This window comes from Natrix helvetica (genome assembly GCF_964273705.1).
Source record: "Natrix helvetica genome assembly, chromosome: W".
NCBI classification, from domain to species: domain Eukaryota; kingdom Metazoa; phylum Chordata; class Lepidosauria; order Squamata; family Natricidae; genus Natrix; species Natrix helvetica.
Genome location: NC_138555.1, coordinates 46,819,664 through 46,891,752, shown reverse-complemented (window position 1 = coordinate 46,891,752; position 72,089 = coordinate 46,819,664). Strand labels below are relative to the sequence as shown.

Sequence of the window (72,089 nt, the reverse complement as noted above, 5' to 3'; positions counted from 1 at the left end):
ACTGCTAGGTTGACAGAAGCTAAGACAAGTTACGGGAGCTCACTCCATTATGTGGCGCTAGGGATTCAAACCACCAAACTGCCAACCTTTCTGATCGACAAGCTCAGCATCTTAGCCACTGAGCCACTGTGTCCTTAGTATATACAGATTCTGCTACTGGTTTTCTCAGAACTGATTTTTACAATACAGTGTTTGCCACAATCACGCCATCAGTAATAGGTGAGGGATAAGAGAAGTTGAGGGATTTAAATCAGCAACAATTCTGAAAAATGGGCCACCAAATTTCAGATTTGATATAAAGATTTTGAGTATTTGTAACTGATCAAAATATGGGATGTGATGGCTCAGTGGCTAAGACGCTGAACTTGTTGATCAGAAACGTTGACAGTTTGGTGGTTTGAATCCCTAGTGCTGCGTAATGGAGTGAGCTCCTCTTACTTGTCCCAGCTTCTGCCAACCTAGCAGTTCAAAAGCATGTAAAAATGCAAGTAGAAAAATAGGGACCACTTTGGTGGGAAGGTAACAGCATTCTGTGCACCTTCGGCATTTAGTCATGCTGGCCTCTTGACCACAGAGACATCTTCAGACAGTGCTGGCTCTTTGGCTTTGAATCGGAGATGAGCACCACCCCTAGAGTCAGGAATGACTAACATGTATGTGTGATGGGAACCTTTAGTAAGGTTCTACATTTAGGCAACAAAAATGGAATGCACAGGTACAGTATATGGTCCCGTGATGGCGAACCTATGGAGCCATTTGTCAGGGCACGTGAGGCGCTGCCCTGTCAGCTGGCCAGCGTGCATGCGCACGCTGGCCAGCTGAGTTCACCTTTTTAAAAGCTATTTTTCGCCTTCCCCAGGCTCCAGAGGCTTTATAGGAGCCTGGGGAGGGCGAAAAGAGCCTCCCCCACCCCCCCGGAGGCTTCAGGGACCGTCCCTGAAGCCTTCGGAACGCTTAAAACCACCCTCCGAGCAAACAGGAAGTGACTTCTGGGTTGCTCGGAGCGTCATTTTAAGCATTCCGAAGGCTTCAGGGACTGTCTGGACGGCGGAGGGAGGGGGGACTCTATGGCCTTCCTGCCATGTGTCCCGCACAGGAATCCGTCCCCTCGGGGCTTTGCGCGGGCGTCGCAAGGATTAAGCCAAAAGGGGGGCGGGGACGGGGAAAGCGAAGGGGGCTTTGTTGTCCTCCTTCTCCTTCTCCTCCTTTCCCCCTCCGGCTCGAACGCGGCGCCAGGGCCTGGCAGGCAGCAAATGAATCGGAGCCTGCGGCGGCAGCAGCAGCAGCAATAGTTGCAACTCGGCGGCGGGCCGCCCCAGCTGGGAGACAAAGGAGGGGAAAAGCGGCAGGCAGCTGAGTTGCGACTATTGAGCGTGGCGCGGCGCCGCCTAAGGCCGGGATTGAGGCGGCTGCGCAGCCTGCCTGGCGTGGCGCGGCTAGAGGAGGAGGAGGAGGAGGAGGCAAGGGCGGCGCGGCCGAGGCCTGACGGCCGCACAGCCGCCTCAATCCCTTGCGCCGCTCCGCCCAGCCTCTGCGCGCTCGCCAGGGCCCGGCCTTCACATCGCTGCCAACGCCACCACTGCCGCCGCCGCCAGGATGGGCTCGGCCGAAGGGAAGTCCGTCAGGCCTCGGCTGCGCCCGCCGTGGCGGCGGCGGCGGCAGCAATGTGAAGGCCGGGCCCTGGCGAGTGCGCAGAGGCTGGGAGGAGCGGTGCAAGGACGCCGGGCCCGAGGCGCCGTGCGGCGGGAGGCGATCCAGGCCCGGGCGATGGAGACGGACGTCTCGTGCCTGTTCAGGGACCGTCCCGAGGCTTCCCTGAAGCCTTCAGAGCTCTTAAAACGACCATCTGAGCAACCCGGAAGTCACTTCCGGGTTGCTCGGAGGGTGGTTTTAAGTGTTCCGAAGGCTTCAGGGAAGCCTCTGGGCTCTTTTCGCCCTCCCCAGGCTCCTATAAAGCCTCTGGAGCCTGGGGAGGGCGAAAAAAGCATGCAAAAATGGGCGTGTTGTGCGCGCATGCGCACTGGGGGGCGCGTTGCATTATGGGTGCGGCACACCCACACACGACCCCCCCGCGCTCCCCCCACTTATGGCACGCGAGCCAAAAAAGGTTCGCCATCGCTGGTATAGGTGGTACCGTGCTCAATAGTAGTAACTGTGAGAGGGATCTTGGAGTTCTAGTGGACAACCATTTAAATATGAGCCAGCAGTGTGCAGCAGCTGCCAAAAAAGCCAACACAGTTCTAGGCTGCATCAACAGAGGGATAGAATCAAGATCACGTGAAGTGTTAATACCACTTTATAATGCCTTGGTAAGGCCACACTTGGAATACTGCATTCAGTTCTGGTCGCCACGATGTAAAAAAGATGTGGAGACTCTAGAAAGAGTGCAGAGAAGAGCAACAAAGATGATTAGGGGACTGGAGACTAAAATATATGAAGAACGGTTGCAGGAACTAGGTATGTCTAGCTTAAGAGAAAGAAGGATTAGGGGAGACATGATAGCATTGTTCCGATATCTCAGGGGTTTCCACAAAGAAGAGGGAGTCAAGCTATTCTCCAAGGCACCTGAGGACAGAACAAGAAGCAATGGGTGGAAACTAATCAAGGAGAGAAGCAACTTAGAACTGAGGAGAAACTTCCTGACAGTTAGAACAATTAATCAGTGGAACAGCTTGCTTCCAGAAGTTGTGAATGCCCCAACACTGGAAGTCTTTAAGAAGATGTTGGATAGCGACTTCCGGTTCCGGCGGCTGACGGCGACGGGCAAGTCTTGCTCGCCCTGCGCATCCCCGGTGGGCTTCCCACTCCTTGGGGGGCACAGGATGCCCCGTAGAGGCGTCCTGCTGGAGGGGCGGCACTGCGGGGGATCCCTGGATCGGCGGCGGCCGGCGGGGGACCCCCCGCCTCACTCCAGGCACTGGGGAGCACGAAGGGGAGACGCTCCAGCGTCTTCGCTGTGAGGCTGATCGGAGAAAAAAAAGAACAGAAGGATGCGGCTGCGGTGCGGTGAGGCGTGAATCCCCTCCATTCCTTTTAACAACTTTAACAACTCTAACAAGAAAGTCAGCTGTTTAAACTTTACTTTCGGCTTGACTCGGAGAGGCGCGGCTTGAGGGAGGGGGATTCCCCCCCTCCCTTGGACAGGCGGCTGGAAATGATTAAGCTCTTAGCCCCAGGGGAAGGAGGAGGAGGAGAGCCAACCAATGATGTCACGCCCCTACTAAGTGAATTTTCGGACTTAAACCTTAAAACAATGATGATCTGGAAACTTTGGGAACATTGAACTTTGAAAACTTTATTTTTTGCCTCTAAACCCGAAGCTGGCAGGGCAAGATGGCACACTTCCGTTGTCTTTATGAAATGTGAAATCTGACTCCACCTTTAAAACTTCAGGCTTCCGGTCTTTGTCTCCGTGCTACTCAAACAAATCTCTTGTTGATTGCTGTTTTTTTTTTAACTCCCTGGAGTGGAAAATTTGCTCTACTGCCAGGGCCAGTGGAAAAAAACTCTCTTCTGCCTGGACCTTCTGTCTCCTGGACTCTCTTGGCTGTCCTGCCTTTCTGACTGACCATTCTCTATACTGACTGAACTTTCTACTCTACAAAGAATGTCACCTAAAAAACCACCTCCTGGAAAGCCTGGCTTTGCTGCCTCTGCCCCGACATCCACAACCTCCAGTCCTAGTACACAATCAACGATAACAGCTTTGATGTAACCTAAATCTACGGAGATGGAGTTCCAACAAATGTTCCAGCAACTCTTACAGGGACAAGAGGAAATAAAGAAACAACTGAAGGAGATGAAAGAAGAGATTAAAGAGAACCAGGCCAAAATTAATAAGAACTCACAGAGATTGGACCTTTTGGAGGGTGGGGCGGCTGAGATGAGGGAAGGGATGGAAGGAATGCAGAAGGGAAACAAAGAACTTGATACCCAGCAGATGAAAATAGAGTTTGAGAGAATGTCTTTTTATCTTAGATTTCAAAATGTGATAGAGACAGATGATGAAAACATAAGGGACATCATGACAAACATTTTGGCTGACTACATCCAGAAAGAGAAGCAACAGATGGGGTGGGAAATAGACCTGGTTTATAGAGTGAACTCAGCTTATGTTAGAACACACAACGTTCCCAGGGAGGTACACATTAAATTTCTCAGAAAAAGCACAAGAGATGAAATTCTGAGCGCACAAAGGGGGCAAGCACTGACATACAAAGATAAGGAGATAACCATTCTGAAACAGATCCCCAAGAAAGTGAGGGAAAAAAGAAAAAGTTATTCGCAATTAGCGAATAAATTATACCAGAAGGGGGTGTGGTTTAGATGGTTGATGCCTGAAGGTATGCTAATATTCTGGGAGGAGACAAGAGTTAGAATTAATACACCCATAGAGGCACAGGCCTTTATGGAAAAAAATAAACTACTCCTAGAAAAACCTGATGATTCTTCATCAGATACACAGGACACGGGAGGGCCCGGAGCCCTGTCGGCGGGGGGAGATGGGGCAATACCGAGAAAGCTCAGATCACAAAAATGAGTAAGAAAATCCACCTGACATAAACTGATCGAAATTATTAACTGAATTTATATGCTGACTATATGTTACTACTTAATAATGAATTATGTGCAAATGTATACTATGAGTATGGAGGGGGGGGCGCACCTACCGCACACTGCAGTTGCCAAAATTTGTAACCTTTCCCCTACCTTTTTCCTTTGTAAAATACCAAAAAAACCAATAAAACTTTGTTGTTGTTGTTTTTTAAAAGAAGATGTTGGATAGCCATTTGTCTGGAACGGTATAGGGTTTCCTGCCTAGGCAGGGGTTTGGACTAGAAGACCTCCAAGGTCCCTTCCAACTCTACCATTGTATTGCATTGTATTGTATCTTTACCCAACTGATCAAAAAATACGATTTATAACAAAAAGTTATAAATCATGAAACATAATTTCTTTATACCAAAGGTGCTTTCTTTTTCTTTTCTTTTCTTTTCCTTTTTTTTTCAAGAGGCAACTGTAGCTTCTGGTTTCTCTTTGAAGACATTTTGCGTGTCACCCAAGAAGCTTCTTCAGCTCATAAACTTGTTTATGTGAAATAATTCTGATTTTATTTATCAACAGACATTACCTCTTTCCATCTGTAACAAGAAATGTCCCCCTGGCCATAGCAAGGTAAAAGTGGAAGGGAAATTATCTTGCTGCTATGACTGTAGACGCTGTCCAGAAGGCAAGATTGCTAACCAAATGGGTAAGCAAAGAAATATATTAAATATTTGTTGTTGTTAGTTGTGAAGTCATGTCCTACATATCGCGACTCCATGGGCAACGTTCCTTCAGGCCTCTCTCTGCCTTTTGGTACTGTCCATGGCATTTTCATGGCAAAGATACTGGGGTGGGTTGCCATTTCCTTCTACAGTAGATCACGTTTTGTCAGAGCTCTCTGCTATGACCTGTCCATCTTGGGTGTCCCTATATAAAGCTCATTACTGGGAATCGAACCAGGGCTGTATTGCATATTAGGCCGATGTAATTGCCACTAAGCCACAGGCTCTCTTCCTTATCAGCTAGGCCAGGGAAATAGGTATGTATTGAGTTACAACCCCTGGTATGCCCAAATATGGGAGGAAGCATACTGCTTCCTTTCTCTGTCTATTGGCTCATCACAAGAAACCATCCAGACAGAAAGCTATTATTTTTAATGTTGCCTTTGTTATTTGTGTTGCGTTTGTGCTGATAAATAAACAAAGGGAGACTAGTATAGATCTATTTCAACCAATTTAGGTCTCATCAGCTAGCCATACCCTTACTGGGAATCAAACCAGGGCTGTATTGCATATTAGGCCGAGGTAATTGCCACTAAGCCACAGGCTCTCTTCCTTAGGTTGAAATAGATCTTTACTACACGGGAAAAGACCCGAATACAACAAAACCAGCATATAAATATAATTTGATAAGTGCAAATGGGGGCAGGGGAATTTTAATAATATTATAGTGCCTGAAAATCTTGAACTTTACTTCAGGTTGTATAGTCTAGCAATGAAAATGTTGACCTAATTGTTGGGGCTCCCAGGGAAGAAATTGTGAACTGAAGATGGCTCCACAAATACAGAAATGACTTTGGCAGAATGGAAGTCAGCAAGCAGACTGACTCCTCAATAATTTTACTTCAGGCAATTCCTCTTGAGATCTCCCACAGAAGGTCTCCAGACAGCTGCTCCTTGTGAGGAGACCACAAAATAGTGGTCTCCCAAAGGTTTAGTGCTCTGGTAGACAAGGGAAAACCCATGTTGCTCAGACACTGGTTAGCACTTTAGAAGGGACACTAAATTTGCAAACTTCCTTTTTAATCACTTTTAGATAAAAGGTAAAGGTACAGATTCCCCTCACACATACGTGCTAGTTGTTCCTGACTCTAGGGATCAGTGCTCATCTCTATTTCAAAGCCGAAGAGCCAGCACTATCTGACGATGTCTCCATGGTCATGTGGCTGACATGACTAAATGCCAAAGGCACACAGAATGCTGTTACCTTCCCACCAAGGGTGGTTCCTATTTTTCTACTTGCATTTTTATGTGCTTTCAAACTGTTAGGTTGGCAGAAGCTGGGACAAGTAGCGGGAGCTCACTCCATTACGTGGCACTAAGGATTCAAACTGCCAAACTGCCGACCTTTCTGATCAACAAGCTCAGCATCTTAGCCACTGAGCCACTGCGTCCCTTATATCCAAATATAATATTATAATAATTCTTAATTAAATTAATATAAGAATGGAAAATGTGAACTAATTATTCACGGTTCAGTGAAATATTGATCACAAACATCAAAACCACAAAATCAGTTCAATTTAAATAGTGTAATGTTTCTTAAGCACCAGTAAGTTTCCCAAATTTCAATTGCTCCTTTTCATGTCTCCTTGAAAAAATTATGAACACTATTGAAGAAACTAGTATTGTTGATATACTATCCAGGATTCTTCCTTTTTATCTTCTTTTAATAGTAAAGGTAAATTGACAATGGTAATTCTTTTTCAACAGGTTTCTGCTTGGTTTTACATTCTATTCTATCCAGATGCAATGATTGATTGATTTGATTGAGAAACTTATAGAACTTATATCATTGACATTCTCATATAATGACCTTAGATGACTGACAACCACCAATAAAAATAGGAATAAAAACAATATTGTCCCCACTAGGCACCAAACCAATCTCCATCCTATGCAATACAATAATACAATACAATAGCAGAGTTGGAAGGGACCCTTGAAGGTCTTCTAATGGTAATGCTTAATACCAATGTTTGGAGAAGAGCCAGGTTCCACAAATACCTTGGCTACAATAAAGAACATTAAATGTGACAATAGCCACCTTAAAGTGTACCCAGAAAGCAGTGACGTGCGGTGAGGGTTATGGCTGGGGAGGCTGGTGACGTCATCAGGAAGGCGGGGAATGGGACCACGTGTGCAGCACATGTGGTCCCATTCTCCGCCTTCCTGAGTGAACATTAAGAGGACCGCGGAGTGCACTGATCCGCGTAGCATTGCTTCCTCCACCGGCGCCAGTCCCTTCCCCCCCCCCCACTCCTTCAAGGTCTCCCACCAACCCAAAGCCCGATCCCCAGCTCCCTCGGGCAAGGATTGAGCGGGGTGAATGGGAAAGCAACGTAAGGGGCTGCGCTTTCACCCCGCTCAAGCCGTGCCGCCTGCAGCCACCGCCCGCCCTCGCTGCCCCTTTCGTTGCTTTCCCGCCCACCTCTAAGGCGCGCCAAAGCCTCCTTCGTCCCCCCCAGCGAGGGCCCTTTTTATTTCCCGCGATACCCCCCCCATTTCGGGAGAGCTTTCCCCATTGCCTGGGGGGGTGAGGGGGCCGGCTCCTCTCACCCCACTCCCTCCGTCCCTGCCTCTCTCCTCATCCCCAAAGCTCCGTCCGCGCGACTCACTTCCAAGGCGGTGGCTGGAGAGGCGTGCAAGAACGGCGAGCGGTTTCCCACCAAAGCGGCGTTTTGCGTGCAACAAGGAAAAGTCCGCTTTGTCGCCCCGAGCTCTTGTTTGCGCTTCCGCCCCTTTTTCTTCGCTCCATCCCGCTCCGGCTCTGGAAGGGCCGGCGAGGTTGGCTCCAGCCGAGAGCGACAGGAAGGAGAGGAGGGGGTAGCTGCGGGCTACCTTCCGCCCCTGCCGTGCACACCTCGCTCTTGTCGGAGCCTCGGCTGCCCGCAGCTTCCACTGAGAACCGCAACTCCGCCCGCCTGGCCAAACCAATTTCGAAATCATTCTTTATTCCAAATGCGCACGAAAAGCTGGAAAAGACAGCTGGGTAGATGCGTGTTTGCGTTCCAGCTACCTAGTGCTCTTTTCCACCGATCGCGGATGCTTTTTGTGCGCATTTGGAATAAAGAATGATTTCGAAATTGGTTTGGTGACCCTCTCTGCAGTCCCTCACTCTCGCCAGCGAAGGAAGGAGGGATACACTCACTCTCTCTCTCTCTCTCACACACACACACAAATGGCAAATCGAGCAGCCGCTGTTGGGAGCCCGTCACATACATTCGGGCAATGGGGGGGCCAGACTAGAGGGACTGCAGAGAGGGTCGCCTCGAGTCTAGGGCAGTGAGTCATTCGATGGGAAAATTCCCTCTTCCTCCGCCCAGCCCTCCTTTGCTTAGGCTTCTTTGTCAAGAAGCGGCTTTTGGGGCTAATGGGAGAGGAGAGTGAAGAGAGAGAGAGAGAGTGAATGGGAGAGAGAGAGAGAGAGAGAGAGAGAGAGAGAGAGTGAATCCCGTCACATACATTCGGGCAATGGGGGGGGGCTTTCTTGCACGCCTTCAGAAAGCTTCTGAAGGTATGCAAGAAAGCCCCCCCCCCATTGCCCAAATGTATGTGATGGGCTCCCAGCAGCAGCTACTCGGATTTGCCATTTTTGTGTTTGTGTGTGTGTGAGAGAGAGAGAGAGTGAATCCCATCACATACGTCCGGGCAATGGGGGGGGGGGGCTTTCTTGCACGCCTTCAGAAAGCTTCTGAAGGTATGCAAGAAAGCCCCCCCCCATTGCCCAAATGTATGTGATGGGCTCCCAGCAGCAGCTACTCGGATTTGCCATTTTTGTGTTTGTGTGTGTGTGTGAGAGAGAGAGAGTGAATCCCATCACATACGTCCGGGCAATGGGGGGGGGGGGCTTTCTTGCATGCCTTCAGAAGCTTTCTGAAGGCGTGCAAGAAAGCCCCCCCCATTGCCCGAACATATGTGACGGGATTCTCTCTCTCTCTCTCTCTCCCTCTCCCTCTCCCTCTCCCTCTCCCTCTCCCATTAGCCCCAAAAGCCGCTTCTTGACAAAGAAGCCTAAGCAAAGGAGGGCTGGGCGCGAAGGAAGAGGGAACTTTCCCATCGAATGACTCACTGCCCTAGACTCGAGACGACCCTCTCTGCAGTCCCTCTAGTCTGGCCAGACGAGAGGGACTGCAGAGAGGGTCTCCGCAGTCTAGAGCAGCGAGTCATTCGATGGGAAAGTTGCCTCTTGGAAGGAATGACCCGGCTTGGCTCCCACTTCATCTCTCCTGCCTCGTCTCTCCTGCCTCTTCGCTTCTCCGTTCAGTCGTTGGGCGGCAGATCGAAAGCGGGAGCCAAGCCGGGTTATTCCTTCCAAGAGGCAACTTTCCCATTGAATGACTCGCTGTCCTAGACTCTCTCTCTCTCTCTCTCTCTCTCTCTCTCTCTCCCTCTCCCTCTCCCTCTCCCTCTCCCTCTCCCATTAGCCCCAAAAGCCGCTTCTTGACAAAGAAGCCTAAGCAAAGGAGGGCTGGGCGGAGGAAGAGGGAACTTTCCCATCGAATGACTCACTGCCCTAGACTCGAGGCAACCCTCTCTGCAGTCCCTCTAGTCTGGCCAGACGAGAGGGACTGCAGAGAGGGTCTCTGCAGTCTAGAGCAGTGAGTCATTCGATGGGAAAGTTGCCTCTTGGAAGGAATGACCCGGCTTGGCTCCCACTTCATCTCTCCTGCCTCGTCTCTCCTGCCTCTTCGTTTCTCCGTTCAGTCGTTGGGCGGCAAATCGAAAGCGGGAGCCAAGCCGGGTTATTCCTTCCAAGAGGCAACTTTCCCATTGAATGACTCGCTGTCCTAGACTCTCTCTCTCTCTCTCTCTCACACACACACACACACACACACACACACACAAATGGCAAATCCGAGTTGCCGCTGCTGGGAGCCCGTCACATACATTCGGGCAATGGGGGGGGGGGGCTTTCTTGCACGCCTTCAGAAACCCCCCCCCTGCCTGAACGTGTGTGATGGGCTCCCAGCAGCGGCTGCTCGGATTTGCCATTTGAGAGAGAGAGAGAGAGAATGTATCCCTCCTTCCTCCAGTCCAACACTCTCGCTGGCATCCCGGCCAGACGAGAGGGACTGCAGAGAGGGTCTCCTCGAGTCTAGGACAGCGAGTCATTCAATGGGAAAGTTGCCTCTTGGAAGGAATAACCCGGCTTGGCTCCCGCTTTCGATCTGCCGCCCAACGACTGAACGGAGAAGCGAAGAGGCAGGAGAGACGAAGCGGGAGCCAAGCCGGGTTATTCCTTCCAAGAGGCAACTTTCCCATTGAATGACTCGCTGTCCTAGACTCGAGGAGACCCTCTCTGCAGTCCCTCTCGTCTGGCAGGGATGCTTTTTTGAGCCTTTTTTAAATAGTTAAGCAGAGTCATCAGCAGCTAGCTCAGTCTCGCCTCAGCTGTCGCCTGAGAGGCTGAGCGCGCTAAAACCTCACAGCAAGCTCTCATATGTTTTCTTTTCATGATGAGAGGTGAGGCTGTGCCTCACTTGCCTCACCTGACTGCACGTCACTGCCAGAAAGCAACTGGGGCCAGAGCAGCTCACACAGCACTAAGGTAACTCAGGTGAATGATGTGGTACCTAGAAATGCTTTGCTCCTATATTCTGGACTAGTTGCATATACCAGATACTTTTCAAGGGCAGCTTCATTGCAATAATTCAATTGGGAGGTAAGATGAGAAGATGAGTAGATCTTGAGGGAGTGAGGAAAAGGTCTCTACCAAGGCAATGATCAGATAAAAGAAAGCCGTGTCCAAGATAGACTGTCAGATTTTGGTCAGTCCTTCAAGGTAGAGCATATTAGGAAACCAAATTCATTCAGGACATACTACATTTAGTATAAGGTTATAGTAATGGACTCCTGCCAATCTGAATGTGCTTCTCTGCTCCCTCAATTTATTTGCATGAGAACTAAGGAGGGCTTATACTATAAAAACAGATTCAGCTTTCTTTTATCTGGCAGTGACTCTTCCTCTTGCCCCTCAAGCTCAATCCTTCTGTCCAAGGGATTGAGTAATTAAGAGCAGAGGTAGCTGTAAAACTCAGGATTTATTGAAAATGAGCAACTGGATCCGTTTCAGTCGGGTTTCAAGCCCGGGTACAGCACGGAGACGGCATTGGTCATGTTGGTCGATGATTTCTGGCGGGCCTGGGACAGGGGCTGCTCCTCTGTCCTGGTCCTATTAGACCTCTCGGTGGCTTTCGATACCATCGACCATGGTATCCTACTGCGACAACTCGGGGGGGTTGGGCGTGGGGGGCACTGTTTTACGGTGGTTCTCCTCCTACCTGTCAGATCGGTCGCAGTTCATGTTGACTGGAGGACAGGGATCGACCCCGAGGTGCATCACTTGTGGGGTGCCCCAGGGGTCGGTTCTCTCACCTCTCCTGTTCAACATATATATGAAACCGCTGGGCGAGATCATCTGTGGTTTTGGGGTACGGTATCATCAATATGCTGATGATACCCAATTTTCATCTCTACCCCAAACCACCCAAACGATGCCCTCGACGTGATGTCCCGATACATGGAGGCTGTGCGGATCTGGATGGGGAGTAACACGCTCAAGCTCAATCCCTCCAAGACTGAGTGGCTGTGGTTTCCGTCATCCCGATTTGTGCATCTTGTTCCATCTTTGATGATAGGGGGAGAAATTTTAGCCCCCTCAGAGAGGGCCCGCAATCTGGGAGACCTCCTGGATACGCGGCTTAGTTTAGAAGAACACCTGACGGCTGTGACCAGGGGCGCCTTTTACCAGGTTCGCCTGGTACGGCAGTTGTGCCCCTTCCTGGATCGGGATGCTCTATGCACGGTCACTCATGCCCTCCTCCTTTCTTGCCTGGACTACTGCAACGCTCTCTACATGGGGCTGCCCTTGAAGAGCACCCGGAGGCTTCAGCTGGTCCAGAATGCGGCCGCGCGGGTTATCATGGGGGTACCTAGGTACTCCCATGTTACACCCCTTTTAGGTGGCCTGCACTGGTTGCTGGTTGTTTTCCGGGTGCGATTCAAGGTATTAATTATGACCTTTAAAGCGCTCCATGGCTTAGGCCCAGGGTACCTGCGAGACCACCTACTGCCACCAGTAGCCTCCCACCATCCAGTACGATCCCACAGAGTTGGCCTCCTCAGGGTGCCGTCAGCCAGACAGTGTCGGCTGGTGACCCCCAGGGGGAGAGCCTTCTCTGTGGGAGTGCCTTCCCTCTGGAATGAGCTGCCCCCAGAGCTTCGCATAATCCCCGACCTTCGGTCCTTCCGACGAGCCCTAAAAAGTTGGCTTTTCCAGCAAGTCGGCCTGGCCTGTTAATTTTATCTAATTTTTAAAATGTTATTGTTATATTAATTGGGGGTTGGTTTTTTTTGGATACTTATCTGATTTCCTTTTAACTTTTGTGATATGTGTTTTTTAATGTTGTACGCCGCCCTGAGTCCTTTGGGAGATGGGCGGCATATAAATCCAATAAATCCAATCCAATCCATTATAGATTATATTATAAATTATTTTAAGAAAAAAAAATGAAAATACCCATGTCAGTCATGGAACTAGTCTGTGATATTCATGCTTAAAAACAATAATGTTTTTATGACCTATTTTGTTTTTCTTTCTTTTTTTTAGACATAGACAATTGTTTTGCATGTCCAGAAGATCAATATCCAAACAAAGAACAGGATAGTTGCCTTCAAAAAATTGTAATTTATTTGTCCTACCAAGAGCCTATGGGCAGTTCTTTAGCAATTATTGCATTCCTCTTTTCTGTGATGTCAGCTTTGGTGCTGGGGATCTTCATTAAACACAAGGACACTCCCATTGTCAAAGCCAACAACAGAAACCTCACATATATTCTTCTCACTGCTCTCCTGCTCTCCTTCCTTTGCACTCTGCTATTCATTGGGCAACCTGACCAAGTGAAATGTCTCATGCGGCAAACTGCATTTAGCATCATGTTCTCTATAGCTCTTTCTTGTATATTGGGGGAAGCAACCATTGTTGTTCTTGCTTTCATGGCCACCAAGCCAGGCTCCAAAATGAGGAAATGGGTGGGGAAAAGGGCGGCTATTTCTATTGTTCTATCTTGCTCTCTGATACAATTCTCCATTTGTGTGATGTGGCTGGCAATATCTCCTCCCTTCCCCGATTCTGACATGCACTCCATGGCTGAAGAAATTGTCCTGCAATGTAATGAAGGTTCAAGCACTATGTTTTATACTGTCCTTGGCTTTATGGGGTTCTTGACTGCAGTCAGCTTCACAGTGGCCTTTCTAGCTAGGAATTTACCTGACAGTTTTAACGAAGCCTAATTTATCACTTTCAGCATGTTGGTTTTTTGCAGTGTCTGGATATTATTTGTTCCTACCTATCTGAGCACCAAAGGGAAATACATGGTGGCTGTGGAGATCTTCTCCATTTTGGCTTCAGCAGTTGGATTACTGGTCTGCATCTTTTTTCCTAAATGCTATATCATTATTCTGAGGCCTGATTTGAATACAAAGGAACAACTAACAAAGAAATGTAATTGAATTTTTAGCTAACAATGTGGATGAAGTCCAGTTTGTGACCTCCATCTTTTCATATTTTTTGTAGTGTTTGGGTCTTCTGTACTGTGTCATATTGGAACACAAAATTAATATACATGATGGTAGCTGTGAGCTGTCTTCTGAGTAATCTCATGAACCTAGATATCTGCTCTGAATCTGCTCTTTCAAAAATTATATAATATTGCTGAACACTCATATGAATAAAGGAAAATCAATGGAGAATTAAAATATCTGGGTAGTTTTATAATGTGAAAATTATGTTATTGGTATTCTCCAGCACATGAACTTTATACCTCTATGAGGGAGGTAATTTTGGGTTTCTATTTCATTCAGGTGTACCTTGAAAAAAGGCTTCCCAGCTCTATTTGCCTCACACATTCAAACACTCTGCATAACTTTACTCCCAGGCATCCAAGTAGGTGTTTCATCTTCCTGTGATAAATTAGCCATATCCTGTCATTTTCAAGATGTGCTGACATCCAGAGCAGCCAAACCACACCCAATCTGTTAGCTTACAAAAGCAAATGCTAAAATAGAATGAGGAGAATTATAGAGGAAAGGTGATAACAAATCTACAGACAGGTAAATGAAAGTGGCATCTGGTGATTGGCAGCAATTACAAGAAGATAAAAGGATTATTACACAACTGCCAGGACCTTAAGCTACCTTAAGCAGCAAACCTTGGTAAGGGTCACAGCAATTAGCAAAGGAGCAACTACACTGCAACAGCACCTCATTACAACTAATGCAAATACTTTTGGAAAAAGACAATGTTTCATGCTACTGTGTGAATTTCCTTGGAAAGCCTCATTCTGGTCATTCAGAATTGCTTCTAGTATGTTTCATCATACTTGATTCTCCTGATGTTGGAAGGGGAAAAAATGGAACAGAGCCAACACAGAGATCTTTTGCTTTCCTCTATTATGACTGTCTACTTCTTTCTCTTCTGTCTCTATTGCATTCCCATTTTTTATGAATCTCTCAGCATTGAAGGGCTACATTTCTTTATGGCAGAGGTAGCACTAGGACTAAAGTTGAGGCCTTGGGGTGGTAGCAGCTGGTTGAGAGTGGTGAAGGTCTCAGACTTCTACTTAGCCCTAGCATTTTTTTCTGGGACAGAAAATCTTTGTACAGGATCATTCCCACTAATGTTGCCTATCTAAATTCTGAAAATTGGACAGCCACTTTGGTGTAGCTGATAAGGTGCACTTGGCGTGAAACTGGGAGACCATAATTTCCTGTTCTAGTGATATGTTTTTGTGGGAATTAAACAAAGACACTGGAAGAAGATGGTTTTCTCGGCTTCTGTGATGTAATTTATCTTACTTATGATGACAACTGTCCTGTCTTTGTCAGTTTGTTTAATTATGATGCCACTATTATTGCCGAATCTTGGATGACATCTAATTCAGTCATGGTCTTTTAGATATCCAGTGGCCATTGGATATGATGTTACACCATTCTGCAAATGTTGCAAACTTTATTAAAATTTAAGTTATGGCATGGTGGAAAAGGATATATGTAGATAACTGTTCTGTCCTGTGATTCTAATGAATATGCAGACACAGGCTTGGCTGTCTGCCAGGCTCCACGGAGATCCAATTTGGTGAACATCTTAGCCTCTCTGAGCCGCTCCAACAGTTCAGGAATAAGGGGCAGAGGATATAGATTGCGCACCGTGATAGTATTGAGCCTACGATAGTCACAACAGAGCCTCAAATCTCCAGTCTTCTTTTTGACGAACAAGACCGGGGCAGACAATGGTGAAGACGAGGGTCTGATAAAACCCCGAGCTAGATTTTTGTCCAAAAAGTCCTGCACTGCGGGCAACTCCAGGTCTGACATCGAATACAAACGACCCACAGGGAGCGCCGCGTCTGGAATCAAATCGCTGGGACAATCATATGGCCGATGCGGTGGCAATTGGCCTGCTTCTTGTTCACTGAACACGTCTGCAAAATCTGCTATGTTGGAAGGCAAGGACACCTCGGGTGGACTCAGCAGCTGGCCTGTGCAGACATGACGGGTGTGGTCCACACATTGCAAGGCTGGAAAGGTGACAAGGTTCTGGGACCAGTAGATCTGTGGATCGTGCGCCCGAAACCAAGCCAAGCCCAAGACCACGGGGAAATGCAGGCCAGAGGTAACGTAGAACTGGATGGCTTCCTCGTGAGCCCCGATGACCAGGCGCAAGGGTTGCATGGTGGCCTTGATAGGCCCAGACAGAAGCACCCGGCCATCAATGGTCTCCACAAGCATAGGAGGATCTACCGGACACGAAGGGACCGCATACTTGGTCGCAAACGCCTCGGCCATGAAGTTCGTGGTAGCCCCGGAGTCGATGAGAGCATGCACCGGAATCCCCTGTGGGCTACTGGACAGGACTATTCGGGATGCCAGGATCAAGTGTCGGGGAGGCCCGCAAGTCACTGTCTCTGAACATGGCTCTGAATTGGTGCGCACCCAACCTAAGGTCTCCTTTAGATTGGGCTTGGCCCGTTTCCCGACAAATTGTTCTGGGGCTGGGGAGCAGGTCCAGTAACTGACACCCCTCGTCCCTTCTTGGGGCAAAAGACTGTCATATGCCCAGGTTCCCCACAATAAAAACACAACCCCCCTGAGCGCCATCTGTTCTTCTCCGTTATGGACAAATGGGGTTTGGCTGCACCTAATTCCATGGGCTCCTCCCATGGAGTGGGAGTCTCAGGCATAGTGGGAACCACCCTGTTCTCCTGGGATGTGCGGCGACTTCCCCGCCTCTGCAACCGAGCATCAATCTGGGGACACAGGTGGACCAACGCGTTGAAACTCAGTGGCCTATCCACACGCACCAGCTCATCCTGCAATTCTTCCGACAACCCTGTTAGGAACTGGTGCGATTAAGCACTAGCAATGAACCCCAGGTCGAGGTTATAACAGAGCAACCCTGTAAAGTATACGCAGTGTGCGATAGATAAAGCAACCACACTGAATAATGGATAGTAAAGTAACAAAATAAACTTTACTTTTTGAAGAATATAGCAAAATCCATAAACACAGCCAAAAAGTCATACACAGAAAAAGCAGTCCAATACTACCAAGATAACTTGGATACAAGTAGCAAATAACTTACACACAGTAAGTAGTAGCAACAGTAGTAACAGTTAGGCAGCAGTTATCATACAGCAATCAAGAGAGAGAGAGAGAGAGAGAGAGCAACAACATCAGCTGCAATTTAAAGGCTGTAATCTACTAATTAGCAGAGCTCCTCTCTTAAAGATACATAACATGCCTTGTGCAATATATTGTCTACCCAACTTGTTGGTTACACCCTAACATTCTCCCCTTTGGGTAGATCAATATATCCACTCACAATCTAAGATGATAACCTTCACATGATGAGGTATGTTTCACTGAACTTTGTGCCTTAGTGAAGTTGTCTGCTAAATTGTCTTCAGTTGAACAATATTCCAACTTTATCAGGCCATCCTTAATACTTTGTCGAACATTAAGATACCTCAAATCAGTATACTTCGATCTCGTCTTTATAGCTAAACTAGTCGCCATTTTTATTGCTGCCTGATTATCTTCATAAACAGTAAAAGGTTCATTGATACTTAATCCCATATCTATAAGCAACTGCTTACAATATATCAGCTCAGTACATGTCAACGACAAACATGAAAACTCAGCTTCCATTGTGGATAAGCTTATGTGTTTCTGTCGTATCGACTTCCATCCAATCAGTACACCACCTAGCATAAAGGCTATGCCGGAAGTTGACTTCCTATTATCTATAGCAGCTGCAAAATTCGCATCAGCATAAACAATCAAAACTAAATCCCTATTCGGCTCTAAATACAACGCATAGTGGATAGTTTTCTTTAAATAACGCAGCACACGCTTTGCTGCTTGCCAATGCCTCTCTGAAGGATTATCATTGAATCTAGCCAGTTGGTTCACACTAAATGATATATCTGGTCTAGACCAATTACTTAGGTACATTAGACTACCTATCAAAGATTGATAGATTCCCTTATCAAAACCAGTACCCTCAGTAACCTCAGGTTTAAACTCCAATGCCATTGGTGTCTTTGCAGTCTTACATAGCTCCATGCTATATTTCTTAAGCAAATGATTAATTTTACCAGCCTGCGACAGCTTAAAACCTTTACTGGTTCTAACCACATCTAAGCCCAGATAATGCTTAATTTCACCCAAATTCCGGATTCTAAATTTACTCTCTAATTGTGAAACAATGTCAATAGCTTCCTGCTCAGACCTAGTAATAATAGCTATATCGTCCGTGAACAAAAGCAACAACGAGATCAAACCATTTTTCACCCGTCTAAATAAACAAGGATCAGCCAAACCTGGAATAAATCCCATAGCTTTTAGTTCATTTACTATGCATCTGTTCCACTCAAAACCGGACTGTTTTAAACCATAAAGGCTCTTTTTAAGTCTCCAACAACCAGTCTGGCCATTAGAATCCACACCTGGTGGCATCTTCATATAAATGGTATGCTGCAATGGAGCATGCAGATACGCTGTTTCAACATCAATATGGGTAACATTACACCGATACTTAGCAGCCCACACCAATGCTGCCCTCAACGTAGAGGCTTTCAAGCTCCGAGCAAAAACCTCATTGTAATCCCTCTCAGTTTGGGAAAACCCTTGAGCAACTAAACGAGCCTTATAAATGGCATTGCCAGCAGCATCGTTTTTAATTTTAAACACCCATCTACAGCCAATTGCACTCTCCCCTGAAGGGAGCCTAGCTTCTTCATAAACCTTCAATTCCTGTAAGGATTTCAACTCCTTCTCCATAGCTGTTTTCCACAATTTCTTTTCCTTTTCAGGATACAGCCTTAACTCTGCAAAACTAGAAGGTTCTATGCTAACTTGCAATACTACACTGGCTTGGTATCTGTCGGGTGGATGCCTGTCCCTAGTAGACCTCCTAGGCAATACAGGACTTGCAGGATCATCCTGTTCCACCTCACGAGTAGATTCTACATCTACATCTTCCTCCCCTTTCAGAGTAATAGATGGACCATCCTGATTCTCTAACTGCTCATTTGGTGTATCATGATTAACCAAACGATCAACATCTACATCATCACAAATCTTGTTAAACTCTTGTTCTAACTTCTCCCAACCAACATGTTCTGAAAATTTAGCACTAGCACTGTGCATAATTCTCCGAGTTCCAGGTTCCCAGAACCTAAACGATCTATGATTGGAATTGTACCCAACAAAAACCATCTTCCTAGCTCTGCTTTGATCCTTCCGTCTAGTCTGTGAGGGAATATGCACCCAAGCAGGGACACCAAATGTGTGTAAATAACTCAAATCAGGCTTCCTACCATGCCAAAGAGTATAAGGAATCTTACCAGTAGTTGAGTTAACTACTATATTCAGAATATGGTTTGCACACATTATAGCCTCACCCCAAAGCCTTTCTGACAAACCAGAATCAACCAGCATAGTTCTGGTCATTGCCTGCAATGATTGACCACGTCTTTCAATAAATGAATTATGTTCTGGCCTGTAGGGGGCAGAACGCCTATGTTCTATACCAGCATTCTCCAACATTGATGTAAACCTATGATTAGTGAATTCAGACCCATTATCAGTGACTAGGCAAAGTACTTTTTTATCCATCTTACGTTCAACAAACTTTAACCATTTAGTGAAATGTTGGAAAGTTTCTGCCTTTGATTTCATTACATAACAGAAACCATACCTAGAATAATGGTCCATAATGCTGAGTATATAGCAGGCACCTCCTAAGCTAGGTTTCTTAGGGCCAATTAGGTCTGCAAACACTACATCCAGTGGTTTAGATGTCTTGAATCCTTGAAACCGGTTTGCAGGGGTAACCTTACTTTTAGCCTGGTTACAGGCATTACAGTTAAGATATTTTGAACAAGGTTTCAAATTGATTCCATTAGATAGAATAACAGTTTGACGTATCATTTTAAAATTTACATGGCCTAAACGTCTATGAAGTAGATGTATACAGTTATCATGGGGCTGTTTATTCTTATAACCAGGTTCAGAACTCGCAATATTTAAAGAGTTCTCATGTAGAATAAATTATTCTCCAAATTGGCAATAACACTATTACCTTCCTTTTCAATAATGCATCTATCATTCTTAAATGTTACTGTAAACCCACATTTCACAAGGTCTTTTACAGATAATAGGTTAAATTTCATTTTAGGTACATATAACATTTCCAATTTTTCATTAATACATGGACAATAAGCTGTACCTTCACCTGAAGCCTTAATTTTCAAACCATTTGCTAAGGAAATGTGCTGTTTGCTAGCCTTCATAGTAACAAACCTTTCTTTAACCTTAGTTATAGAATGGGATGCGCCACTGTCAACCACCCAGAAACTATGGTTTACAGCCTTATCTACCTTAGCTACAGTTACAGTAACATTGTTGCTTTTTCTTTTACTATTAGCAACACTCCTTTTCTTGCTATTTTTACAGTTCTTAGCAATATGCCCCTTACCACCACAAGAATAACATTTCTTAACAAAATTTACAGTTGAAAACTGTGTTTCTTCTTGTGATTGATTGTCTCTGAACTGAACTCTATCCTCTCTTCGTCTGGACTCTTCAAGCAATCTCCCGGTAACCTCAGATAATGTCAGTTCATCTCGTGAAAGAACTTCCAATGAGGAAACAAAAGAGTTGTAGCTTTCATCAAGCGATGATAGAATAATATACACCTGTTGAAGCTCAGAAAAAATCAACTCTTTTTCTTGCAAATCCTGCAAAGTTTTCTTCATGAAGTCTAAATGAGCCAACATATCACCACCTTTTTGCAAACGGGCTCTAAACAGTTTCCGTGTGAGATAAATATGAGCACCCACACTGTCCCGAACATAAATTCTCCGCAATGTGTTCCAACACCTAGCAGCAGACTCTTCGCCACGAATATGGATCAGTTGCTGGTCATTCAGTGTTAGTCCAATAATGCAGAGAGCTCTCTCATTGTCCCTGTTAAACTGCGCAATCTTCTTCGCATCCTCATTATCAGCAGGATCCCAATCTGTAACATCTGGTGGGTTCTGAACCACAAACCACAGTCCTTCTCTACGCAGAAGTAGGGAACACTTCAAGGACCAGGAAACATAGTTGGTTCCATCAAACCGGGTAATCATGGAGAGTGCAGCAGACTGTTCTTGTGCCATATTCACAAAAATAAACTATCCAAAAAGTGGTGCTTAAAAAAAAATTATGGTTAAGGCAGGGCGTCTGGGCCCATAACCAATGTTTGGAACTGGTGCGATTAAGCACTAGCAATGAACCCCAGGTCGAGGTTATAACAGAGCAACCCTGTAAAGTATACGCAGCGTGCGATAGATAAAGCAACCACACTGAATAATGGATAGTAAAGTAACAAAATAAACTTTACTTTTTGAAGAATATAGCAAAATCCATAAACACAGCCAAAAAGTCATACACAGAAAAAGCAGTCCAATACTACCAAGATAACTTGGATACAAGTAGCAAATAACTTACACACAGTAAGTAGTAGCAACAGTAGTAACAGTTAGGCAGCAGTTATCATACAGCAATCAAGAGAGAGAGAGAGAGAGAGAGCAACAACATCAGCTGCAATTTAAAGGCTGTAATCTACTAATTAGCAGAGCTCCTCTCTTAAAGATACATAACATGCCTTGTGCAATATATTGTCTACCCAACTTGTTGGTTACACCCTAACAAACCCATCCTCAAATGTGTCCATGCGGGCTGCCTCATTCCAAGCCGAATCCTGGCTTAGTAGCCTAAATTCACTGATGTAGTCCTGCAAGGAACCCCGGCCCTGCTTCAGAGTCTTCAGACGTCGGGTAGCCGTCTCCGTCTTAATGGGGTCCTCATACATTAACCGGAGGTGGTCACAGAACCCCCTGAAGTCATCCAACAAAGGGCTAGCCTGGACCAGCAGTGGCGTCGCCCAACAAGCTGCGGAGCCGGAGAGTAAGCTAATCATAAACCCCACTTTATCTCAGTCAGTGGGAAAATCCTCTGCTCTCAAGCTGATAAATAGCTGCCATTGTCCCAAGAAAGCTGGAAACATGGCTTGGTTGCCATCGAATTTATCAGGCACTGCAACTGGGCATTTCCTCCGAGGTCGGGGTGGAGCATGGTGAGCTTGGAGCTGTGCCACCTGGGCAGCCAACATAGCCACCTGTTGCGAAAGTTGCGCATTTTCGGCACATAGCTGCTCCATGGTGATGATATTTACAGCTTTTGTTTTAAGGCAGGAAACAAACTGTTCTGTCCCGTGATTCTAATGAATATGCAGACACAGGCTTGGCTGTCTGCCATGACTAATTACGGAGATAAAGCCACCCCTTGGCTTGGAGCCTAGAATGCTATCTTCAAGAAACCAAGATTAGACTTACGGAATGCTTTCTCAACGGCTAATAAAAAGGACTCTTGTTTGCTGCAAAGATTCCTCTCCCATCGCTCCACCTATAAACTCTTTGGGAGGGGCCACAACAGTAGCCAGCTGTCCCTATTTCCTTCTATGACGTCTTCTCCACAGCTGCTCCCTTCTCCTCTCAGCTCTACACACACGCACATCAGGGACAACCTCCCTCTGTTCCTCCTCACTGCTCCCTGGCTCAGATGCCATCTGGTGGCCAACTGCCCTCTCTAGTCCCTGCTCTGACTCCAAACACCCTCCAGAGTCTTTCTCATCCTCCAGAGCAGTCCCATAATGGTCATCGCTGTCAGAGTCCACCAACAGCTCAGCCGGCTGCTGCTGCGCCACAACAATAACTTACTCTTGTTCTATGACAAAATGACAAATAATATGGCATGTCAGACAGTACCAGGAATGTAAATATATAGAGAACCATGTGATTGAAAGAATCTCTCTTTCAAAATTCAGAAAGTTTTCTCCTAAATTAACATCCTTTCTGTCCCTAATGATAAGGACATGTAGATAGCCAGAGATCCAGAGAAAAATCTAAATGATGGTGGGTAATATATGGTAAGTAGATGAGAGAAAAGGGGGGAGGGGGGAGGGAGGGAGGGAGATGGATGATCTAGGCCTTCTCCTTAAGGAGACCATAAGTATGTCATAATTCATTGAGTCATATAGAATGTGAAGTTTCCAAGAGTTGCCCTAATTAATTTATGAGCCCCAAGACAAGGTTTAAAAAAACCCCATTCATTTATTGGGACTAACATCTTGGCACAGACTTCTGTGTAGCTGAAACTAAATCCCAGTTAATGGCGTCTGAACGTTACCCCTGTCTCCCCTCCACTCTGGCTGAGGTCATCAATCACATTCTCCAACAGGACGTTATGGCAGGGTTCTGGACATGCGCATTCACATCCCAGTACAGAAATATGAGACTTTTACTCTGGCCAAAAGTATGCATGGCATTTCCCACCCCCACCCCCTTCTCAAGTTGATAGTAGTCATGGAAATGCTTTAGGCATTGACATAGAATAGAATACAATGACAGAGTTGGAAGGGACCTTGGAGGTCTTCCAGGAAACCCTACACCACTTCAGACAAATGGTTATTCAACATCTTCTTAAAAACTTACAGTGTTGGAGCATTTGCAACTTCTGGAGGCATGTTTTTCCACTGATTAATTGTTCTGTCAGGAAATTTCTCTTAAGTTGCTTCTCTCCTTGATTAGTTTCCACCTATTGCTTCTTGTTCTACCCTCAGATGCCTTGGAGAATACTTTGACTCCCTCTTCTTTGTGGCAGCCAGTGAGATATTAGAACACTGTCTCCTCTAGTGCTTCTGTTCATTAAACTAGACATACCCAGTTCCAGTGACGTGCAGTCAGGTGAGGCAAGTGAGGCATAGCCTCACTGCTCTCATCATGAAAAGAAAAAAAAATGTAAAAGGAAAAAGCTGAGCTAGTTGCTGCCTCACCGTGGATGACTCTGCTTAACTGTTAAAAAAAGCCTCTAAAAAGTGCCCTCTACTATGAGGCAGGAGAACTGCATGCCTCATCTAGTCTGACTTTAGGCGTTTTATGATCACTCGAGCAGAGTTAAGCAAGGGTTAAAAGCCTAAAAATTCCTGACGTAGGTGAGGCACGCAGTTCTCCTGCCTCATAATAGAGGGCGCTTTTTTAGAGGCTTTTTTTAACAGGTAAGCAGAGTCATCCACGGAAGCCAGGCAAAGAGCCATGCTGTAGCACACACACTTTCCCCCAGCCTCTTTCTTTTGGAAGGCTCGGATCGGCTCCCCTCCAGCTTCTCTGCCTCTCCTCTCACCCCAGCCTGCCAGCAGGAGGTGAGTGGGTGGGATTTATTGCGTTCCAGGCATTTCCCACCCAGACAGCAGGCTGCATTTGCAATGGTGGAGGTGTTTGGGGAAGGCAGCAGGGGAATGGGGGTGATGGCAGAGGAGCTGCTTTCAAGCCACTGGAGCAGATATCCAATCCAACTTTTGTGTGTGTGTGTGTTTGTTTGAGAGTGAGTGAGAGAGGGAAGGGGTAGGAGAGATAGTCCAATCCAACTTGTGTCTCTGTGTGTGTGTGTGTTTGAGAGGGGGGGGAGGAAGGGAGAGAGGGAGGAAGGAGGGGAAAGGAGAAGAAAAAGAAAATGAAAAAAGGAAATTTATTTCACAAAGGAGAAAAACAAATGCTGTCATTTTAAATCGGAACTGAGCATGCCTGGCTGTGGAATTCTGGGAGTTGAAGTCCACAAGTCTAAAAATATTTGAAACCCACCACTGTGTCAGTGTCTCACCAGCCATAAACCTCACCGCACGTCACAGCCCAGTTCCTGCAACCATTCTTCATATGTTTTAGCCTCCAGTCTCCTAATCACTTTTGTTGCTCTTCTCTGCACTCTTTCAAGAGTCTCAATATCTTTTTTACATCATGGCAACCAAAACTGAAGGCAGTATTCCAAGTGTGGCCTTACCAAGGCATTATAAAGTGGTATTAACACTTCACATGATAATGCCACTTTAAAATGTCTTGGTAAGGCCACATATCACAACTTCATCATTGTTTCTGTGTTTCAAACCATCCTTGACCTGAAGCAATCATTACACTGCCATTCCTCATAGCAGATAAGTATAATCTTTATTGTCATTGTACTTAAATACAACGAAATTGGTTCCTGCACTAAGCAGCAGCAGCAGCAGAACAAGCTTCTTGGATGAGAAGCAAAATGTTTTGTGTTAGATTGGGTATTGAGAACGCAGAGACAGGCTTATAGTAACAACAGCTCTTTATTAACAGTAGAACAGTATGTACAATCCAGCAACTGCTTGGTCTGACAGCAGCCCTTTTATAGGGAGCTGTCAGACCTCTCAACCAATAGGATTGAACCTCTGTTCCTGCTGGAACAGAGGACCTTGGTGGAGACCATGGTAGCTAGAGTGAATATCTAACACCCCTCTGGTCAGCGTTCCAAATATCATGCAGAATTAAATCATTTTCCAAGGCAAAGTTATCCTTAAAGCTCCAATTTAATAAGACAGACATGTTGGCATCATGCTATGAAATTTCAACTCTATTTTACATCCTGTGGGTTCACCCAGTTGAAAGTTCATATCTTTCCCCACACCCCATAATTCATCACATGTTCCAATCATCATCTTCCATGCTGGCATCTACACCCCTCTGCTTCCGGTCAGGTGTCGAGGTGCGGAGACAAAAGATGACCTTGGCTTCTATAAAAGAATGACAACATACATTCCACAATCCTACTCCTTTCTATTCCCCCCTCCCAACTACTACACTAATGAAACACATAGGAAATTATAAGAAAGTGTGGCAGGCCAAAGATTCTTAAAGGAACCTCTGCAGGCCTGACAGGCGGCCTCTCTCCAAAAACCCCACGTTGTCTGCAAAAGAAGTAAAAGTATACATTACTATACACATTTAACCACCTCTGCCTCCCCCAGGGGGACCCTTTGGCTTATCAGGGAACTTCTCATGGAATTGTTTCACTAATTTATCCGCTTTCAGATCCCAACTCTTCACCCACGTAGCTTCGGACAAAGGGTATCCCTTCCAATGCACTAAATATTGTAAGCGACCTCTATACAGCCTGGAATCTAATATTTTTTTCACCTCATAATGTGTTTCCCCTTCTACCACTACGGGAGGAGGTGGAGCTTGGGTGGATGGCCTTATGCTAGACCCCCTTACTGGCTTCAATAAGCTACAATGGAATACCGGGTAAATTTTACCTAGGAGTCTGGGTAGGCTGAGTCGAACTGTAACTGGGTTAATTATCTTTTCTATTGGGAAAGGACCTAGAAATTTTGGACCTAATTTCTTACTAGGCATCCTTAACCTTATGTATTTAGTAGACACAAAAACTTTGTCCCCCACTCGAAAGGGGGGTTGTAGGGAGTGATGTTTATCAGCTTGCTTCTTGTAGGCTTCTGCCGCATCTGCTATCAAGTTCTTTCCTGCGGGGATGTGTTTTATTTCAAATTTGAACCTTTGGAAATATTGGGCCCAACGAACTTGTTTAGGGGATAACTTCCGATGGGCAAGGAGAGCTTCGAGGTTTTTATCATCAGTCCATACTGCGAATGGTATATCCCCCCCTTCCAGGAGATGTCTCCAGGTGAGCATGCTCCACCTGATCGCGAATGCTTCCTTCTCCCAAATGGGCCACCTTCTTTCCGTAGTGGTGAGTTTCTTGGAGATGTAAGCGCAAGGTAAGAGGTGGGCTTTTTTATTCTTTTGCAGTAGCACCGCGGCTATCGCGACATCACTGGCATCCGTTTGGATTATGAACGGTCGCTCTGGATCGGGGTGTTGCAATATGGGTTCTTGGGCAAAGAGCCGTTTTAATTTCTCAAAAGCCTTTTGACAATCCATTGTCCATTTTAATGGTTGGTTTGCTTTCAGTTTAGTTGGGGAAGGCCCCGTTTTTAAGAGTTCGGTCAATGGTAGGGCAATTTCAGTGAATGTCGGAATAAACTGCCTATAAAAGTTTGCAAATCCAAGGAAGCTTTGTAATTGTTTGCGAGTGCTTGGAGGTTTCCAATCTAACACCGCTTTAACTTTTCCTGGATCCATTTCTACTCCTTCATTGGAGATACGATACCTCAGGTAATCTAGCGAGGTCTTGTGGAACTCACACTTTGACAACTTTGCGTATAGTTTGGCAGCCAGAAGTTTTTTCAGGACTTGCCGTACCAGTTTCACATGTTCTTCCAGGGTCTCAGAGAAGATCAAGATGTCATCTAAATAGATGAGTACTCTGCTGTATAGGTGGTCGTGTAGCACTTCATTTATGTACTGCATGAATACTGCGGGTGCTCCTTGTAGACCAAAAGGCATGACTTTATATTGGAAGCTGCCCAGGGGAGTGTTAAAAGCGGTCTTCCACTCATCCCCTTTCCGGATTCGTATACGGTAATACGCCTCTCTCAAGTCCAGCTTGGTGAAGATCTTGCCTTTAGCCAAGTGGTTCAACATATCTTTCATGAGAGGGAGGGGATAGGTATTCTTTTCGCATACCGCATTTAAAGCTCGTAAGTCCACACAGAGGTGAACTCCCCCATCTTTCTTTTCTCTGAAAAGCACTGGGGCCGCTACTTTCGATTTGGCTGGTTCAATAAAGCCTCTTTTCAAATTGGTGTCAATGTACTTCCTCAATTCTATCATCTCCTTAGGAGTCATAGAGTACATTTTTGGCTTTGGTAAGGTTACCTCATGTTTGAACTCTATTGCACAGTCTGTGGGGTGGTGAGGTGGAAGGTGGTTTCCGTCTTCCTCACTGAACACCTCCGCCAGATCCCAATAGCTCTTTGGGACTCATTGGATACCCGGAGGTTTAGTGTCTGCTGCGGTTGCCGCAGGTTCCAGACGGTCTGGGCTGTTGGGTTCCAACGTTCCTGGGTGCCCTTTAGGCTCCACTGGTGGCAGTGGCCCGCAGCCGATAGTCAGTTTTCTAACACCGTCCTCCCACTTTATTGTAGGTGCCCACTTGTCCAGCCATGCAAGCCCCAATATAATAGATTCCTGCATTCTTGGAGCTACAATGAATCTGAGGAATTCATAGTGGCGCCCTATCACCAACTTTACCAACTCGGTAACTTTAGTGGCTGGGGCCCCTCCAATCAGTGTTCCATCCACTTGCTCGAACCAAAGGGGATGGGTTTGGGGTCTTGTACGTATGCCTAGTTGCTCCACAATCGACATGCTGATTAAGCATCGGGTGCAACCGGTGTCCACAACTGCCCCAACTTCCCCTTCCACTCCAGTTTCTGGCACTTGGAGTTTGCCTTTTATTTGAAAGGGGCGGATGGGTGCACTAACCATTGGGTCGTCTTCAGCATTTCCCTCCTCCGAGGCCTCCCCCTTGGTAGGACTCTTTGTCACCTTAAGTTAGGGATCCTTTTCTGGAGGTTGTTGGCCCAGAAGGTTCCTCTGTGGTAGTTTCTGGATCCTTCCCTTTATCGCTCTGGCAGTTGGTGCACACGGTTGTGATATTGGGGCTGGAGCCAAGCACTTTGACGCTCTGTGGCCAAATTGATAGCAACGCTGGCATTCTATTGGCTTCCCCGAGGGACAGAACCTAGTTGCATCTCTAGCCTTTGGAACTGCCTCATCACATTGTTCTGTTACCCATCCTGCAGTAATCCCCTCATTCACCTCTTCTTCCACTTTTGTGAACTCTTCTCTGTAGGAAGGTGGGGCAAGAACCTGTTGGGGCATTGCAGGGGAGACTAGAACTGGTGGGGAGGTCAATCCCTCAGTTGGCCACTGCCTAGTTATCTGCCATGGTGCCATCTGCTGAGGGAGGGCAGGTGCCCACTGGCATTCCTCCCATCCATGACCTGGGGTTAAGACCCATCCCGGGGTTTCCTGCTTCACAGGTTGCTGCTCGACCAATGATGGCTGGCTAGGGGGGATTATGTGCCAAGGACCCTCCTGCTGGCTTGGAGGAGTTATGGGCCAAGTAGGTGCCCTCTGTTGGCTTGGAGCATTTTCCCATGCTGATGGCAAAGGAGGTGGCCAGTGGCATCTCATCCATCCAAACTCTGGGAAGAAAACCCAATCTGGTTTTGCTTCATTTACTGGTTGCAGCCCAATTTGTGGTGGCTGGCAAGTGAAAGATGCTGGCCAAATCCCTTCTTGCTGCCAAGATTGAAATTCCCATTTTGAAAGGGAATCTGTCTCACACTTATTTGCTGGGTAATAAGTCATTTCATTTATTGCCGTTTGGAAGGAGTAATTATCTCCATTCAAGTCCTCCAGCTCATTGCAGCTTTTACTAGTGAAGGGGGGGAAAGATTGACTCACGTTTGGTTGAAGAAGTCGGTCTGAGAGGCCCCTCCAGCCATCCCCCTCCGGCTGTGCGTGCATCTTCCCAGAGGCTATACAAGTGAAAATTTCCTCCCACGCAAATTCTTTTGCACTTCGGAAGAACTTCAGAGAAGAAATTCATCATTAGCTTCTTTATCTTAATTGTCAAACTGATATTTTACGCTGATGTGGTCAGCGTTGGGAGATCAGTACCCCTCACCAGCCCCCCCCCCGTACGAGGGGGGGGGTGTCTGGTGGTTTATTTTAAAGTGAGAGTTGAAATAATGTCAGCGTTCCAAATATCATGCAGAATTAAATCATTTTCCAAGGCAAAGTTATCCTTAAAGCTCCAATTTAATAAGACAGACATGTTGGCATTATGCTATGAAATTTCAACTGTATTTTACATCCTGTGGGTTCACCCAGTTGAAAGTTCATATCTTTCCCCACACCCCATAATTCATCACATGTTCCAATCATCATCTTCCACGCTGGCATCTACACCCCTCTGCTTCCGGTCAGGTGTCGAGGTGCGGAGACAAAAGATGACCTTGGCTTCTATAAAAGAATGACAACATACATTCCACAATCCTACTCCTTTCTATTCCCCCCTCCCAACTACTACACTAATGAAACACATAGGAAATTATAAGAAAGTGTGGCAGGCCAAAGATTCTTAAAGGAACCTCTGCAGGCCTGACACCTCCGCTCTTAGTTGGGATGTTTCTATTGGTCACGTAATCACGCAGGTAGGCGGGTTTTTGTTTAGTCCTACCAGACCTGTGTAATTCATTGGGAACCAGTTCTTTGGGCAGGTCGGATGGACCTGTCTTCTCTCCAGCTCCGCTCAGTGGAACCTCCTGGAACCTTTCCCAGGCCGCAGCTGGAGCTTCTGGGATTTTCTCATTTGGAGCTCGCTGTGGGCCTGCAACAAATTCAGATAAGTCCCCCGGTACCCTCGGGCTTGAGCTGGCTGTAGAAGGAGTGAGTGTTTGCTCCTTTTGGGTAGGGCTTTGGCTGATTTGTTCAGGAGTTGCATCTGGTGTTCTAAGTGTGGAGTTGGAGAGGCGGCCACAGAGTTGGTCAATATGCTTCCTCCAGTTTCTACCATCCTCGAGCTCTAAAAGATAAGAGCGAGGCCTGGTGATGCCTATCACCGTGGCAGGGATCCACAGAGTTGTGGGCGTATCCCGAGTCCCCTATGCTAAAGTTCTGAATTTTGCTTGTGGAGTCAGGCGATGTGGCAGAATAGTTTGGGTGTAGCCGGTCTAAGTGGGACCTTAGCTGGCGACTCATGAGAAGCTCGGAGGGGCTTCTCCCGGTAGTGGCACTCGGCGTGATGTGTTGGATTAATAAATAGTGATCAACCCATGTTTGCCAATCCCCTGGGCCCATCCTAGCGAGGGCCTCTTTTGCAGATCACACCATTCTCTCCGCCTGACCATTGGAAGCCAGATGGAATGGAGCGACCAGGGCATGCCTGATTCCCTGACTTGCTAAGTAGGTCTCGAATTGTATGGCCGTGAATTGGGGCCCGTTGTCAGAGACCAAGACGTTGGGCAGGCCGTGCGTGGAGAAAAGTCTCCGTAGCACCTTGATGACCGCTTCTGCCGTGGTGGAGGTCATCAGGACTACCTCTAGCCACTTCGAGTAAGCGTCCATAACTACGAGGAAAGTTTGGCCATGAACTGGGCCAGCAAAGTCAATGTGCACCATAGACCAGGGTGCTTGAGGATGCTGCCACTCCTTAGCGGGCGCCTCTGGGGGAGCTGGTCTAGACTCCTGGCACGGTGTGCAAGTAGCCACCCATTCTTCTATCTCCCTGTCCATGTTAGGCCACCACACACGAGGGAGGTCACACTCTGGATCTTGTTTTTGTCTCTGGCCAGTGGGCGAGTGATTTGGGAATAGGGGATTTAGCCATCACACCCCTGTCATGGTCAGATCACTCACTTCTCCGGCTTGACTTCCCTGGTACTACCCCCCACCGCGGGGAGGCGGAACCAAAATGTCCGAGATGGTTCCGCCCCAGGCGCCTGATGGAACCAGAAAGGTTCCAGACGGAGCTTGGGCCACTTCCTGTCGACCTGACCCGCTCCCGGATGGAGGACCTGGTAGCCGCATGGAATAGTGCGGCCGCTGGGGCCCTAGACCGGGTTGCGCCTTTTCGGCCTCTCCTACGGCAAAGAACCACCCTGGCCCCTTGGTTTACCGAGGAGCTGAGGGTGATGAAACGCCATAAGAGACACCTAGAGAGCAGATGGAGATCTTCGCATTCCGAATCTGACCGAACACAGGTAAGAGCCTACTTAAGGACATACCTTGTGGCATTGAGGGTGGCCAAACGCCGATATTGTGCCACTCTCATTGCATCCGCAGATAACCGCCCTGCCGCCCTGTTTCGGGTGACCCGCTCTCTTCTATCACAGAGGCCGCGGGAAGCCCCTCTGCAGGGCATGGCAGAAGAATTTGGGGAATATCTGCAGGATAAAATCACTCAGATCTGGAGGGAATGGATCTCCCTCAGTGTTCCAGGGGAGACGTCCGAGGCCAGTCTTGAGAGACCATTCTGGGAGGAGTTTGACTCTGTTGCCCCCGATGATTTGGACAGGTTGCATGGGCGACTGTGAGCCACCACATGTTTATTGGACCCATGTCCCTCCTGGCTTGTACTGGCATCCTGGGAGGTCACACGAGGCTGGCTCTTGGGAATGGTGAACGCTTCGTTGAGTGAGGGGTTCCTACCAGCCGCCTTGAAAGAGGCGGTTGTGAGGCCCTTACTCAAGAAGCCTTCGTTGGACCCAACTGAGCTAGCTAATTATCGTCCGGTCTCCAACCTTCCCTTTTTAGCGAAGGTTGTAGAGAGTGTGGTGGCTACGCAGTTCCCACGCCACCTGGAGGAAAATGACTATCTAGACCCGCGCCAGTCCGGCTTCCGACCCGGGCACAGCACGGAGACGGCCTTGGTCGCGTTGGTTGATGATCTCTGGAGAGCCAAGGATAGGGGTTGTTCCTCTATCCTGGTTCTGTTAGACCTCTCAGCGGCTTTCGATACCATCGACCATGGTATCCTATTGCGCTGGCTGGAGGGGCTGGGAGTAAGGGGCACCGTTTTACGGTGGTTCTGCTCCTACCTCTCCGACCGGACGCAATGTGTGTTGGCAGGGGAGTAGCAGTCGACCCTGAGGCCACTCACTTGTGGGGTGCCACAGGGGTCGGTCCTCTCGCCTCTCCTGTTCAACACATATATGAAACCGCTGGGTGAGATCATCTGTGGTTTTGGGGTGGGATACCATCTGTACGCTGATGATACTCAGCTGTACATTTCCACCCCGAACCACCCCAATGAGGCCGTTGACGTGATGTCCCGGTGTCTGGAAGCCGTACGGGTCTGGATGGGAGACAACAGACTTAAACTCAACCCCTCCAAGACGGAGTGGCTGTGGCTACCGGCCTCTCGGTTCAACCAGCTGACCCCATCGCTGGCCATTGGGGGCAACCAACTGGCCCCCGTGGAACGGGCACGCAACTTGGGCGTCCTCCTAGATGCCCGGCTGTCTATGGATGACCATGTGGCAGCCGTGGCAAGGGGGGCGTTCCACCAGGTTCGCCTGGTGCGCCAATTGCGCCCCCTTTTGGACCGGGATGCCCTTCGCACAGTCACTCATGCGCTGGTGACGTCTCGTCTGGATTACTGCAATGCTCTTTACATGGGGCTTCCCTTGAGATGCACCCGAGGACTGCAGTTGGTCCAGAACGCGGCCGCACGGGCAGTGATGGGGAGTACTAGGTACTCCCATGTGACACCTCTCCTGCGCGAGCTGCACTGGCTCCCTGTAGTCTTTCGGGTGCGTTTCAAGGTTTTGATTACTATCTTTAAAGCGCTCCATGGCACAGGACCTAGCTATTTGCGGGATCGTATCCTGCCCCATACATCCCTGCGACCAATTCGCTCTCACAGGGAGGGACTTCTCCGGGTGCTGTCCACCAAGCAATGCCAGAGGGTGGCGCCGAGGGGCAGGGCCTTCTCTGTGATGGGCCCAGCCCTCTGGAATGACCTCCCCCCCGACATCAGGACAACAACCAATCTCCGCTCCTTCCGCACGAAACTCAAGACCCACCTGTTCCAACTAGCCATCCTGGCCTGAATTATAGCTATTCTAATCCCTCTGGATAAAATTTTAAATTAGGTTTGACTTTGGGTGTTTTAATTGTTTTTTAATTGCTTTTTGCTGTTTTTAATTAATTGATTATTTATTTATTATGTGTTGTATAATGCTTTTTGTATATTCCTCCTTGTTATTTATTTGTTATGTAGTAAATTGTACGCCGCCCCGAGTCCCTTGGTGGAGAGGGTGCGGCATATAAAATGGATTAATAAATAAAATAAATAAATGTAACTCCTAGCCAAAGACTTCATCCTTACAATGCCAGGATACCCCACATGTAAAGCCTCCAATACTGCCCTGTGCAGTTTGTTTGGAATAACCACTCGGTCCCCCCACAGTAGACAGCCATTAATTACCAACAACTCATCGCGTTTTGCAACATACAATTTACAATCAGCCCCAACAGGCCCCTTGGGCCAACCCCTCCACACCCAGTTCAAAATGTGTTTGATGGTGAAGTCCTTTGCAGAATGACGGGCAATGTCATTGGACAAGACAGGTCCAGTGTCCAGGCAGTCAATGAGCAGGACCGGTGTCTCGGGAGTGGGGTCAGCCAGAAGTTCTGGTAGGGGACAGCGGCTCAATGCATCTGTGTGTCCCAATGTGGAGCCAGGGTGGTGGATTAGTTTGTAGGAGTAGGCAGCCATGAAAACAGTCCACCTGGTCATGCGAGGAGATAACGACACTGGGGTAGGTCGGTCCCCAGCCAATAGTCCCAACAACAGCTTGTGGTCGGTCACAAGTTTGAAATCCCTGCCGTAAAGGTACTCGTGGAACCTTTTGACTCCCGCCACTGCAGCCAAAGCCTCGCGGTCCATCTGGCTGTAGTTTCTTTCCGCGGAAGACAAGGTTCGCGAGTAAAACGCAATAGGGGCATCTGTGCCGTTGGGCATGCGGTGGCTGAGGACAGCACCAATGCCAAATGGAGATGCGTCGCAGGTTAACACCAATGGCAGAGTCTGGTTGTACTGGACTAGAAGGGAATCGGCTGTCAGTAGTCACTTGACCACGGCAAATGTGGCAGCCTCGGCTCTGCCCCAGGACCACTTGGCATTCTTGGCCAGGAGACGGTGAAGCGGTTCAGCAACGGTGGCTTTCTGTTTGAGAAAGACGCTGTAGAAATTAAGGAGCCCGAGGAATGCCTGCAGCTGGGTTTGCTTGCGGGGTGTGGGGGCTTCCTGGATTGCTTTTATTTTTTCTGATGTCAGGTGAATCCCAGAGCCATCAATCATGTACCCCAGGAACTCAACCCTAGGTACATTAATTTTGCATTTTTCTTTTTTTAAGCCGGAGGCCCTTTTCTCTAATTCTAGCCAAAACCATTCGAACTCGTTTTAAAAGTTGCACCTCATTTGCAGCCAATACCAAGATGTCGTCGAAATAGGGAACGACTCCTGGTATCCCCTGCAAAAGCCTTAAAATAATTGTCAATTTACTTTTTCAACTTGAGTAATTAAATTATTTGCAGCATAATCACCAAATTTCATCAACATGTCCTTGAGGTAGGCCTCAAACTTTGGTTCGTTATAAGTGCAAACTTTGGTCAAGGAGAAAAATGCAGACGGTTGCTGTGAGAACTGCTGATGTGGTATTTTTATCTTTAGGCACAGACAGGGAGGATGGATGTTTCCTGCTTAATCAGTCAAGGACAGGGGACAGTTCCTTATTATTTTTGCAGATGTCTGGGTTTCATAAACTGCCCACTAACAGACTTTTATTCTTGTCTTTTCTGTATTTTTCCATGTACTCTTTTACCATATTTGGAACATACATGTAAATGTAAATGCTTACGTCAAATGGGCTATATAAGATTGCTGGAGGGGACTGTTCGGGGTTCAGACCCCACTTATGCTGTTTGAGCTGTTTGAACCTGCGCAATAAACTTTCTTGCATTGCAAAGAGCTGGTCTTAGAGTCCTTACTTTCCACAACAACATGGCACCCCAGATGGGACTCTTAGGCGAGGCGATTTTTCGCTGAGGACAGCTTCACCCCTCGGATCCAGTGGGAGGCCGCTCCCGAACCTTCTCCAGGCACCACAGGGGCATCTCCTCTGGGAGACGGTAGGGACCTCCCCGTGGGACCGACGGTGCTGGCAAGCTAGCCCAAGAACCCTTGAATGCAAGAAAGAAGGTCTGAACTTTTTCCTGGCCAGGACGTGTGTGAAGACATTGCAGGCGAGTATATGTTAACTTTGTGAAGTACCTATCTCACTTGAAGATAGAAGAGGGGGACTGATCACCCTCCTGGAGTCGGGGCGTCGACCCTAAAGAACTCCGTGTTAGGTTGTGTGGGTGGTTGCCGCCGCAGTTCCCGCTAGTGGTCATGGTTTTTCCGAGGCTACGGGTCGGTGGTTGTGTTGTTAGCGATGGGTGGTTTATCAAGCATTCCCAACACACCGTTGGAATGCATGTTACAAGGTTTTGAGGACTATTTTAATCATGTCCACTATAAAGTACCTTATCCTAAAGTCACCAGGGAAAGATTGAGATTTTTGTGTGAGAAACAATGGCCCCATCTAGGGGTGGGGTGGCCAAGTCAGGGGACGTTTAGAGAGCAAGTCATAGAAGATCTGTGGCTTTTAATCAACCAAAATGAAGAGAAATATTTAAACCAATATCCCTATATAGATCAGTGGCGAAACACAGTGTCTGAGAGAGCTGATGAATTGTTACAGTGTCAGGCAGAGAGGGTAAGACTGTGCATAGCTAGACAAAAGGGAAGTAAAAATAAATCAACAAGTAACCTCTGTACTAGTGAGAAGTTAGGAGGGGGTTATAAATCTGAGAAAAAGACAGATAATGAAAAGGAGATATTAAGTGGAGATGAGGATGAAGTGGTAAGACCCCCACCATACGCGCCACCCCCGCCACTGTTAGCACAGCAACCTCGAGTTGCTGCAGCAGCAGGGGGGGGGGGGCCTCCTGTAGTGCGTAGGAAACAGAAGCTTGCAGACGTTATGCCAAAAGCAGAAGCTGCTGATGGGGAGTCTGTGAGTGAAGAAGAAGAAGGGGGGTTAGGAGGAATGGAGGAATCTGTGGGAGTGAAAACAAGATCTGTGACAGCTAGGGAAGAGGCTGCGAGGAAGGAATTCCTTGCTCCCTTGAGACAAGTTGACCAACAAGTTACAGACGACCAAGGACAAATGCAAATTGTGCCTATGTTTCAGTATGTGTCTTTTACAACGACTGATTTATTGAATTGGAAGCAACATTATGGGCCGTTAAGTGCGAAGCCCACAGAGATGGCAAATTTATTCCAGACGGTTATGCAAACTCATAATCCAACTTGGAATGATATTCAGCAGCTGTTAAATACATTGTTAACCCCAGAAGAGAGGGAAAAGTGGAAGACGGCAGTTAGAAAGTGTGTTCAAGATCAATCACCTAATGTGCCAAATTTACAGTAGGAATTGGCAGAAAAGGCACCCGAGGAGGATCTGCAATGGACCACCCGGGATAATACTCATATGGAGAAACTCAAGGATTATCAGAATTTAACAGTAAGGGCACTCCGAATGGCAGGAAAGCCCCCTGTTAACATGTCTAAACCATCCTTAGTGATGCAGAAGGCAGATGAAAGTCCTGAGAGTTTTCTCCAAAGGCTGATTGAAGCATATCAGTTATACACACAAGTTGACCCCAGAGCCCCAGACAATGTACGAATGTTGAATGAGCGATTTATAGCTCAGAGTTATGAGGATATTAGAAGAAAGTTGCAAAGGCTAGAGGGAGCGTTGGGTAACAATACCAGTGAATTGTTGGAGATTGCAAGGAAAGTGTATGTGAATAGAGATAAGGTTGAAAAGAAAGAAAAGGATGCGAGGATGCAGAAGAAGACAGAATTGTTGGCAGTGGCATTGCAGAGGGGCCCAATTTTGGGACCCAATCAGTGTGCTTTCTGCAAAGGAGAGGGGCATTGGCAGAGAGAATGCCCGAGGAGGATAATGAGAGGAAGAGGTTTAGGAGACAGACCAGGAAATAGACAGGACTTTGAGAGGCAGAGATATGGACAGGAAGGAAGAGGAGGTATGGGGTCTGGAAGATTCCCTGGCAGAGGAAGAGGAAGAGGTTTGAGAGGAAGAGGGTATGCGAATGTGAATAGAGAAGGTAGGGTGGAAGAGATTGGATTGGCAGAGACTGGATGGACAGATTGACGGGGACCTGGCTTAGGGGAGGCCCCACCCGAGCCTTTGGTTACTATGCAGATTGGGGGTCAACAAACTACATTTCTGGTAGATACTGGAGCAGGGAGATTGGTAGTAAATAAACCAGTCACGTCCCCAGGGCCATACAAATTACAGGTGCAGGGGATTTCAGGAAAAGTTGTGGGACGTGACATTTTAAAACCAGTAAAATGTGTGTTGAATGGTTCTGAGATTGAGCATGAATTTTTGTACATTCCTGAGTGCCCCATTCCATTGCTGGGTAGGGATCTACTTAGCAAATTAGGGGCCATAATTTCATTTGATGAAGGATGTCAGCGTGTGTCTGTGCGGCATCGTTCAGAGGCAACTTGGAGGGTAATGGTTCTGGATGTTGTGGGGAGACAAGAATCAGACGAAAAATGGAGAGAGTTCGATGTACCAGAATTGTGGGCAGAGGATAATCCTCCGGGCTTTGCAGCCCACCATCCTCCTGTAATTGTAGATTTAAAACCTACTGCAATGCCCGTGCAGATTGCACAATACCGCCCATATTCCCGGGAAGTCGTGCTCGCCATATATAAAAGCATAGTGAAATATTTGAAAGCAGGTATATTAGTACCGATTCAGTCTCCCTGGAACACCCCGATCATTCCCGTTAGAAAACCGGATGGCTCCTATAGGCCAGTACAGGATTTACGCCTCGTGAACAACATGACCGTGACCCTACATCCAGTTGTGCCTAACCCCTATACTCTTTTGAGTTTGATTCCTCCGGGGGCTAGGTGGTTTTCAGTCATAGATTTGAAGGATGCGTTTTTTACAATTCCTATTCACCCGGTTAGTCAGCCTTTATTTGCTTTCCAGTGGGAGAACCCAGGAACGGGAGTTAAGATGCAGTTCACCTGGACTCGGTTGCCGCAAGGGTTTAAAAATTCACCTACCTTGTTTGGAACCGCGTTGGCCAAGGATCTGTTATATTTTGTTCCTAGGCAGAGGGGAGATGTAGTATTACAATATGTGGATGATGTGTTAGTGACAGGCCAATGCGAAGATACTTGCTGGGAAAATACCAAAAGATTGTTGGATTTGTTATTAGACTGTGGTTATAGAGTATCAAGGCTGAAGGCACAGTTGGTGAAAGAGAAAGTGAGATATTTGGGGTATGACATTGAACAGGGGCGTAGATCGTTAGGACCGGAGCGAAAAGAAGCAGTCTTGACAATAGCTGAACCCAAGAATAGGAGACAACTTAGGGGATTCCTTGGCTTAGCAAGTTTTTGCCGGATTTGGATTCCTAACTTTGCGCTAATAGCAGCGCCCCTCTATGCATCAACTAGGGGAGCAAACACAGACCCTTTCTGCTGGGAAGGAGAACAGAAAAATGCTTTCAGAGATATCAAAATAGCTCTTACTTCTGCATCTGCTTTAGCGTTGCCCAATTTGATGAAACCTTTTAATTTGTATGTGGATACTAGCAAGAATATGGCTTTAGGTGTGCTCACTCAAAAACTTGGAAGGTGGCAGCAACCCGTTGCATACCTATCCAAACAATTGGATGGAGTGGCCAAGGGATGGCCGCACTGTTTGAAAGTCTTGGCTGCAATTGCTGAATTGTTATAGGATTGTAACAAGCTGACGTTTTCTTGTTCTATTAATGTACATACACCCCATGCAGTACAGTCAGTGTTAGATAATAAGGGACATTTATGGATTAGTAACCAACGTTTGACTAAATACCAGGCTATGTTGATTGAAAATCCTCAGGTACAGTTGGTAGTCTCAAATAGGCTGAATCTGGCTACATTGTTGCCTACAGAAACTGAGAAGGATCATGATTGTTTGCAAGTATTGGAGACTGTTTATTCAACCCACCCTGATCTATCTGATATCCCTTTGAAGAATGCAACCCTTCATTGGTATACAGATGGTTCTAGTTACATGCATGAAGGAAAGCGTGTGGCCGGATATGCGATTGTGGATGATGAAGGTGTTGTAGAGAGTGGACCAATTGGAGGAAAGTGGAGTGCTCAGGTGGCAGAATTGTGGGCATTGATAAGGGCATTAGAAAGAGCAGAGAAAGAAACTCTGAATGTGTGGACCGATAGTAAGTATGCCTTTTTGACTTTACATGCTCATGGAGCGGTTTATAAGGAAAGGGGTTTTCGAGATTCTGCAGGGAAGTATGTCCAACATGGACATTTGATTAGTCGCCTTATCAATGCGGTACATAAGCCTGCGAAGGTTTCTGTTATGCATTGTAAAGGCCACCAGAGGGGGGACGATAGAATAGCTCAGGGAAATCGATTAGCGGATTTAGAAGCTAGAGAAGCAGCCAAACGATCCGGCCCAACCCCTGATCTAGCAATTCATGTGGTAATGGATTTAGGAGTAATCCCACCAGAAATTAAGCCAACCTACACTCAACAGGAGTGTATTAAGGCCACTCATGATTTACATGCTAGTATAAAAGAAGGATGGTATGTGTTACCAGATGGGAGAATATATGTGCTGTCATCCGTAGCTTGGACATTGGTCCAGTTATCCCATGAAACTACTCATATGGGAAAAACTGCCTTAGAAACTGCACTGAGTAGGGATTATTTTATTAATGGACTGGCTGGAATTGCAGCGAAAGTGGTAGCCAAGTGTATTATATGTGCTAAAGTAAATCCTAGACAAGGACCACTCTTGCCACCTGGAACCATTCCTGTGTCATATTTTCCAATGGACTATCTAATGATTGACTTTACTGACATGCCGAGGTGTGGTCTTTATAAGGCAATGTTAGTTATGGTTGATATGTATACCGGGTGGCCAGAGGCATTTCCCACTAAGACAAAACAAACTAGAGAGGTGGCTAGGCTGCTCCTTAAGGAAATAATCCCTAGGTTTGGACTACCGTCCCATATCTCATCTGATAATGGGCCTGAGTTTGTCCATCATATTAATCAGGCAGTGGCTAATGCAGTAGGGATAAAGTGGAGGTTCCATAGTGCGCATCACCCGGAATCGGGGGCAATGGCTGAAAGGATGAATAGGACTCTCAAAGAAAGAATTATCAAAATTTGTGCGGAGTGTCACTTGAAATGGCCAGATGCCCTCCCATTAGCTTTGTATGCTGTTAGATGTTCGCCATGACGTCAACATAAATTAACACCCTATGAATTAATGTTTGGCCATCCACCCACCTTATTGAGGAGAAATTTAGTTGGATGGCCTGATTTGGGACATAAGGGGGGTGTTTGGAATATGGAAATGGTGCAAGAACTAAATAAGCAAGTTGAAAAGCTCCGAAATTATGTTCTGGAGCAAAAAACCCCACCATTGGTAACTAAATGTCACCCTTTCAAGTCGGGGGATAATGTGTGGGTAAAGCATTGGAAAAAGGAACAATTGGAAGGGAGATGGAAAGGGCCATATGTGGTTATAATGGTGTCTCCGTTGGCAGTGAAGATAGCGGAGTCCAAGTCTTGGATTCATTGGACTCGGGTTAAAGCTGCTGACGTGGGGTGGAGCGTCTCAGTGGACCACAAAAATCCTACGAAATTGACATTCAAACGTGCTTAAATCATATATATTATGTATGTAAATAGGTTAAGTGTAACCAGGTTGTCCTAAGAAGATTGAAGAAGCGGAAATAAGCCCTGCAGGACCACTCCGGAGGCTGGTTCTCGACGCATGGCGGAAGATTGGTATGGACAGATGTTTGAAAGCTGGGTTTGGGAACTCTGGATATTAGTAGTAGGATCACTAATGATAGTATTGCTCTATTACTGTCGAGAGTGGTTTTGTGGCACCCCAAGACCTATTGATCCTTTGATTCCCTTGCCCCCATCAGCTTTTGATACCCAACAGCAGGTTATGTGGCTTGAATTCCTGGAAGAAAGAAGCGACCCCTGCTAAGTCACACCGGAAGCTGACTTTCGACGCATGGGTGAAGAGTGGAAAAGTAAACCATAGGTAGTGCACATATATTAACCCAGTAGGACTAGTTTGTATGTGTTGGTTTTGTAATTGTAAGTGTGGGTGTTGCTGCTGTGCGCATTGTATTGATTGTATTGCTTGCTCATATTGTAAGACTGAGTGTGACGTGAAAATTATAGAGGATGTATTATCACCATATATAGGTCACAAGATAGATAACACATCTTATTGTACACTTAAATCTTGCTCCACCATAAACCAAGTTATCCAAAAGTACCAGAAGGAAGTGGACATACCGCGTGAAGAACAGGAAGATGAATTTCATTTGTGTTATCGGTTGGTTGGGGGTAAGTGTTTTATTTACAAAGGTGTTAGGTAATATGGTGTGTGTTCAAAATTTGGGACAGTGGAGTAGACCTGAGGAACGTCCAGGTATTGTCCAGTCTTATGTGATAGGCAATGGGCAATGCCAAGGCTATCCACCCCTTGCTTTTACACCAGATTGTTGGAATGGAATCCTACCACATCCTTGTCAAGCCCCCCATGCATTTGACCAAATAGCTAGGGAAGCTTGTCTAGCCCGTAAATACACAAATCACCTTCTCTGTAAGTATGTAGGCTATGTACTCCGGAAGGGGATGTGTAGCCATGCCTCATACAAGGAAGAGAGACCCCCGATAGTTCTCGATTGTGGGGATCCAATATTTTGGGGTTGGGAACGGGTTACTTACATCCATCAGTTAAAACCTGGATGGAAGGGAACATGCACATTACAACATAGCCACATAGACTTGGGACCCATGATGAGGAAGGGGAGAAAGGGGAGAAAGAGGAAACCACGAAGTACTGGGGAGCATTGGCTACTAGGGGAAAGTCCTTGTACTCAATGTATTCAAAACGAGGCCCTTTATGCTCGTTTGGAGAAGCCAAAGACCTGTACCAGGTTTGATTTGACCACTTGTGCGGTGTCAGGGAGAAGAGGTACAGACATATACAAACGGTGTAATGGAACAGAAGGGGTTTTGTGTTATCGAGATTGCAATGGGTCACTTGATCACTGTCCACCCGCTCGTAAAACTCGCACGACCCCGCGGTTGTTACCACACCACCCCCTCGTAAGCCAACCCGGCCAACTGAGGCCCCTGATGCCTGTTCTCCTTGTATTACAAAAGCACGAGTAGGGAGAACCATCCTTAACACCTTAGTCTATCATACACAATCCCCTAGAGATTGTAAACCTCAACATGTCAATTGTATACATAACCAAACCATGTATAGCCTATGCAACCATGATGGAAAAATTATTTGTTATAACCCTAGTACCCCCTTATGCTTGAATGTTACTGTCTATGCTGGATTGGCTAAATACAGCACCCGTAGTGCCCCTGAGGGTGATGGGAGGTTGTATTTTCTTAACTACACTTTGAAACTAGAAAGAGGAACAGACCCCTTAAGAATAAGCTTTGATGCATGTACCGCCATGAGCAAAGGGTGGGGTTCCACATGTGGGGACGGGACATGGGTAAAAGCCTATCAAGCAAATCATAAATATTTGTGTCCTGCTAACTTGAATTGGGCGTACGGCAACCCTAACCAATGGCTCCCCTGTGCTGGAAACACCCAATGCTCTGGTTGGGAGTGTATCTGTGATTACACTGGAGGGGGTTACAAAGGTTGCGCTTGTCACGATGTTAAAAAGTTTGCTAGACATGAACTGACTGAAACTGACACTAAAGAGTTAAACTGAGAAAGAGTTATTGCGCAGGTCTTAAAAGTTATCTGAAAGTGATTTATTGCGCATGTCTTCACACATTCCAGAGGCGAAGGAGAAAGAAAAAGCTTCTGCTGAATTTTTGTCCGGCTGCCATGCTGGCAGACGGAACATTTATTATCAAAATGTAACAATTAGTTAGTTTTGTTTTATTTACTTTTATTATTTTCGTATTAAAGTTTGTTTATTAATTAGAATATGCTTCTCAAGACTATTTTTTTTTCTTAACATCTTAATGATATGCTGTTGGAAATCAGCCCGATCCATAGACCTCATTTTTCTTCAGGGTGTTTTTCCCCTGACAATTTATGGCAGCAGAGACGGTTAATGCTAACAGAGTTAATTGATGGAAGCTGAGATGGCTATAATTTACAGCTGTTTTTCCTTCGAGCTATCTTAAGATAACCGACTAAGCTAATTAGCCATGCCAAGGAAGAAAAAGAAAAAACGTGGAACGCGCTCGGAAGGATCCATTCTCTCAGACACAAAAACGCAAAATCTCTCACGCTGGCTTCTAGCTTCCCAAAATCCAGCAACTGGACTGGATGAAGACCCAGATGTGGGGGAAGGAGCTACAGGAGGCGAGATCTACGAAACGAGGTCAGTGGTTCCCCCTTCTAAAATACCTCCAGGAGATTATGATTTATTGGGGGCCAAGCCAAAACTTCCCACAATACCAAAGCCACTCCATTCCCAGACTCTTGGAGATTATGAAACACTTGATGAATGGCAAAAGCCCAAGCGGCAACTGCCGGCAGAGAAAAAATACTCCCACGCAGAAAGCGAAGTTTATGAATCCTTCCCAGGCACTGGGGAAGAAATGCAAAGCTATCTTGATCAATTAGAGCGGTTCGAAAAATATGCTAGGGAAGCGAGAGAATGTTTTGAGGAAATGAAAAGGAGTAGGAGGGGCTCCCCCACTCCCAAAATGTCTGAGGACGCCATCTTGTCTTCCTCAAAACAACAGCCTAAGACACACCCCACAGAGTTCATTGGTGAATCAGAACAAAGAGATATGTACACGTCACCGAGGTCACGTGATCCCTTTGAGTCCACTGAACTTCCGGCCACGTATAAAAAGATGAGGCAGCCAAAAAGTGAGGCTGCACTGCCATCTGCTGGCGGAGAAAAATTATTAGAGCAAAAGATGAAGCAGCTTCATCAAAGCTTTAAAGATTTATCTATGAGTTCTCTAGAAGCCAAAGCTTTGCCTCCAAAGGTTAAGTCTTCAACGCCCCCTGGTGGTGCTGAATCCTCCCTAGATGGAAAAAGGCAAAGTCAAAGGCGAATGCAAGGAAGTCAATTTGATGTTGCCACGCAAAGATCAATGGTGCAACTGCAGCACCCCCTGGTTCAAAAACCAGCTTTGCAACCTGCTCAACAAATTGTTCCGATGCATATTCCTCAGCAGGTATTTCCAGTCACTCCCTTGACTGGTGAATCCAAATTAAAGGAGTCAGGAGAGAATTATAAAGCCTGGGTCAGTGAAATTGCGCTCTTGCTTCGAAGAGAAGGCACATACTGCATGATTTTTAATACTCCCCCTCAGCCGTGGACACCTGCAATGAGAGACCTGGAAAACAGAGCAATCACGACTTTGCTCATGTCAATGGAAATTGAGATCCAGGGTATCTTTCCACCTGATGCAACTGCCCAACAAATTTGGGCTATTTTGGAAGATTGCTACAGGCCCGTTTCAATTGAATCTTCATGTTTGCTCATGTCTGAGTTCCATGGTTCGAAGTTGAAACCTGGTGAACGAATTGGTGGACATTTGACCAAACTGAAAAGAATGAGAAGTGAATTGAGACAAAATGGCCATGTAATCGATGATATCCAAATGATTAGCATCATCATTAACTCATTGAATTATGAATGGAAAGATGCTGTTGCAAAGATTAACTACGTGCCTATTGCTCAACGCACAGTTAACCACATTTGCAGACTTTTAGTGGAAGAGGAAGCTATCAAGTTAGCTACACCACATCTGCAACGACCCCCAGCATCAAAGGCTCCAGCCAGACGTCCCTTCCGAGGAAGAGGCTACGCTCCAAGGATGCCAAAATGCTACACCTGCAACCATGTGGGACATGATACCCGGGATTGTCCCCAACGAGTTCCAGCTCCCGTCACGTACCAGCCCAGAGGAACAGACTCCAGAGGCAGAGGTAGAGGCGGAAGACAAGGTCGTCGTGGTCCAAGGCGTGATCCACAAGCTCCACTTGTAACACTGGCCATAACCAACGTTCCACAACCTGATCCAAAGTTCGACAGACGTCTTTTGTGGACTTTAGATAGTGGAGCAGCTGTGCACGTTACCCACAGAAGGGAACTTTTCACAGAGATGGGCGAACCAGAGCCCGAGTATTGAGAACTGTATTCCTTCACCAACCACACTTGCAAGGTCATGGGAAAAGGAACTTTTTACATTGAAGAGCTCGATACACACATCCCTGATGTTTATTACATACCTTCAGCAACCAGTAATTTGCTTAGTCAAAGTCACTTGTCTAGAGATTTAAAGTTCCAGGTTCACCACCTCGAAAAAGCAAGTTACTTAGTTAAAGATGGAGATATTGTTGCTGAAACTATGCTGATTGGTGGTGTTTATTACTTAAAGCCAAAGCCTAAAGGGCAAGCACAGGCAAGTATGAAAACTCCAAAAAGGCACAACACGGGCCCAGAGAGAGTTGGTTCAGAGAGAGAAACCGTTACTGTGCCAAAGACTCCTAAAGCCAACAAACAGAGAAAACAGAAACAGATTGCTCAGAGCAAGCCTGAGGTTCCTCATGAAACTGTTAATGTTGAGAATTCACTAACTGGTAAACCTTTGCATTCCAGGTGTATTCACAAGTGGCACAGAAGATTGGGACATGCCAGTTTCCGTGTTCTTAGAAAGATGCCGGAGTTCGCAAAAGGTTTGGATCTAAAGGGGTGTAAGGTGTTTTTGGATTGTGCGGTTTGCAAAAAGGCTAAATCCAAGGCAGCTGCAATTCCAAAACACGCTACACGCCGGTCAACACGCATTTTTGATTTGGTACACACTGACATAGTAGGTCCTTTCCCACCAACAATTGGTGGCAGAAAGTATTTTCTAACAATTGTAGATAATCATTCTAGATATGGATTTGTATATCCTATGAGAGAGAAATCTGAGACCTTTCAGATCTTTAAAGACTTTGCAGCTTTTGTTTCTACACAATACCAAGTTCGCATCGCCAGAATCCAGAGTGACCGTGGTGCAGAATTCATGTCTCAGCGTTTCCAGGACTGGATGCGTAAGAATGGAATTCTTCATCAGACATCTGCTCCATATACACCGGCTCATAACGGAGTCGTAGAAAGAAGACAAGGGGTTCTACAAACCATGATGCATTGTCTTCTAGAAGATGCTAATCTCAGTAACATATACTGGGGTGAAGCAATCAAATATGCAAATTACATTGTCAACCGTACTTGGAGCAGTGTAATCAATCAAACTCCTTTCTACATGCTGTATGGCTACAAGCCTGATCTCAAGAACCTCCACATTTTTGGTTCATATGCTATGGTGAACACTCCCTTAAGTCAAAGAAGAAAGGGAGGTACAGTAGCAAAGAGACTGATATTTATGGGTATTGATGATAACTCAAAATGGTGCAAATTCATTGATACTAAACATGTGATTGTCATTTCACAATCTGCTAATTTTGAGGAAGACATTGACTGGTCCAGGATTCATTCCAATGATCCTGAAGTTTATTTTCCTAGAGATGGTGTTCCAGATGCCACGCAGCCTGATGACAATTCGCAAGCAGATATTCCTTCTACCAGCTCTTCACAACCTGATGTTCCGTCTTTGCAAGCCGCGGATGCTGATGCTAGCGACGAACGTGAGGACGAGGATGATGATGATGAAGAAGAAGAAGACTGGTCTGTTGCTCCTAGACGTTCCAAGAGGGCCACAAAAGGAATCCCTCCACAACGTTATTCATGGCAACTGACAAAAACACCATTACCTTTGATTTGCAACATTACTCTTCCTCCAGAGACATTCACACAAATCAAACAGCTTCCTGATTCAGAGCAAGACAAATGGTATGATGCAATGCAGGATGAAATGGACAGTTTAAAGAAACTTAATGCATTCACACCTGCAAATCCTCCAGCAAACAAGAAAGTCATTGGCACTCGATGGGTCTACAGAATCAAGAGGAAACCAAATGGTGAGTCTTTATACAAAGCTAGACTTGTAGCTCAGGGTTTCGCTCAACGTTATCCTGAGGACTACACAAACACTTACTCACCAACAGTCAGAACTGAAAGCGTAAAAATTGCTTTAACCACTGCAACTATTCTTGGTTTAGAAGTTTTCCAATTTGATGTGGACACAGCTTATCTACATGCAGACCTAGATGAAGAGATCTACGTGAGAAGCCCTCCAGGATTCCGAAAGCAAGAAGGGGATACCTGGTTCCTGAACAAAAGTCTTTATGGTCTGAAACAGTCAGGTTTAATGTGGTATTTATGTCTTACTGACAAACTAAATTCAATGGGCTTTATTAAGTCCGAAACTGATGAATGCGTGTTCACAAAAAGATCTAACAATGCATATGAGATAATTCTTGTTTATGTTGATGATATTGTTTATATTGGTCCAAATAAGAAAATGAGTGAGATTTTTGCTAAAAGTTTGCAGAGATACTTCACACTGAAATCTTTAGGACACATTAGTACTTATTTAGGTGTTCAAATTGAAAAGACACAGAAGGGGTTTAGTCTTTCACAAGAGGAGAAAATTGACCACATTCTACATCACTGCAACATGAAAGATGCTAGCACAACAAAGACACCCATGCAAACAGATTTTCACAACTTAACACATGAACCAAGTCCTGAGTTCGAGGATCAAACACTTTATCGTTCAGTCATTGGTTCACTATTATACATTAGTAGTTGGACCAGACCTGACATTGCACTTAGTGTTAATCTTTTATCACGACACGTAGGTAAGGCAACACAATTTCATTGGTCATGCATTAAGAAGTTGTTGAAATACCTGAAACACACTAAACACTTAAAGTTATTGCTAGAACCAACACACACTGATCATCCACAGTTAATTTGTTTTGCTGATTCTGACTGGGCAAGTGACAAGAAGTCACGCAAAAGCACTTCTGGTTACATGATGTTCCTAAATGGATGTCCTGTTTACTGGCAAGTGAGAAAACAGAGTTTTGTTTCATGTTCATCTACTGAAGCTGAATATGCTTGTGTTTCAGATGCTTGTAATTCTCTAACGTGGTTTGATGCTTTGATCACAGATATCTGGACACGTCCGATTCGACCAATCACCGTGATGGAAGATAATGTATCTGTGGTTTATATTTCTGAGTCACATTTTACAGGTTCTAGGTCCAGACACATTGACATTCGTTATCAAAACACAAAGCAATTAGTTAAGCAAGGTTTTGTTAAATTGCAATATGTTTCTACACATGATCAGATTGCTGATATGCTGAACAAACCACTTCCTGTAAATCAACATGAGTATCTGCGAAAGAAGATGTGCCTTAATTGATGATTTGATGACGTCAGCCCAGACTAGCAAAAGAAGGGGTGTCACGATGTTAAAAAGTTTGCTAGATATGAACTGACTGAAACTGACACTAAAGAGTTAAACTGAGAAAGAGTTATTGTGCAGGTCATAAAGGTTATCTGAAAGTGATTTATTGCGCATGTCTTCACACATTCCAGAGGCGAAGGAGAAAGAAAAAGCTTCTGCTGAATTTTTGTCCGGCTGCCATGCTGGCAGACGGAACATTTATTATCAAAATGTAACAATTAGTTAGTTTTGTTTTATTTACTTTTATTATTTTCGTATTAAAGTTTGTTTATTAATTAGAATATGCTTCTCAAGACTATTTTTTTTTCTTAACATCTTAATGATATGCTGTTGGAAATCAGCCCCATCCATAGACCTCATTTTTCTTCAGGGTGTTTTTCCCCTGACAGTGCTTATATTAGTTCCTTCAGAAGGGGAAGTGGAAATGTAGTGGAGTTGGAAGTAAACCGCAGACATCCCGCTATAGTAAGTTATAGATTTGGGATAGATGGAACTGGATCGGACCCTAAAACATATCTTACTATAAAAGTGGAGAGAGTATTTGAAGGTGAAGTGAAATCTCTGGGATGGTCAGTTTATGATAACTTGCGAAAGTTGGAAACTCCCCTTTTAATTAGTGTTAAGGCTAGTAATCTATTTGTAGAACTTGCTGAAGAAGTAGCTAAAACGCTTACTGTTAAGAATTGTTTTGTGTGCGGTGGAACTAATATGGGGGAACAGTGGCCCTGGGAGGCCTTAGAGGCACACCCTGCGATTTATAATAATCTCTCCAAGGTAGGAAACATTACACAGAGAAAGCATCTTACAGGCATAGTCTGGACACTCACCACTAATCTTGTAGGGAGAAATTGTTTTGCTAGAAATGGAACTCATTATGTAGGAGAACTTATTTGCCTGGGAGTGTGGGATGAAAAATATGATCAATGGTCATCTCCAGGGAACGCCACCAAACCTGAACGTTTTGACAGAACCTATCTAAGTTACCTGAACTCATCCCGGATGGCTGATGAATGGGTGGCACCTAAAGATATGTATTGAGTATGTGGGAAATTGGCTTATGAGCGGCTCCCCTTTGACTGGTCAGGCTCATGTGTCTTAGGATGGATAAAACCTTCTTTTTTCTTGTTACCAATCCAATCAAAACAAATATTAGGAGTCCCCTTATATGAACAGGTAGGAATGAGAGCAAAAAGTGAAGTGCAGACTGTATTCTCAGACTTCCCTTGTAAGGAATATTCTGCCTATGATAAGGAGGATGAGGAATGGACTAGTGAACGCATAGTGTGTACCTATGGAAGAGCGACATGGGCTGAAGATGGGTCATGGGGATACCGTACCCCTATATACATGTTAAATAGAATTATCCGGTTACAGGCAGTTCTGGATCTGGCTGGGGTGAGAATAGACAAAGCACTTAATATTTTGTCGGAAGCCACCGATAAGATAAGAACTGCTGTATATCAAAACAGATTGGCTCTAGACTATCTCCTAGCTAAAGAAGGAGGAGTGTGCGGAAAATTCAACCTATCCAATTGCTGCCTACAAATTGATGAAACAGGGAAAGTGGTAAAACAATTGACTACAGAAATTCGCCAGCTCACACATAATCCCACTCAAATATGGAAAGGATTTAATCTGAAAGAGGTATTTGGGGGATGGTTTTCCAAACTCCCAGGATTACAAGCCATAGTTGCTCTAATAGGACTCATAGCTGCTGGATGTGTAATACTGCCATGTATATTGCCTATCTTTGTCCGTACTATATCCAATAGCCTGTCCCTATTAGCAGAAAGGAGAGCAACCGCCCAAGTGATGGCTATGTTAGAATATGAGAAAATGAACCCAATAGGAGATCAGGAAGAAGACACCGAGTATGTGACTCTTCTGGATGTAACAGATGAGTCACAAAGGGGGGAATGAGGTAGGCCTCAAACTTTGGTTCGTTATAAGTGCAAACTTTGGTCAAGGAGAAAAATGCAGACGGTTGCTGTGAGAACTGCTGATGTGGTATTTTTATCTTTAGGCACAGACAGGGAGGACGGATGTTTCCTGCTTAATCAGTCAAGGAGAGGGGACAGTTCCTTATTATTTTTGCAGATGTCTGGGTTTCATAAACTGCCCACTAACAGACTTTTATTCTTGTCTTTTCTGTATTTTTCCATGTACTCTTTTACCATATTTGGAACATACATGTAAATGTAAATGCTTACGTCAAATGGGCTATATAAGATTGCTGGAGGGGACTGTTCGGGGTTCAGACCCCACTTATGCTGTTTGAGCTGTTTGAACCTGCGCAATAAACTTTCTTGCATTGCAAAGAGCTGGTCTTAGAGTCCTTACTTTCCACAACATCCTTGCCTTGGCTTTTGGTATCAAGCAGATAAATGAGGACTCCCAGATCTTACCTAATGTCACTCTGGGGTTCCACATCTATGACAGTTACCTGAATGCAAGGATGACCTATCGCACCACCTTGGACCTGCTTTTCAAATCCCAGGAATTTGTCCCTAACTACAAGTGTGATAATCAGAAGAATCTCATAGCTATCATTGGAGGATTGGATTTTGACACATCATTTTATATAGGTGAAATGATAGGATTCTTCAAGATTCCATGAGTAAGCTGTGATGGGATTGAGGAGGAAAATTCTATATTTGCTTCTTGTTGTGATGGAATATTTAATGAGCATCAAAGATTAGGCATAAGTTTGTGTTAAGGAGTTGTGCATTTCTTCAGGTCTACTACTTAGCACTCTTGCCTGAAACTACTGTTGAAAGAAATGTCCTTCTGGGTTCAGCTCCAAGTGGGGAAAAAGACACTGGAGACATGGAGGCTGCTTGGAAAGATGGTTTTAATGGTGGACAGGACTACATGGCCTGAGTCCTGAACAGAAAAGGTGATTGCATGCTTCAATGTTGGTGGAGAAGAAGAGAAGGGAAGATGGAGGGGCTTGCTGGGCTTTTTATAACCTGTTCAGTCCCACCTCTCTGTTTCCTGTTCCTGTGTAAGAAATGTATTCTGATTGGCTGTCAGACTCACATGGGCCCATGCAAGGGCAACCCTCTAGGCTGAGTTTTGAATCCAGGTTTAGTTGAATTCTCAGATGCCATGTGGTCAGTTGAGTAAAGGCTTATATTATCATGCCTTCATTCCCATCCCCCTGGAGCTGAAGGGGAGAACTCTTTATTATGTAAAGTGGACTAGCTTGGCCTTCTTAATGGCCCATTGACAAAGTGGGGATGGGCAGGAAGCTGCAGGAATTTACTTTGTGTTTAAAATGTGTTTCTCCCTTTTTCACATCCAGGAAAATATAATATTCTGCCTTTTCAATATTTCCTAGGATATTTCATTTTTCTGGGAGAGGGCTGGGTGATAACTTCCTACACTACCAAACTGCCAAATACAGGAAGTGAGTATCCAGACTTACTCCATACCTGAGTGAATATTTTAACGTAGTACCCTTTTCTTCTATTAAAACAATTGATGTATTATGTGTATTTTAAGTAATTCCAATAAATTCTTTTTTATATTAATATTTAGAAGAATTATAGGGAAAAATTGTTTCTTTGATATATCAATCAATCAATCAATCAATCAATCAGTTCATTACAGTCTTAGACCAGAGACCAGAACAAATAAAAATACTCTGTAAATATGCAATTAAAAAATCTAGTATAAAATAATAAATAACAGCAAAAATCTATAATAAGATCCAGTCTGTCAATTATACATGGTCTAACTATGCCAAAATTACAGCCCATAAATTGTGTGGCCCATTGTAGGTTCAATGCTAAAAGGGAAAAGACTAAGCAGTGTAAAAGGTTTGCCACATTTTTTTGATTTATTTATTTATTTTTATTTATTTATTGAATTTATATTGCCGCTTATTCACCCATGGCGACTCATATATAACATAATTATGGTGGAGAAGACACATGTTTGCAATGAATCCCCAGTGCTGCTGCACAGAATCTGGCCACCTGCACTGTAGTTATGGACTGTTCGTCTTTAAGCAGACCTTTGATATATTTTATAATAAAACCAGACTAGAAACATTAGGTTATATTTAATAATTGAACAGAATCCTGCTCCACTTTCTTGCAGCTGACATATGGCTCATTAGCCCAAGATGCATTTCAAACCAGTAGGCTCTCTTCACTTTATTTCATGGTCCCAAAAGAGGACCATCACTACATTGGGATTATTCAACTGCTTCACCCTTTCAGGTGGACATGGATTGGGATTTTTGCTATGGATAACAACAATGGAGAGAATTTCTTACAGAAAATGCAGCCCTTACTTGCAGAGAATGGAATCTGCTCATCATTCACAGAAAGGCTTTCACAACTGGTCCACTTAGAGGTCTTCCCAGAAGTTTATTGAACAATCTCCATGATTTCCATTAATTTGATAAATAGCAAAGCCAATGCAGTTCTTGTCTATGGAGAATCCTGGGCAATTACGTGGCTAAGAGCTGTCACATTTCTGGCAGATCCTGAAAGCAAAGAAATAGCACCATTTAGAAAAGTATGGCTCATGACTGCACAGATTGATTTCATATTATCAGGATTTCAAATCAATTGGGATCTCACGATGTTCTATGGGGCTATTTCCTTCACCATTCATTCAAGCGCATTTGTAAGTTTCAAGGAATTTCTTCAGACTGTAAATCCTGTTTCTGTCTACAGAGATGGGTTTCTGCAGGAAGTTTGGGAACAATCCTTTGATTGTTCATTTCCAAAATCAGAGTTACAAGTACAGCCAAGTAGGAAATGCACTGGGGAGATGAAGTTGGAGGACCTTCCTGGGCCTGTCTTTGAAATGGAAATGACTGGCCAAAGCTACAGCATCTACAATGCCATTTATGCTGTGGCTCATGCTTTGCAGGCACTATACATGTTGAGGTTCAAAAGGAAGACAATTACGCTGTGTTAAAAAACCTGATCATCTAAATCTGCAGGCTTGGCAGGTATTCTCTCTTCATTGGACATTTCTTCTTTTTTTAAATGAGCAGTTTGATGTAAAATATCCTTGTGGAATGTCTTAATGTTTTTTTTTTGTATGTGGAAACAAGTATAATAAACAAAGTAGAAATAAGCCAAAAAAAATCCTGATGGTGAGAATAATTAACAATTAATTAGTGGAACAACTTGTCTTCAGAAATTTGGATGCTCCAACACTGTAGATTTTAATGAAGAGAAGGGTAGCTTTTTTGTTTGAAATGGCATAGTGTCTTATTGAGTAGGGTGTTTGACTAAAAGACCTCCAATGTCCCTTCTGACCCTATTATACTGTTCTGTCTAAAATAGATATAGAAAAATGGTTTCTGTTGTTATTCTGTTATTCTGATCATCAAGGAGCTACTGTATAACTTATGGGTTATATGTTGAGAGGAGATATTTAGTACATCACCCTAGCTTGCACAATAAGAGATAGTTAAAATGACAATTAGTTTATTTTTTATTATTACTATTTTATTTATTGAAATGGTATAAGGTTTCCTGCCTGAGCAGGTGTAGGTTTTCAGAAATCCATCAAGCAGTGGTGTCCAAAATGTCTGTCTGCCTTACGCAGAGTTTATTTGGCTTTTATACAGTTTTAACAAGCAAAGCACAGTAAGCAACAGTATTGTTTTTGGTTTACTCCTTCATTTTTCCCTTGTGAATCCAGAAGGCTCCACCAGCCAAGGTTGAATCTCACATAACTCCCTGATACGGCCTGTCTCTGCTCGGTGAGATCATGGGCTAAAAGATAAACGGCCACTTGAGATCATGGCTGTAATGCGCATGTCTGTACGCAACCTTTCCTCTTTTCCCACATCTGGGTCTGCTAATTAGGTGAGCTTGTAGGTATCCAAGATAACCAGCTACTGAAATCATGGTAGCTTCCTACGCATGTCTTTACGTAAGGTTACCTCTCATTCCTTCAAGCAGGGTGTTGGACTAGAAGACCTCAAAGGTCCCTTCCAACTCTTTTATTCTGTAGAAATAATAAAGGTGGGATATACGGTAAAAAATAAAATAAAGTAGTAAAATAAAAAAACAAGTAAAATAAAATAAAAAATAAAGTAAAGTAAAATAAAATAAATCTGATGCGGTAAGTGAGAAGGATTAGAAGATAAAACATGTAATATAACTGCATAGTGAGCTACAGAAAAAGATGTCATTTCCTTGCCATCAAGAGTAGATTATGCTTTATTAAAATTTATGTTATGCTTTATTAAAATTCCCAAGAATAATCAGCATGAATTGCATAGGACATAGGGTCTCCTCCTTGAGCAGGGTATTTGACTAGAAGACCTCCAAAGCCCCTTGTAAAATTCTACTGTTCTGTCTAAAATAGATACAGAAAACAGTTTTTGTTGTTATTCTATCAATCTGTTCATCAAGAAGCTACTCTATAAATTATGATTTAGATGCTGGCAGGAGTTATTTAGTAAATCACCTGATCTTGCACAATAAAAGACAGTTAAAGTGATAATCTAGATTATTGTTCATTGTCTCCTCCAAAAATAATCAACTCTCTAAGAACTTTCTGTGTGGCTCATGAAATTTTCCTGTCTGACAAACTGAACTTTCTGTCTTTATTAGAGTTTTAGAGGAATGAAATAAAAGTGGTCTGTTTTACATGTTGCATCCATAGTATGAAACAAATTTGTTTGCCATAATCTCCACCCCTAATTATCTATCAAAGAATATTGAGTCTCAGATTAAAAATTTTGCTAAAGGAAACTAGTCAGATCTCAAACTGTTGAACACCTTTGTACCAATCAGGACAGATTAGATATGATATATGTAGAATTAGTTGTTTAAATAGGGAACCCGATCATAATCGAAGAAACTTACATAATTTCAAATTTTCACTCACCTTCAATGTATTCTTACCTTTCCTTAAAATAATATAAAATTAATAATAGAGTGGACTTATATATTTCCATGAAATATCAATTATAAATATGCAGAAATGTAGAAGAGAATATCATATTCAATGTTTTCACCATTCTTTCCATTCCAATAACAATAATTAAGGTAAAGGTAAATGTTCTCCTCACACATATGTGCTAGTCGTTTCAAACTCTAGGGGGTGGTGCTCATCTCCGTTTCAAAGCTGAAGAGCCAGCACTGTCTGAAGATGTCTCCGTGGTCATGTGGCCGGCATGACTAAATGCTGAAGACACACGGAACGCTGTTACCTTCCCACCAAAGGTGGTTTCTATTTTTCTACTTGCACTTTTATATGCTTTCGAACTGCTAGGTTGGCAGAAGCTGGGACAAGTAACAGGAGCTCACTCCGTTACGTAGCACTAGGGATTTGAACCACCAAATTGACAAGCTCGGCATCTTAACCACATATGTGTGAGGGGAACCTTTACCTTAATTATTGTTATTGGAATGGAAAGAATGGTGAAAACATTGAATATGATATTCTCTTCTACATTATTATACTTTCAATTCCCTTTCTCTTTTATTCCCTTTCAAGTAGCTCCATTCATTTCTACAAGGCATTTCTTTTAACAATTCAGCTGGGGAGAGAGTGTTCCTGAATGAGAAAGGAGAAGCAACAGGTGGATTCAATATCACAAACTTGATCACTTTTCCAAACAGATCCTTTCAGAGAGTTAGAGTTGGAAAGCTGGATCCACAGGCTCCAAAAGGGAAGGAATTATTCATTGATGAAGATGTGATTGCCTGGAATCCGGCTTTTAACCAGGTATCAAATCAATGAATCGCCCACACCTTAATCCATTATGATTCCATGTTGAACATTGTCTCTTTCAAAATGTGATTTCTCATTTTTAAAAGAAACAAAGGCATATTCTTTTCAAATGCTGTTGATGATCAAACACTCATCAAATTGACAAAAGGAAATTACAGTATAAAAGCCATGTATGCATATTTGGTGGCATTTCCAAGAGTGTTCATATGTCCATGCGTTTATCCACATGTGCAATTATTTTCTAATAAAGTCAGTATCCTTTGGGAAGTCAAAAATAATTCTCCTCCATAAAGGAGAAAAATTGCAAACTGTTTTAAATATATCCAGTTTCAAAATCTTTTATCCTCATCATCAGGTTCTTCCACTTTCTCGATGCAATGACCCTTGTTTCCATGGATATTGGAAAAAAGGGATTGAGGGAAATCAGTTCTGCTGCTACGACTGTATTCCATGCCCAGAAGGGAAGATTTCAAATCAGAATAGTAAGTTAGGCATTCTACCACTTTTCATTAGACTTAAGCAAACATTAATAAACCTCTGGGTTGCATAAAATTAATAAGGTAATTTTCAGCAATATGGAATGCCCAGATGAAAAAAAAATTGCTTGATTTTCTTTCCAGATGTGGAAGATTGTTTTGAATGTTCAGAAGATCATTATCCAAAGAAAGAAAAGAAAGGATGCATCCCGAAACTGCTGGTCTTTCTAACTTTTAAAGAAAACTTAGGAATTGCCTTATCCTCAGCAGCTCTTTGTTTCTTCTTCTTGACATCTTGGATACTTGGAACATTTATTATGATAAATTTATTATGGTTGAAGGCAAACCTTTAGTAGGAATTTCCTTCATTTCATACATGCACACACAAGGCAACACTCTCCTCCTCCCCCCAAAAGGGAAAAAATCTATACTCACCTGAAAAGTACAATCTTCTAGGGCTGAAACACATCAGAACAAGGTTCCCTCCCCCACAGAAAAGGCATTGTTGGAGGATTAGAGGTAAGGGAGGGGCGTGGGGGGGGGAAGCAACAGACATCCCGGAGGGGGGGAGGGGGGGAAGAGATAAGAAGCAGACACACAGAAAGTGGACTTTTCTTGCAAAGCAGGGTAAGGGAGGATAGAAAAAAAAGCAATCCTTTAAACTAATTACTTCATGATCTTGTGGAATCAATTTAGGTGGAGAGACAGAAAACATATGTTTATTCCCCTCCTCTTTTGCTAATTGTTCCTCTAACCGTGGAGGAGAAGAAAAATTAACCTCTCCATGAGACCAATTGAAGATAATTTTGGAGAAAGAATTTTTAATTCCTTCTTTTTTAATTGGGGAAGATTTTTACCCCCTTGAGAAGCTATTTTTATAGAAGATTCGGTTAATTCCCTCAGCTCTTGCAAACGTCCAAATTGCTGCTGAGAGAATTTTCTACCCATAACTTACGGAATAACCAAGTCGTGTTTCAGACAGGTCGAATGCGCAGGCCTCTTCCAGGCGGGTAAGCGTGGGCAGTCCGAGACGTATTCCGCAGAATCACGTCGGGGTCACCAGTTGTGGAAAACCGGGGCTCAATCTTCCCAGTTGGGCCAGAGGCCTTCTCCGGGGGGCGATTTCATGAGATGGAGAGTGAAGACACCACACAAGGTTCCTCGGGATGAGATCGCACCCAGAGTTGCCTCTGGGGACCTCTTTTATTGGTAAACAATGAAGGGCGGAGTAAAGGGTACATACATAGGTTTATCACTACCATATTAGGTCATGATTACATTTGGCTGCTCATCCTGGCATTGTATTGATGAGATCCTTTTGTCTCCTTTGTTTTCCTCCTAAAGTGGTTCAGCCTCCTTCCAGAGGCCTGCACGTAGTGGAAAATTACCAGAGATAGTTCTTCTGAGCACATGTTCTTTTGTTTAGTCCTTAATGGTGGATCAGATACTACTGCAACACATCCCCCTGGAGCTGAAGGGGAGAACTCTTTATTATGTAAAGGGACTGGCTTGGCCACCTTAATGGCCCATTGACAAAGTGGGTGGAGGCAGGAAGCTACAGGGAGCTATTCTCAATTTAAAACATATTTCTTCCTTTTCACATCCAGGGAAATATAATATTCTGCCTTTTCAATATTTCCTAGGATATTTCATTTTTCTGGGAGAGGGCTGGGTGATAACTTCCTACAGCACAAAAATGGATTTTTTCAAAATGTTTGGGAGCAATTGTTTGACTGTTCATTTCCAAATGAGGAATTAACCTTAATGTATGATGACATTTGTAGTGGAGAAGAGAATTTGGGGGATCTGCCTGCACCTCTGTTTGAGTTGCAGCTGACTGGCCAAAGCTACAGTATCTACAATGCTGTCTATGCAATGGCACATTCTTTGCACGAGGCAGTGAGAACGAGATCCCAACAGAGAGAGATTCAAAGGTTTGAATTTCCAGATCTTCAGCCTTGGCAGGTAATATCTCAAAAGATGCTTTGCCTACCTTTTGTTTTAGTGGATAGTCATTCTCATCCACTACTGAGTATAGCTTGTTTGCTCTGGCCTATACTCACATATCAATAGAAATATTGAGGCAACAAGACTGATGGTGTAAGAGGTGATTCTAAGTTACAGAATACAAGAAGATGAAAATAACCAATACCTTTGCAAATGTCATTCTAGTCAATGAGGTTTATATATCATCCTTGGTTCCATAAATAACCATTTCATTTCCACATAGAATTGGCCTGTCTTGTAAATGTATCCAGCACAGTTTCAAGAAAAGTTTAATGAAGAAGGGTCAGAAAGCAATGTTTCTTTGCTTTGTGCCCAACACACTTTTTAAAAATGTGGAAATTTATTTTTTTCTGATTAGTATTTTGCAATTTAGTCCAGACAGGGTTGTTAGAGTGTGAAGTTAGAGGCTATGACAATCGGGGGTTTTTTTATCAGTAGACGTGCACAGTACTCCTACCCTAAAAACAATGCTATAGAGCACTGCACAAGACAACTAGACACAAGAACAGTTTTTCCCCCAAACGCCATCACTCTGCTAAACAAATAATTCCCTCACCACTGTCAAACCATTCACTAAGGCTGCATTACTATTACTATTAGTCTTCTCATCGTTCCTATCACCCATCTCCTCCCACTTATGACTGCAGGACTGTAACTTGTTGCTTGTATTCTTGTGATTTATATTGATATTGATTTTTTCCTGATTGCTTATTTTTGCCCTATGACTATCATTAAATGTTGTACCTTATGATTCTTGATGAATGTATCTTGTCTTTTTATGTACACTGAGAGCATATGCACCAAAGACAAATTCCTTGTGTGTCCAATCACACTTGGCCAATAAAGAATTCTATTCTATTCTATTCTGTTCTATTCTATTCTATTCTATTCTATTCTATTCTATTCTATTCTATTCTATTCTATTCTACAGCCTGCGCAAATTGCATTTTGATCCATTATGATCTGATGATCATTGTCTGTTAAACCATACTGAAGATAGTGATTTTCCAAATCTGATTTCTGTTGTTGAACGGGGTGGAAGTCATGTCCTGTGCAAAGTTTCATTTACTAAATTGACGGATTGGTAGTATGATTTTAAAACCAAGTTTACATATGTGGGTTACAATTCCATTTGAAATTACAAGAAGCATATCATTTCCATAATATTGCCATTGTGCTAATTTATTTAATTTCTTTTCCCCTCTTCAAGTCCTCTTACACATCCTTGTAATTTCAACACCTTTTTACTGCACAGTATAAATCCAAGATGATAAAATTCAGCAGCTCACTGGGAAGTAAAATATTATCTGTCTCCATAAAGGGGAAAAAAATGAGAAACTGTTTTAAAGATCTCCCTTTTCAAAAACCTTTTATGTTTATCAACAGGTTCTTTCACTTTCTCAATATAATGATCATGGTTCCCCTGGATTTTGGAAGAAAGGAGATGAAGAAAAAAAAATTCTGTTGTTATGGCTGCATTCAATGTCCGGAAGGGAAGATTTCAAATCAAATGGGTAGGTTAGACATTCAGGAAGCTTTCATTAGATATTCTTAAGCAAACTGTAACACATTTAGGATGTATACAATTATTAGATTTATGAATACTTTATGGCAAATATTCATTTCTTTACCTGTGGATCAAACTCAATTTGCCATTGAGATGCCTACAGGTCATATTTGCTATGCAAACACAAGCTTTAGATGCATTGAGCCCAGTGGTGGGTTCCTACCGGTTCGCACCGGATCGTGCGATCCGGTTCGTGACTTAACCCGGAAGTAACCGGACCCGGAAGTAACTTCTGTCGCTCGATCGCCCTTGCCGTCCCAACGCAGCTCGCTCGCTCGCTCCCCCGCCCGTCCGCACTAAACTAGCTAGCCCAGCCTGCCGCTCACTGATTGGCTGGAGTCCAGCCAATCAGTGAGCGGGCTGGAGGCGACCTGTTTAAAAGCGGGTCCTCCATTTCAAAACTCCCTTCCCTTCACCTTCCAGGAGCTTACTGCTTCCTTCAGGTAAGCAACTAAGTGCGAGGGGGGCGGCGGGAGGCTAGCTTCGCCGAGGAAAGGCCTCCGGGCCTTCCCTCGCTGAAGCGGCGGGCTGGCGTGGGCTGTGCGGCTGGCGGCCGGCAAGCCTCCGCGAGGAAAGGCCTCCGGGCCTTCCCTCGCTGAAGCGCCGGGCTGGGGTAGGCCGCGCGGCCGGCGGCTGGAGAGCCTCCGCGAGGAAAGGCCTCCGGGCCTTCCCTCGATGAAGCGCCGGGCTGGCGTAGGCTGTGCGGCCGGCGGGCGGCAAGCCTCCGCGAGGCTAGGCCGAAAGCCCCCCGCCCCCCCTCTACAGCCTCGCCTGGCTGGCTAAGCCTGCCAGGCGACCTAACAGTCTTACCTGTTCTGCTGCCTCTCTGCCTGTCTGCTGCCTGTTGCATCCATCCATCGCATCGGAGAGCTGCTGATTCTGCCTGCTGGTAAGTAACCTGGTTTTTTTTCTTTTATTTTTTTAATGTATTTTAAAATAATATTTTATTTATTGTGCATAGAATTTTTTAAAATAATTTTACTTAAAAGTATTGAGTATAGAATATTTTAAAATGGTTTACTTCAATTTATTGTGTGTGGATTCTTTTTTAAAATTGTCTTAGACTATTTTAAAAAAGATTCTATCCAAAATAAATTAAAAGAAACCATTTTAAAATATTCTATACTCAATACTTTAAAATGTATTGTGCATAGAATTGTTTTAAATTGTTTTATTGTAATTTATTGTGTATGGAATATTTTTAATGGTTTCATTTTAAATTATTGTGTGTGGAATAGTTTGAAATGGTTACAGTATAAATTATTGCTGGTGGAATAATGGTTACAGTATGCTATGGCTGGTACAATACCTTAAAATAGTTATAGTATAAATTATTGCTGGTGGAATACTTAACAATGGTTTTTAAGGATTTTTTTCATTTATAGAATATCTTTTTAAAATTATTGTTTGGGAATTTTTATTTTTTAACTGTTTATAAAATATATTTACTACAAGAAATGTTATTCCTTTTTGCAAATGTTTTCTTTGTGATGCAATATGTTGCTTAAAAGTGTTCAGACCAGGTTTATGTATCTCAAAGTGGCTGCTTTTCTATGGGCAGGCCAGGTTGGTGCAAGGCAGCTTTGCAAGATTTTGTGGGTTTCACCCTCATTTATGTAATTCTGAGGTGGTTGATGGTTCTGTGAGCTTCCTGGCACTGTCCTTTATAATTTCCCACAATGCCTTGATGGTTTTTATTCCAGTGGCTTTGTCTTTCCTGTCCTTAGGGTTAGGAAAAAAAACTGGTTTCATTTGCAGTCTTTGGGGGGGTGGGGATTCTTATTTTTTGGTGTTTTCCTGGCACTGTCATAGTTTGTGTGGGTGTGGGTGTGTAATGTCCCACAGTTATCTATGCATTAATAATGATCTAGTAATATTTCCTTATACATTTTAGGGACCTTTCCTTACATAATTGGTGTTTTCTTTCATACTTTTGGATTTCTAATTTCTGTTTCTGTTAGTTAGCAATTGCTAAAACAAATCCCACGTGAAAAAGTATTCAAAGCCTTCTTGATTTTAATTAATTAATTTATTTATTTATTAATTCAATTTATAGGCCGCTCCCTCTCCACAAAATTTATTTATTCCTGCACATTCTAATATTTATTCATTTTCATATCTCTGTTTTTCCACTGTTGTGCAAACACAATTCCAGCAGCTGCTAACATGTGTAAAATTAAATATATATTGTACTCCTTTTCAAATAGCCAACAAAATATTTCTGGTTTTAATTCCATATCTTGCTTTACCATTGCTTCTAACCACTAACTCTTGAATAGCTACTTGGACCGACCTAAGTACTGAACCGAATTCATTATATTTCTGTTTTTTTGAACTTAGAACTAAATTTCAGAAAAAGAAATCTGTATTGCTCTGTGAATCTACCTATGACATTCATTCTTGAACTATCTTCTTGGATGAAAGACTATATCTTTCCTGTTTGTTGGGGGACACCCTTCCTGAAAAGACTGTACATTGTTGGGTGAAAACAGAGGTCCCTTCTGTTACCTGTAGTGTAGTCCTCAGCTTACAACCACAATTGAGTCCAATATTGTTTTAGTTCTTCTGCAGTTAGTATTATTTAACAGGGTGAAGAGGCAACAGAGTATGACCGCTAGGACAGTCATCTTTCCTATCTAAGTAGCTCTTTTATTGCTTTGTGTGCTTGTTTCATCCTTAATATAGTAGTGCAAGCAATTAAAGTCTTGCTTTCTGTGTCTGTCCTTTGTGCAGGTTTTTTGAGCAAAGTAAATCGATAAGGTGGTGTGCAGAAGACCGGCAAGCCAGGGATCCTTCCTCTGTAGGTAGCTGTCTTTATTGCTGGGTGTGGTGTGGTCTGTGCTGTGTTCATCCTTGAGATAGTGAAGTGCAAGCAATTAAAGTCTTGGTTTCTGTGTCTCTCCTTTGTACAGGTTGTTGGAGCATGAGGTGGTGGTGCAGAAGACGCAAAAAAGGAGAGTAATTTTCCTTTTCTATTATTTTGTGTGCTGGTTTCATCCCAATGCAGTGCATGCAATGAAAGAGTTCATTTCTGTGTCTCTTCTTTGTGCAGCTCATTGATTGGAGTCCGTTATACTGAAGACTGACAAGAACAGTCATCTTCCTTTTGTAAGTTGCTCTTTTATTGTTTTTGTACTTATTTTAATCTTATTGTAGTTCATCCATTGGGGCAAAGAATTCAGTGACATCGTCTTGGCCACTCCCACCCAGTCACATGGCTGGCAAACCACTCCCACCCGGTCACATGGTCGGCAAGCCACTCCCACCCGGTCACATGGCCGGCAAGCCACTCCCACCAGGTCACATGGCCGGCAAGCCACTCCCACAAAGGAGGCCACACCCACAGAGTAGGTTCCAAATAAATTTGAAACCCACCACTGATTGAGCCATAGAGTTTTTGAGAGCCACAATGTTCCTTTTTTAAACAGGGCAGAGAAATAAGAATCTAGTTACATTTAAACTTCTAGTTGCAATTTAAATCAATTCCAGTGCAAAGCTAGATTACAAAATAAGGAGAATAAATTAAATTAAAATAAAATAAAAAAATGACTGTGGTTAAAATTGTAAAATCCAACTAACAAATGTTTGAATGGTTCAGGTCAGTTTAGTTGTCAATGAACTGTCACATCTTCCGCTGTTTTCCATTTTTCATGAAAGCATGAAAATAAGGGAAATGAAAAAAGCTTCATTAGAAAAGCGAAGATTTGTGAATAGATCAAATATTCATATAAGGGGGCTGCCTGTAGAACCTATTAATGTTATCTCATATAACATAGAAGCATCACAAAGGTCAGGACAAAATTCATTGGAACACAGTAATATATTTGTTTCCTATATTAAAAGTTCAACCCTAAAATAAACAAATCCTGATGTTTCTTTGGAAGGGCAGGTACGGAAGCTGAAGCTCAAATATTTTGTCCACCAAATGAGAAGAGAGGACTCACTGGAAAGATTGTAGGCAAAAGGAGAAGGAGACTGAAGAGCATGAGATACATAGATAGTGTCATTGACACAGTGGGCATGAGTTTGGGCAGACTCAGGGAGACAGTGGAGGATGAGGAAAATAGTGTGCTATGGCCCATGAGATAGCAAAGAATCAGACATGACTTAGCAACTGAACAACAGCAATATTGAAAGTAAATCAATGGTATTTTCTCATCGAACCACACCTTTTTTCCCCAAAATAAAAATACTGATGTTTCCTAGTTTACTCACTCTTTAGGAAGGAGAAAAGCTAGAGGGTTTAAATGAATTATATTGTAATGAATCTAAACGGTTCTCCATCTGCTTCTCTTATTCAAATCTTACATCCATCATCAGAGTCGTCTTCTCCATTTTTTGAAATTGTCTCTATTTTAGTAATTTTCAAAAATGTTAGAAAGACTGCATTTTAAGATTAATTGCACTTCATTTTATGCCAATCGTAAATGATACAATAGAATTAAAATTGTGCTTACATAGAAACACAATCAAACTGAGAACTATTGGAAACAACTCAAAAAGAATAACATGTGGTTCCCCCCACTCAAAAATAAAACTAGGAAATGCCTAGATGACAAATCCCTTGACTTTTTTTTTCAGATATGGATGACTGTTTTGAATATTCAGAAGATCACTATCCAAATAAGGAAAAGATAGAATGCATTGTTTAAACCAGTGGTCTTTCTAAATATTGAAGAAACCCTAGGAATTGGGTTAACCTCAACAGCTCTTTGTTTCTTCTTCTTGACACCTTGGGTACTTGGAACATTTATTAAGCACAAGGATACTCCCATTGTCAAAGCCAACAACCGGTCCTTCACCTACACCCTCCTTGTCTCTCTTCTCCTCTGTTTTCTCTCCTCTTTGTTCTTTCTCAGCCATCCTGGCAAAGTGACCTGTCTTCTCCGTCAATCAGCTTTTGGCATCACCTTCTCAGTGGCCATTTCTAGTGTCCTGGCCAAAACTATTACTGTGGTTGTGGCTTTCATGGCCACTAAACCGGGATATCAGATGAGGAAATGGGTGGGGAAAAGATTGGCCTTTTCTATTGTCTTCTCATGCTGTCTCTTGCAAGTATGTATTTGTATTGTTTGGTTGTCGACATCGTCCCCATTCCCTGAGTTGGACATGCAATCTGAGTCCCAAGAAATTATTTTACAATGCAATGAGGGTTCAGCTTTCTTCTTCTACTGTGTTTTGGGCTACATGGGTATCTTAGCTATTGCCAGCTTTATTGTAGCTTTTCTTGCTCGTAAATTACCTGACAGCTTTAATGAAGCTAAGTTTATCACCTTCAGCATGCTGGCTTTCTGCAGTGTATGGGTCTCCTTTGTTCCAACCTACCTGAACACTAGGGGAAAAGCTATGGTGGCTGTGGAGATCTTCTCTATCTTGTGCTCTACTGCTGCCCTCCTGGGATGCATCTTTTTCCCTAAATGTTACATTATTGTTTTGAGGCCTGATTTAAACAACAAGGAACAAATGATAAAAAGACATGCTTAACTATCTTCTTCTTTGTTTTGGTTATGTTTTTAATAAGAGTAAGATTCATCAAAATTAGAAAATAGTTTTAAGTTATCCATTTTAAAGGGTTTATACCAGGGGTCCTAAACAGAAGCCCCACATTCAATTCTGAAGCTGACCAGTTCCACCACCATAGAGTCTCCTCCTAGTGCGGTATTCTTTCTCTGTCCTAACTGAAAGCCCTATCAATTGTGGAGCTGACCAATGACAGGGAGCCACAGCAGAGGGATGAAAGATCCACATGCGGCTTCAGAGCCACAGGTTGCTGACCCCTGTTTTATACCATTCTGATGTACTTGTAGCTCTGAAATTTTCATTAGGGGAAATTTTATGGTTTTCCTATACTGCCACCTGTGCCTTAGGTTTTCCTCTGATGTCACACCTGAAACTGGTTTCATCCTAAAGTTTCATCCATCCTTCTGGATCTAGCCTTGTCCAAGTAATACATATTTTAGGTGACTTGGTCCCTCCTTGGAGAGAGTAATACTTAAAGGGTCATTGCACATCTGCTGGACATATCACTCAAATAAACTACACGTTGGACTCCAACTGTAAAGCAAGATATGTGTGGTGTGAGGGCTTGCAAGGTCACCTGGAACCAATGGAACCTGAGGAGGTGGACACAATCCTCTAAGCTGTTAGTTTTGCCATTTGTGTATTAGATCCATTCCTCTCCTGGGTTATTAAAGTTGTGTGGAAAGGAGCATGGGATAGGGTCTGGTAGTAGGTAACTCTTCTTTAATGGGGTGTTAAGAGACCCATGACATGGCTTTACTAGTAGATGATTAACCATCATGGCTGGTATGTGTACTTATTTTGTGGATGTTTTTATTATTCTAACATTTTTTTAAAATGTTTAATTGTTTTTGAATGATGATCTATCAACTCTCTTGTTTTCATTAATGTCCACTACTCTTCACTTAACTGCCACTAGTTTCAAACTCTTGGCTGCAGTCTTAATAGTCTATCAAATTATGTACCACACTCACACATTCATTTTTTTTTCATAGCCTGCTAAGTTTCCAAGTGCTTCCATTTCTTTTAACCCAATAATTTAAGCAAACAATAAAAATAAATTACACCTTCTAACTTATTTAGACCTGGCAGGGATAACGGAGACCTGGCTGGGCCACGAGGGAGGTCTCCCCCTCGTGGAAATGTGCCCGCCAGGCTACCATGCATTTCATCAGCCGCGGGCCCAGGGTAGGGGTGGTGGGGTAGCGGTTATCGTAAGGGAAGGCCTCGAACCAAGAGTCCACTGTGCCACAGATAACCGGTTGTGAGTCCCTATGTGTGAAGTGGGGTCCAGGGAGACAGTTGGGCTTGCTGATTGTATACCTGGCTCCTCGCTATGCATCAGTGGCCCTGCCCGAGCTCCTCGAGGTGATCGCCGAGATGGCGGTTGAGACCCCCAGGCTGTTAGTCATGGGGGACTTTAACCTGCCATCGGTAGGGGAAACATCCGAGGTGGCTCGGGAGTTCATGGCTTCCATGACAGCCATGGACCTGACCCAGGTAATTCAGGGCCCCACACACGAGGGAGGTCACACACTGGACCTTATTTTTGTATCTGGCCAGTGGAGGAGTGATCTGGGAGTAGGGGATTTAGTTGTCACGCCCCTGTCATGGTCAGATCACTCACTTCTCCGGCTCGACTTTCCAACCGCTGCTCCCCATCGCGGGGAGGCGGAACCGGAATGCTCTAGATGGTTCCGCCCCAGGCGCTTGATGGAACCTGTTAGGTTCCAGATGGAGCTTGGGCCATTCCCTGTAGCCCTGACCCGCACCCGGACGGAGGACCTAGTGGCCGCATGGAACAGTGCGGCCGCCGGCGCCTTGGACCGGGTTGCGCCTTTGCGGCCTCTCTTGCGGCATCGAATCACCCAGGCCCCTTGGTTTACCGAGGAGCTGGGGGTGATGAAGCATCACAAGAGACGCCAAGAGAGCAGATGGAGATCGTCACGCTCCGAGTCTGACCGAGCACAGGTAAGAGCCTATTCACGGACTTACCTTGTGGCATTAAGAGTGGCCAAACGACAATATTGTGCCACTCTTATTGCGTCTGCAGATAACCGCCCTGCCGCCCTGTTTAAGGTGACCCGCTCCCTCCTTTCCCAGAGGCCGCGGGAAGCCCCCTTGCAGGGTAGAGCAGAGGAATTTGGGGAATATCTGCAGGACAAAATCGCTCAGATTCACAGCAAATGGGTCTCCGTTAGCGGTCTAGAAGAGACGTCGGAGGTGGGTCTTGAGGTGCCATCCTGGGAGGAGTTTGACTCTGTTACTTCCGACGATATGGACAGGTTACGTGGACGACTGCGAGCCACCACATGTTTACTGGACCCGTGTCCCTCCTGGCTTATACTGGCATCCTGGGAGGTCACCCGAGGCTGGCTCCAGGAACTAGTGAACGCTTCACTGAGAGAGGGGTCCTTGCCGGCCGTCTTGAAAGAGGCGGTGGTGAGGCCCCTACTCAAGAAGCCTTCCCTGGACCCAGCTAATTTAGTTAATTACTGTCCCGTCTCCAACCTTTCCTTTTTGGCGAAGGTTGTAGAGAGTGTGGTGGCACAACAGTTCCCACGGCACCTGGAGGAAATTGATTATCTGGATCCGCACCAGTCCGGTTTCCGGCCCGGTCACAGCACGGAGACGGCTTTGGTCGCATTGGTGGATGATCTCTGGAGGGCCAGAGATAGGGGTTGCTCCTCCATCTTGGTCCTGTTAGATCTCTCGGCGGCTTTCGATACCATCGACCATGGTATCCTATTGCGTCGCCTGGAGGGGCTGGGGGTGAGGGGCACCGTTCTGCGGTGGTTCTCCTCCTACCTCTCTGGTCGAACGCAATGTGTGTTGACAGGGGGGCAGAGGTCGAGCCTGAGGCCACTCACTTGTGGGGTGCCGCAAGGGTCGGTCCTCTCGCCTCTCCTGTTCAACACATACATGAAGCCACTGGGCGAGATCATTCGTGGGTTCGGGGTAGATTACCATCTGTACGCTGATGACACGCAGCTGTACATCTCTACCCCGGACCACCCCAACGATGTCGTCGAAGTGATGTCCCGATGTCTGGAAGCCGTTCGGATCTGGATGGGAGGTAACAGACTCAAACTCAACCCGTCCAAGACGGAGTGACTGTGCCTACCGGCACCCCGGTTCAACCAGTTACGCCCATCACTGGCCATTGGGGGTGAACAGCTGGCCCCCGTGGATCGGGTACGCAATTTGGGTGTCCTCCTGGATGCCCGGCTGTCAATGGATGACCATGTGACAGCCGTGGCAAGGGGGGCGTTCCACCAGGTTCGCCTGGTGCGCCAATTGCGTCCCCTATTGGACCGGAACGCCCTCTGCACAGTCACTCATGCGCTTGTGACGTCTCGACTGGACTACTGTAATGCTCTCTACATGGGGCTCCCCTTGAGATGCACCCGAAGGCTGCAGCTGGTTCAGAATGCGGCCGCGCGGACAATTGTGGGAGCCACTAGATACTCCCACGTAACACCTTTGCTGCGCGGGCTGCACTGGCTACCTGTGGCTTTCCGGGTGCGTTTCAAGGTGTTGGTTATCATCTTTAAAGCGCTCCATGGCACAGGACCTAGTTATCTGCGGGATCGTATCCTGCCCCATACATCCCTTCGGCCGATTCGCTCTCACAGAGAGGGACTCCTCCGGGTGCCGTCCACTAGGCAATGCCAGCGGGCGACGCCCAGGAGTAGGGCCTTCTCTGTCATGGGCCCGACCCTCTGGAATGACCTCCCTCCGGATATCAGGACTACCACCGACCTCCGCTCCTTCCGTAAGAAGCTAAAAACCCACCTTTTCAACTTAGCCGGCCTGGCCTAATTCCCAATTTTAGTCCCTCAAGCCTGCATTTTTAAGTTTTTTAGGGGGATGCTTTTTAGTTGCTTTTAATTTTTACTTTTCTGTACAGCTGTATTAGGTTTAATTCGTTTTTAAGGGTATAGGATATTTATCTTTTGTATTTGTTTTAATGAGACACCTGTACACCGCCCCGATTCCCGTCGGGGAGAGGCGGCGGTCTATAAATCCTGAAAAATAAATAAATAAATTATTTTAAACCAAGGTAGCATTACCAACCCAAAGTCTATGTCTAGACTTTGTCCTTTTTAGCAGACATTAAAAGTGGCATCAAAAATGATCAGAGAATAATAAACAAAGAAAGAAAATAATGTTGTATTTCCTTTTATTAAATTTGTAGTAGAATCTGATTTTATAGAATGGAAATAGAATAGCATAGCAAAAAGGCTTAAGTTTCAGACACAAAAACATGTTTCAGAAATTTTCTTTCTTTCTTTCTTTCTTTCTTTCTTTCCTTCCTTCCTTCCTTCCTTCCTTCCTTCCTTCTGTCCTTCTTTTGTTGCTTCAGTAACTGGGGGCACAACTAATTTAGGAAATGGAGGAGAGATTATAAGTACAAAATAGATTTGTTGATATGTTTATATTTATATTTATATAAATATAAATATAATATATATTTATATAAATATATATAATATATAATATATTATATAATATATATATATATATATATATATATATATATATATATATATATATATATATATATATATATATATATATATATATATATATATATATATATATATATATATGCTGGTTTTGTTGTATTTGGGTCTTTACCCGTGTAAGGTTGAGATTGTCTTTGCAACGTTTCGGCAGGATCTCACCTGCCATCTTCAAGCTGTGGCCTTAAAAGCCCACAGCTTGAAGATGGCAGGTGAGATCCTGCCGAAATGTTGCAAAGACAATCTCAACCTTACACGGGTAAAGACCCGAATACAACAAAACCAGCATACCTACACCCGTGAAAATCTACGAAAACAATATATGTTGTATTTGTGCTGATAAAATAAAGGGAGACTAGTATGGATCCATTTCAAGCTGTTTAGCTCTCATCAGCTAGCCACAAACACACACACACACACACACACACACACACACACACACACACACACACACACACACATATATATATATATATATATATATATATATATATATATAATATTTATATTTATATTTATATTTGTACTTATTATTTGTTATGTATTGTGTGGACTGTACACCGCCCCGAGTCCCTTTTTGGGAGAGGGGGCGATTTAGAAATGCGAAGAATAAAATAAATAAATAAATAAATAAATATGTAATGGAGGATAGGAAGGAAAATTGAAAAAACCAATCCTTAATTTTCCTTTGCTAATATTCTTTCCCTGTAAGTGATAAAGAATGTAGACCTAATTTAATTATTCCGTTTGATTAATTGGTGCCTGCTATTAAGTTCTGGCCTGAACACAATGATAAAACATTTGGGGGAAAAGATACATCCCAATAACCCAACACTGGAAGACAAGATGGAGAAGATCTCCACAGCCACCATGGCTTTTCCTTTGGTTCTCAGATAAGTTGGAACAAAGGAGATCCATACACTGCAGAAGACCAACATGCTGAAAGTGATGAATTTGGCTTCATTAAAGGTATCAGGTAAATTACGGGCAAGAAAAGCCACAATGAAGCTGGCAGTAGCCAAGAAGCCCACATAGTCCAGGACACAATATAACATGAAGATGGAGCCTTCATTACATTGCAAAATCATGGTTCTGTAAGGGAATTCATGTCTAACTGAGGGAATGGAGGAGATGTTGCCAACCACAGAATGCAAAGGCCTGCTTGAAGAAGATAACAAGAAATAACAATGGAAAGGGCCAATCTTTTCCCCACCTATTTTCTCACTGAAGAACCTGGCTTAGTAGCCATGAAAGCTACAACCACAGTAATAGTTTTAGCTAACACACAAGAAACAGCAGCTGAGAAGATGATGCCAAATGCTGGTTGATGGAAAAGGCAAATTATTTTCCCTGGTTGACTAAGGAATAACAAGGAACAGAAAAAAAACAGAGCAGAAGGGCAATGAGTAGTGTGTAAGTGAGGTCCCGGTTGTTGACCTTGACGATGGCGGTATCTCTATGCTTAAGAAAAATTCCAAGCACACTTGTTGTCATGAGGGAGAAGATAAAAGCAGCTGAGGCCAGACTGATCCCT

The 72,089-nt window shown here is 44.4% G+C and overlaps 1 protein-coding gene across 1 annotated transcript; it reads left to right on the top strand.

Moving 5' to 3' along the window:
• Positions 1 to 51,198: 51,198 nt before the first annotated feature.
• Positions 51,199 to 65,993, top strand: LOC309400284 (vomeronasal type-2 receptor 26-like; the record flags this gene model as incomplete). Its single annotated transcript, XM_081968696.1, has 5 exons — positions 51,199 to 51,328; positions 52,924 to 53,105; positions 53,448 to 53,647; positions 60,933 to 60,952; positions 65,218 to 65,993. The coding sequence occupies 5 exons, from the start codon at positions 51,199 to 51,201 to the stop codon at positions 65,991 to 65,993; spliced, it is 1,308 nt and encodes a 435-aa protein (XP_081824822.1).
• Positions 65,994 to 72,089: the final 6,096 nt, after the last annotated feature.